Consider the following 67,487-nt stretch of genomic DNA (forward strand, 5'->3'; position numbering starts at 1 on the left):
CTGATGCAGTCGTTCATTCCCATCATGCTCATGTAGTCGGCGTACTCGCCCCTCCTCATGAAGTACTGGTTACCCATGAAGTTGGTGCGGTCGTAGACCATGAAGCAGCCTCTCTCCACCCTGCAGGAGTGGCACCTGCTCAGGTAGGAGGACATGTCAGCGCAGTCACTGCTGCACTCATAGGAACGACCCTGGAAGTTCCTGTCCTCGTAGAAGACGATCTGAGAGAGAAACACATTAAACAGGTCATTAATAAAAAACTAAATAAAAACAGAAGTAGCTATAGGCCACTGCAGGAGACAAAAAGAATTAAAAATGTAGTTGATTTCATGTTTCAGAGTAATAGTCAACACCTTTCACACAAAGTGGAAAATTGAATTTTGAATAGTGTAAAGCAACATAATTTGGTGGTGATGTGGTGACAAGAAACCAAGCCACTCTTTAACTGAAACATTTTGTGATTAGTTTCCATGTACCACTGTGGTGTCCAACTCAGTGTCCTACAAGTACTAGCAAGTACTAATTACATCACAGCCACTTTAATATTATAACATTAAGTAAATGGTAAGTTCAGCCACTTTCAGTGTGAAGCGACTGAAAACTACCAGATTTTCTCACCCTGCTCATGCTCATGCTGCTGGAAGTCATGTTTCCTCTTGGTGAGTTTGTCGCTTGACGACCTGTCGATGGAGCTGGTGGATGTGCTGTGTGTTACCTGTCCACAGCTGCTGCTCTTTATAGCACCTGAGCAGCTGAAGCTTTTTGTCCAAACAGCCTGATTCAGCAACGTTTTTGTGTTAGACATCACAATCGGCATTTCTCTTAGAAAAACAGGACAAAGACAAACAGACAGCTGCCAGTGTGTCTCCTTCAGGCCTCTCTGTTGCAGACAAAAGACACAAAAACACAATACCAGCACAATGCAACTGTCACTTGAACAATACAACACAATAAACATAGAATCACAACGTAATACTCATCTTAAACACCAAAATGAAAAATCTGACAGAACCTGAGAAAAACAAATGTTAGATTTTACAGCATGTAAAGTCAATTTTCTTCACCTAATTTTACAGTCAAACATTTAGTATTCAGATATATATAAGACAGAAAAAGTCAGCGAGGACGAAAATATAGAAATGAAATAAGACAGAATTTTTCACATTATTTATTTAGAATGAACTAATAGTTACATCTTTTAACGTAATTGTGGACAGTCTAAATGATAAGAAATAAATTATTTGCTGTAATATTTTCCTACATGTTACATATATTTTTAAACTAAAACACTGATCAACTTGGAAGTATTTTTTAATATATTAATTTCTGTATTTTTGACAGGTAACTTATTCTTAACAAATAATTACGGTATTAAACACAATTTATATGAAAAATAGAAGAAATCAGTCCTTTCGTAATGAGTTTAATGACTTTAAATGCTATCACATAAAGTGATAATTGAAGCCTTTTGAAAATCTTAGCAGAAGAAAAGCACTTATGTTTGAAAAGGCATAAAGGATTAAAATGATGTAATGATCACAAACTGAGACACATATGGTTCACCATTGTTTCAGTTCAGTTACTTGATATCTGGTGAGGAGTGGAATACAAACTAATGCTCTGCTGCTGAAGTTTTCATTGTCAGACTTTTATTTTGGTGGATTTCCTTCTCTGTGGTTCATGAGGTTCTAAATAATCATCTTTATTAAACTTAACTGATTAACAAAAGTCTATGTTTGTTAATATCTGTTATACAACAACATTAATATATAGCTATCAATATTTAGTTTTTTATTAGTGTAAAGAAACAGTGGAAATGCGTTCAAGTAGAGAAAATGAAACTAGCAAAAAATAAAGAAAGGAACAAAAAAGAAAAAAACCCACATAGGACTAAAAAAGCAATAAATAATAGAAGCTCCTCGCCCACCAATAATGCTGTTTGAGTTTTATTAATTTAATCTTTGTTTAAAGTGGTTCTTTGCAGTACTGTTATTTCAAACTCTCACCAGTCAGGGGGAAGTCACGTACCAGAACCACCAATGAATCAACACTCTTGGCACCTATCCACTATGTGGCACAGACTCGACTCGGGTACCAGGTACTATTCCTGGAGACCGTTTCCATTACAGGATACTACTGCCTTTAGAGTACCTGGACGTCATAGTGACGCTGCACATAACTTCTGTAGCATCTGTTCAGAGAGTTGCTGATAAATTCGCTCATTGCGTGTTGCCCCAACAAGGTCACGCTGAATCTTTTCATCGGTCACCAAGAACAGAAATTTCTGAACCTCCTCGACCTACCATGGTGTAGTTTTGTCGGCTGTCATCATCGATTAACCTACCTCTATATTTAATGTTTTGGGTTTTTTTAAATGGTGTGTTGCACATTAATGACACAATGATGCAGGGACAACTATCTGATCAATCAGTGGTCTGCATTGTTTACGCATCACAGTTTAGTATCTCTTCACCCAATTTGGAACCTTGGCTGAGCAAGTACTAAAAAAGTAGTACTGGGTACCAGATATCAGGTTCTTTTACGTAATGGAAACGCAAAAAGGTCGAGTAGAGTCGAATTGAGCCAGTACCATGTAGAGGAAATACGGCATATGTATCCACAGACTGTGTCACTGAATAAAGTATAGAGATTATTGTTTACACATATCTGTATTGTGGTATCAAGTTTTCTTTTTCAGATTAAAGCTATGCCATATGATGTGGCATTTTTACATTTTTCTTTTGTCATCTTAAAATGCTCCTAATAAGCGTGTGTCAAACTAAGATGTGAAAGAAATCCACCAGGTATTGAAACTCAAAAATGTTTAATTCTCATATATTGCTCATATTTCTGATAAAATTCTGACCAATCATTTTATCCGGGCCGAATGAAATAATTGGCCGAGCCTGGCTGAGCCTCCTGTCAGTCATCCATTACCACTGTCCAGCATCCGATCCATTATCGCCGTCTCCGCGTCCGATATGGGTACCTCTGAATCTGACGCTTCACTCATGCTGCTTCTCCTGTCACTGACCACAGGCTCCTGTCTAGGATGTGTATGGATAGAACTGAAATGCACATGTGGAAGGGAAAAAACGGATTTATTAACAGAAACAACAACCAAGGGGAACAAACAGGAGTCTGATGAATGAAGGATGGAGATAAAAGTCCGGAAGTCAGGTGTACTGGACTAAACAGACAGGTCTGCACAAAGCTCAGCTTTTATGACCGCAGGACTCATACACGTACATGTACTTGGTGTCACACAATGTAGGATGATAAATGTATGGACTATGAAACCTCAGCTGTCCACAGAAAATTTGCGGAGGCTGCTTGTTCACAGTGTGCGCGCCCATCGCCTGGGCACCTCATCTCTGTGGTGCAGTGAGGACACTGACCCAGCGCTGCACAGACCAGACCCCTAAATACAGGGTTTACTGATGAAACAGGAGCCACGGCAGGTAGATGATGGTGTCTAATTACTGTGGGAGGGGTCCGCGGACACACCGAAGCGGACCAGACCTCCGCCTCCACCTCCGCTTCCACCATGTGCATCAGGCGAGAGGAGGAGAGTGTCAGAGCAGGGGGATGTGGGCGGGGCTTTGGAGGGAGGCGGGTTGTTCATGTTCAAATTTTTACTAAGTGCTGTGAGACATGCCACATCGGTAGGTATAGCTTTAAAAGTCATAGGTGGTTATTCTGACAGTTGTTCAAAATAACACTGTGTCCGCTCTGTTTTTAGACAAAAAACAGCCACAGTAAAACCACAAATCACCTCCGTTTTCTGTACGGTTTGTGTTGTCAATAGCTGAACTATAGATCTGTTTGGAATCATCCGCACAAGGTCAGAAATGTCACAGTTTAGTCTGAACCGTAAATCTTTGGTCAAAGGCTCTGTGGCGTTAGTTTTCATCACCATTGGAGACGGCATAGTTAGTCACTACTCCCTCTAGTGGTCACATAAATCTGCCAGACAGGTGTGAATAGATTCAGTTCATATTACATTCCAGTGTATTGGCATAATTTCAGAGCTCTTTATTCTGACCACTCTATTGATAATTTTAGGTCATTTTGTAATATTTGAAATAGGGCTCGGCGATAAAATGATAGCGATATATATTGCGATATAACTTTTTCTCGATAGAAATATGATACATGCTTGATACAATTTCCATAGAATTAATTCATCCATGTTTTGACAGACATAAGAACAGTCAAGTTTCATTTTTGGTTTACAACAGTTACGGCAGCTAAGGAACACACCCCCACGTATATACCCACCAGTATTGTTTGGTGAAGATGGTCTGTTTTATTTGTGTTCTCTTTTAAGACTTGAAAGCTTTTGTCTGCTGGTCAGACTTTTAGTTTACTTTTAAGTATGTGTACCTGTTTGATTTATCTGAAACAGTTGTATAATGTTCTTCAGCGCATCTGTCATGTTCAATCTCTGACAGAAAATAAATCATATTTAAATCAAAAATAACCTTCTGGTGTCTTCACAACTAACTTATGAGTAACGGAAAATTTAAGCTTGACAAAAATAGTGATTTGATTTATATCGTGATACATATTGATATTATCTGATAAGAAAAAAAATTATATGATTTTTTTCCCATATTGCCCAGCCCTAATTTGAAAGTAGAAATACTACATACAGCCAATTAAACATTTATTTAATCAAGCAAATCAGCTTGAACAAATTATCTACCTATCATCAGATCATTTTAAGTCATTTTGTTGTTTTTCTTAATTATTTGACAAAATCGAAGTAGGTTAGAGTCACTTCACTTTAAGTGTCCTGATTCTTAATCCCATGTGACAGACAGACCTTAAATCAGACTGTCAGATACAGTTTTTGTCAGAAGACAGTGATGTTAAACACTCAGATGAACTCATCAGGTGACAGGAAAATACACTTTGGTTCCAGTTAAAGGTAACACTGTCTTGTAGCCATAATCTTAAAGGGTCCTGTGTGTATGAAATAAGGTATTTACTGGGACCCAGTTGAAAGAGAAATTGACCGTTTGCATAAATGTGGTTTACTTAGTAATAAGAGAATTTGAGAATTTGTCACTAATGAGGACAATTAATATTTTCAGTGACCCCTACAGAGGCGTTTGAGGAGGTCGCCATCTGCAACTTCACCGTGAAATATTCCAATTTGAACATTTTCTGTCTTAAAACTGCAAGTAGGAGTTGTATGAGACATAAGGAATCTACCCTTCATTAAATAATGGTGTATTTTTTAGAGCTGCAACTGGTTAATCAACTCAAAAGGATCCAAAAAAATCATTCAACCACAATTCTCCTGAATCAAAGCTTTGTGTCCTTCATTTCTCTGCTGTTAAACATTGGTTCCACTGTTGTGTTTCACACAGACGTTTATTGTGACACATAAAGAAGCTTCAGTTCAGGAAAACTGCAATAGAATATCTCCCTTCAATCAATTCGAGTCGATTAATCGAATCGGGAATTTTTGTATTGACTTCAAGCACCTAATCGATTACCGTAATTGGTTGCAGCTCTAGTATTTCTTCTCAATGGAGACTGAATAGGTCCTAAATGAAGCTACTGCAAACATATCTATAAGTGTAATATAGCTGATGACTACTGTGGATTGCTCCTAAAACTCATGGCTCCCATAGACTCATGCTGAAATTCTTTCTAAAAATACTCGGTCAATGCTAGTTTTCTTTCAGGACTCAGTTTAGTCTCATCTCCGTTTAATTTGAACCCTTTGATAAGTGACCTGATGGTCCATCTTTAAAGTTTTCCTTTGTTATTAATATCTCACCACAAATACAACCTATGATGATAATTGACAGGTGTGATTGGTTGAGTTGATCTTTGTTTGTGTTTATTTAATCAAACGCATTTATTCCCAACAGACAGCTCCACTGTAGTTGTGGTTAATAGGTTCCACTAACAAGAGTGTAAAATGACTTTGTTACACAGTAATGATTTGAATGTTTACATTTTTACAGTCAGTAAACTAGTGTTTAGCATTAACCCATGTAGCCCCACCCCTTTTGTCCAAACATGGTAACTTTTAGCTCCAAAACACCAACATGCCAAAGGCCAACTTACAAACTTCAGGCATCAGATGCAGTTCAGAACCAGTTCATGGTGTGATATTTCCTCTGTCCACTAAATGTATACAGTCTATAGTAGAGTCTGTAGAGAAAGATTTTCTAAAAACTTTTTTTTTTTTTTTTTTTTTAATGAAACAATCCAAACAGTACTAAGTGGTATCAAAAATGTCATTGAACTTCAGTAAGATTCTGGAAGATTCACAGCCTATCACTAATAGTTATATGTCACTTATATTTCACTTATTAATATGGGGTTTGCCTTTCTCTAGAAAATAATGCAGGATGCCAAGTAATCATTGCACATGACACAGGTGCAGAATGAAAAAAATATTTATTATGGAAGCTTCAACGTAGTAAAAACAGAACTTTAAAATAAACCGTTCTGCCAACATTTTAACACTGATACCTTTTGAAAACAACATATTCTATAAATATTATGCAATTTGCTGCCTACTGAAACATTACAGCCATTGTTTCAGCTATAGTATATTTTTTAATGTGAAAAAAGGAAGCCATCTGATAGAGCCATAACACTAATTAAAACATATTTGTTTAAAAAAAAACAAAAAAAAAACTCAAGTAGCATATTTATAAAGAGGCCCTGAGTAACTTTTTATAATAGTCACACAGATTATACACCTGTTAATAGATATGTCTTTTGCTGGAAAAGGAAAATCCCTCTGTACCCACACATAATTAGCTTTTTTCCCAATGAAACCTTCTTTATTTAGCCTTTATTTGTTACTTTTTCAAATTTAAATTGGAGGAACCCGATATGGAAACACTGAGAGAAATATGACTTGTCTTTTAGTTCATTCAGTTGTTTTAACACAGGTACATGATTATGATGATTAAAAAAATCAAAATAATTGCGCTCAGCTCAATGAATTGATTTAAAGCAGTTTGTAATAATTGTGACAGGCCTTGCTCCAGAGTGATCTGACCATCATCCACACAGTTACAGGCTGGTTTTCTCACTTGGACGTTGCTGGGAAGAGCTGTACATATGTGAGAGAAATATTTATGTCACATCATAAATCTAGCTTTTTCTGTGCAGATTTTTGTCTGATGGTTCACTTTTTCAGATTTATTTGCTTGTTTTGACAGATATCCTGGCCTAGTAGAGGTTTGTTTTTTGTTTTTGTTTTTTTTTAAATTAGCTTAGTGAATGAAACAACATTTATTTTGATTGTCCTTTTACACAAGATGACTTGGAGTGAATACTAAAAACTGTACAAGCTGCAGTTGTCACATTTAGGCACACACTTAGTTCATGCTGTTTTTTCAGTGTTTTGTTTGTTTCAAAGACACAGAGAATGTTTTTTTCATTTGAGAGAGACTTTATTGATATGTTTCAGGGTTGACATGGGAACTCAATAGTAGGAGTCCATGATGCGCCTCATGCTCATCCACCTCATGCCGCTGTAGCCCATGTTCATGAAGTTCCTGTACTCTCCAGGCCTCATGTACATCATCCTGCCTCTGTAGTGGGGCTGCTCGTACATCAGCCAGTGTCCGTCCATCACGTTGCAGGACATGCAGTTGCTCATGCGGTAACGGTCCATGATGTTGTCGCAGTCGTCCATCAGCTCGTACATCTGGCCTCCGAAGTTCTCCCTCTCGTAGATCCTCATCCTGTAAGAGCCACGGTACTGCAACACAGAGACACAAATGGTCAGTGATGGGTAATGACTGCTCAGATTTGTTGTGTTTCAGGGTGATAGGATGCAAAAGTGTGATGTGTGTGTGTGTGTGGTTACCATGGGGATCATACGGCAGGACCTGATGCAGTCGTTCATTCCCATCATGCTCATGTAGTCGGCGTACTCGCCCCTCCTCATGAAGTACTGGTTACCCATGAAGTTGGTGCGGTCGTAGACCATGAAGCAGCCTCTCTCCACCCTGCAGGAGTGGCACCTGCTCAGGTAGGAGGACATGTCAGCGCAGTCACTGCTGCACTCATAGGAACGACCCTGGAAGTTCCTGTCCTCGTAGAAGACGATCTGAGAGAGAAACATTGCACAGATTGTCAGAGGATATCAGTATTTTACGTGTCAGGTTTATTTAAATGTTTTTTTTTATGTTAATAAAGAAATATCTACTCTTTGTGACTGTGACATAAATACTAGACGTTAGCTAGAAGTTAGAAGCAGAAGGCCAGATGAGATACGTTTAAGAGTGGTTTTAGGTGGAGGGTGTCATAAACAGAGCAAGATAAGAATAAATGTGAGATCTGATAAAACCCTGTCTCCCTGAGTTCAGCTCTGGTAAATAGTGACCAGATAAATAACTTGTCCGTTTTTGGAGCAGCTTTGTCTCTGGATGAAATGTTTATGTTTATTTATCTGAGAAAAATATGTATAGTTTTTTGTAATTAAAAAAAAAACATTTAACAGGGAACTTTAGGTGAGCCAGTATTGGATAATAAGGCTAATTCTCATCTTTTAACAGATGTTAAAAAGGGACCTTAAAACTAGAAAAAAATGTAATAGAATGCAAAAAACAACACTTATGGTTGTCAAAAAAAAAAAACTAAAATAAGCTACAATCCTTGCTAGACATGACTAAATTCTGATAAATTGTTTTAAAATGTGACAGAATAATGTTTTAAAACCCATCAGAAACTCCTATGGGTCAATAATTAGGTTTAGCGGTGAACATAAGATTTGTAGCCTTTGAGCTGGCTGCTGGTTTCTGTCCTGTTTCTGCTGCAGTGTTGCGTGTTCGGACTCACCCTGCTCATCATGTTCATATCGGTGGCAGACATGTCGATGGTTGTTGCTGCTGCTGCTGCAGATGCTGCTGTATGCTGAGAGAAGAGCGACTGATGTCCACCTGTGTTACCTCACAGCTTTTATACACCTGAGCGCTGGCCTCTTTTTTTGTGTTTTAGACCACTGAGTCAGCATTTCTCTGTCACACACACAGAACACACACACACACAAAGCCTCTTTGAGAGGGTTAACAAAGACAGGGGGAGGCCTTCAGCTGCTGCCCTCATCATCAGAGCAACAAAAACTCATCCTCTAAAACCCACCCACAGTTTACTGATAATCAGTGACATCAGGTCATTGATGATCAGTTTATCTTAGTTTTACCTTTAAACAGCCAGTTATCAGTTATTCACTTATCTGGGAACAATGTAGTTTCATAATTATTTGAAATAATGACACTATATCTTTATCTGAATAATTACATGTTTGACTTTAAGGACTTGATATTGACCAAGGATAGGAACTCAAAAAGTTATGATTATGAAGACTACTAAAGTAAATAGCACAGACACAAATGAAAACATGTTTGTTTTCCACCCTGTTAGAAGTTTTACAAAACATTCCACTAGAACGTTCACCCTTGTATAACGGGGTGGAAAGTTTTAAGTCAAGTCTTTGAGTCATCAGCATTTAGTGAAAAAATAAATCTCCAAAAATAAACACAATCGATAATCCACACAAACTTTTTTTTTTTTTTTTAACAATGTCTGACATGTTTTATTTATTTGCCGAACAATCATAGCGAACAAAAGCCCAACAGCATGGATCTTTAAGAGAAACAGACAGGATGGTGTTAAAAAGGCAAGAGTACATGCTGAATTCTATAAAAGAAAATGCATGTCCCTGAAAATGCTCTAAATGGAATTTATTTTTAAGTCTTGAGGCTTCAAAGACACACAATAAGCAAAGAAAATGGTAAAGAAGAAATGTACTTTAAATGATTTTATCCTACAGGGGTTTTAATTTAGTTTTTGTGACTGATTCCAGAACTCAGGATCAAATGTCATACATCATTTGATTCAGGAGAACATTTTCTTTTTCTGAGAATGAATGAAAAATGTTACTAGTGCTTTAAAAAAAAAAAAAAAATCAGACGGAACCTCAGGATGTTTTTTTTTTTAATGTATAAAGTTATTTAGGTGTTTTACACTTCCAAATGGATTTCAGTTTACATCTAGAACTTGCTGACCACATCAAAAATGTTTGTGACTCTTTCCTTCTTTCTAACCCTTATGCTTTCTAACCCTTACTGAAGTTGTGCTCTTGGTATCAGAGGAGTAAGTCTTAAAATGTCTAACAATCAATTTTTATATATTAAGTCTTAGAAGTCATTAAATAGTCCTCAATATGGATTTGTGATGTCTTAAGTCCCACAATCATTTTATCAAGTATAGAACCAAAACCCCGCCTCTCCCAGGTTTGCCCCATGGGACCTTATTTCATAAAAAAAACAAAACAAAACAGTACTACAGTTAATAGAGACAGACGAGCTGTTTTTTAATCCCCTTTGAAGCAGTGCTTAATTTACACATATGATGTTTCACAATTTATGACAATTTTATAAGTGAAGACAATCACAGTTTGTGGTAAAACAGTTGAAATATCCGTCTGTGAAAAAAATAGAAAGATTAAACATTCCAAAAGTGGCAGAAGTCATCGTCAGCTGTCTCTATTGCTCTTCTTTCTTTCTTTCTTTCTTTCTTTCTTTCTTTCTTTCTTTCTTTCTTTCTTTCTTTCTTTCTTTCTTTCTTTCTTTCTTTCTTTCTTTCTTTCTTTCTTTCTTTCTTTCTTTCTTTCTTTCTTTCTTTCCTGTGTGCTTAGTTAATTCTACCCCCTATGTTCTCTTCAGCCTGAGTACCATTTAATTACTTCTATCTTTTTTTCTCATACTGTTTTTACAGATGTTTACATACACATCTGTACACGTGCAGATCATATGCATGTAACAATTTGCACACAATTAAATGCTTTGCTTTATTCCTCTGTTTTCTTTTTAAGATTTTTATTATCATCACTAATAATATTGCTGTTTTTTTTTTTCTTATGTAGTCTCTCATCCTCATGCCAAAAATGACACTATGATATACACAAGTGTATTAATTTACATAAATACATTCTGAATGCACTGAGTGAAATATGAACAGTTCTACTTTACATAGTTTGACTCTGGTGCTATCTCTCTCTTTCTCTTTCACTCTCTCTCCCTCCTTTTCTCTCTCTCTGACATGTTGAGCCTCAGGCTACATTTGGTTCAAGTGTGCTGTTACCTGCCCAGGTGTGTTCAGTGTCTCAGCAGCAGCACCAGGTAGGTTCACATTCAGTCTCATATTAACGTTTAGGCTTGTTTATATCATCTCTGCTCGATGAATGAGAAACTTATGTTTAATTTGTACGCGTGCATTATGCTCAGTCAAGGGCTTGATGATTTAATGACAAACTATGAGATAAAACTGAAGAGTTACTGTGAACTTTTAAAAGTCAGTGTTCATCCAGTTTTTTTAAAGAACTGCGCAAAAGGAAGAGTTTTCAGATAAATGTATTTATCAGATTATAAACTTTATTTGTGCACAATGGTCTGACTGACTGACTTCTTAGGATGAGCTTTTTATTTCAGTATTTCTACCAAAACATAATAATCTGATAAAATAGACACCACACTGAAAATCAAGCACAAAATCTAAATTCAGCAGTTTGTCATGCAGATGTTTGTACATTATGTATCAGTAATTATATTATTCATTACCATTTCAGGTATTACATTTAATGCTGCAAAGTTCAGACTTGCTGAATGTTAGTGGCAGCAAAAATAATGTAAGAAAGTGAAATGAGTGAAGGCATTACATTAAAAAACATTGGTTTAACTGATATTGTGTGTCAGTTTGTGTTAATTACCGTACTGTGTAAAAGCCTTAGGCCTCCAATAGGTTTGGTTTTTAGCAAGAATAGAATGACATATTTTAATGTACATTTCCATTTCTCAGTCTCTAACAGGAATCAGCAGAGACATTTATAAGAAATATAAGAAGAACATTACGAAATTAAAAACAAACCAAAGTGTCCAGTATTTAGTCTGACCTCCTTTTGCATCTAGCATGTCTCGACAGTATGAGATCTACTGAAATAATCTTCATTATTTCATTCAACACATGCCAAATGTTTATTATTGTTCAGGTGACTTTTTCCATGAGAACAGAACATAAACATTATCTGATGCCTGTAGAAGCCATTAAGCAACCATATTTTTTGCGAGTTTTTAATACTGTGCACAGTATTTCCCTTTATTTTACTGTTGTGTCTTATTAAAATGACTGAGACGTAGATGTAATGCTCATTAATATCCTGTAAAAACAACATTGCTAAAGGTTGCCTTAGACTTTTTCTCAGTATTGTGTATTAACTATTATGGACTATAGATCATAAAGTAAGGGTTGTCACTTTAGTATTTCCCTGGCTAACATGTGCCCAGATTTTAAATTTACTGACAAAAGTTCAAGTCTGTCTAAGAGTAGACTGATTGCTGCTTTTTTGTCATTTATGGATCATTAGACATATAGATTGCATTATGTTGGTGAGAAAAATATCTTTACATTAAAATGTTTCATATATGTAAAAATGTTTAAACAGTAACAACCTCTGTAGGATAATTTAGTCGCAAAGGTTATTTTAGTGAATAAAAAGCAGTCAGGCGTTGTTAAACTTAGTCTGTAAATATTATAATTATTACATGAAATAATACTCACATTTTCTGCAGATTTAAAGACCCAAAACCTCAAATATGCATTTAAATACAGTTCTTAAGAGATGAAGCTGTCTGTGTTCAGCACCGTCTGTGTTCTCATTTTCTGTCTCACACATCTGACAGTCTGCACAAGACATAAATATACTGTAATTTACATTTGAATGTATGGAAAAACTACTCACTTTAAATATTAAGCTCCATTTGGCTTGCAGCAGTTTTAATATTATCACATACTGGAAACCAGAGTCCTGTAGTCCAATCTGTGGAGAATGTCTATGCTAGTGATGTGATATCATATATCAAACTTTGTTGCAGACTCAGATTCCAGATAAAAGACACAACAAAAATAACACTAGAAGCACTTGGAGAGCGCAGACCTCTGCCAAGGCAGATCAGTCCCCCCCCCCTCCTGATGTTTGTCTGTCTGTCCATGTGCAAGATAACTCAAAAAGTTATGGACGGATTTGGATGAAGATTTCAGGAAATGTTGATACTGGCACAAGGAACAAATGATTAAATCTTGGTGGTGATCAGGGGTGGGGGGGCCACTGATCTGCCTTGGTGGAGGTCTGCGCTCTCTTTTCTAGAAAAGCACTCATTGAGTTATCTTGCACACGGACAGACAGACAAACAGACAAACCAACACTGACAAAAACATGACCTCCTTGGTGGAGGTCATAAATATCATACACAAGTACAAGAAATTGGTGGTGTTGAATGAGGTTTAGGTGGTTTTAAAAAGGTTCTGGTGGTCTTAAATGAGGTCCAAAAGGTCTTCAATAAGGATGCGGCAGTCTTTAATGATATTCCAGTGTACTTTCATAAGGTTCTAGTTGTGCTAAATGAGATTCTAGTTGTCTATAATTAGGTACAACTGGTCTTTAATAACATTCAGGTAGTCTTTACTGAAGTTTAATTCATCTTTTTAAAAAAAAGTTTGTAGTGGTCTTTAATTAAGCTCAAGAGGTCTTTAAAAAAGTTGTAGTTGTCTTCAATGGCGTTTAGGTGATCTTTAAAATGGCTCCAATGGTTTTTAATGGGGTTCAATGGGTCTGGTTCTAATGGGCTGTAATGATGCTCAAGTGGCCTTTAAAAGGTTCTACCTGTCTTTAATTAGGTTCCAGTGGTCTTCAAAAAGGTTCTAGTGGTCTTCAAAAAGGTTCTTGTGATCTTTAATGGGGGTTCTTGTGTACTTTAATGGCATAAAAGTGATCTTTTAAAAGGTTCCAGTAGTATTTAATGATATTCTAGTGGTCTTTAATGAGGTACAAGAGGCCTTTAAATGGTTCTGGTTGTATTTAATAAAGTTATAGTGGTCTTTAAAAAGGTTCCAGTAGTCTTTCATGAGGTTGTAGTGGTCTTTAATGAACTTCTAGTGGCTTTTAATGAGGTGCAAGTGGTCCTTTAAAATGTTCCAGTTGTCTTTAATGTGGTTCCAGTGGTTCACAGTGATGTCTAAGTGGTATCCAATGAGGTTCATGTGATTTTTGACAACACTTCAGTGTTTTCGATGAAATTTCAATAGCTGTTGACCTTTCAAAGGTTCCAGTTGACCTTCTACAGGTTACATGTATTTGAGAACATGTGTTTGTTAAGGATAAGTTCAGAAGCAGAGCAGAAGTTTCCCACAGGAGCAATGAAGTCTATACATTGGTAACATGATCTTAGGCTATCCATGTCGTACATGTCCTGTGGGGGCAGGTTTGTCACTTTAGAACAATAACGTTGGTGCACAATAGATGGAGAACCCGAAGGATTTGTGTATGTAACAGACTAGGCTGTTACACACAACGCTGTTCCAAAAAATCTCATATCCAGACAAAGATAACTGAACCCAAACTCTGCACTATAGGGCATATGTTTTCTATAAATTCAATAAATAAATAGTTTACATTCATTGACTAAATGGAATTGGCCATTTCTTAATACTTTTAGGAGGTACTTCCTCACATGTGATTATTTGTCTGCTTTTATTCAGAAGTTTTATGTCACAAACTCCAAAGACAAAAGGAAATAAAAACACTATTTAACTATGGTTACAAACTGAACAAACGTGGGCCTAAAATGGTCATAAAATATCAACACCAAACAAATTGTACTACTCTTAAACAAGGAGAACTTAAAATTAAAACCAAAAATAATTAAAATACATCAAGTCAACAACATACACCTGCATCTGTGTTTTGTATTGATTAACACAAAGTCTAGTGAAATAAATGTTGTATAATACAGTGTGATTTGTGACACAGTGAAATAAAAGAGAAAACTAGAAGCACTCGGAGAGCGCAGACCTCCACCAAGGCAGATCAGTGCCCCCCCCCCCCCCCCCCCCGATCACCACCAAAATTCCAAAATTTAATCATTTGTTCCTTGTGCCAGTGTCAACATTTCCTGAAATTTTCATCCAAATTTGTCCATAACTTTTTGAGTTATCTTGCACACAGACAGACAGACAGACAAACCAATGCCAGCAAAAACATAACCTCCTTGGCGGAGGTAATGAACATATGGTCCATATTGTCAACAAAATCAAAACTTGGTAAAACACTAATATAAGTATTAATACAATATATATTATAATATATGATATAAATACTATAATTATCACTGTGTCATGAGTCTAACTGTAGAGTATGAGACACATATAGTAACATACTGTACTGCATTAGAAATGCTAGTTTCCCATTCCATGTATTACTTGTGACATAAATCAAAATCCTTAAACAGACTTCAACAGACTCTTAAAATATCAACCTGACAGACTTTGATAGACAGATTTTCCATCTCCATGACATCAGTGCTGCATTAAACCCTAAACATCACAGCTGCTCGTAGCTTGTTAAAACAGATCGAAATGTATTCACGTAAATGTCAGGGCAGTTTTTTTCCTATAAGTTCATGTAAAGGCACAGGGGAGTGGAGTAAATCCTAACAATTACTGCTGGAGCTCACACATTCCCCTTAAAGTTCACAAGCCCCTTCAGGCTTCACCTTTTCAGTTATCATAAAGCAGCTCATTGCTTTACCAACATATTTTCATCAGCTATTCTCATGCACAACTTTACACAGCAGGGAGATTTATATTCAGCCCGAGGCATCATATCCATAAGCTTCCAAATACTATATAATTTAGTATGTAGCTGTGTGTGGTACAAATACATTTTAGAATTTTCCTGACTGCTTGACTGCTGAAAGCATAATGTACCTGAAATAAAACTAAAATATAACTGTATTAGTAGTAAAAAAAAAAAAAAAAAAGTGATACGTATAGAGATTTTTATTCTTTGATGTGATCTTTGGTACTTCTGTTTAAAAGTGTTTGCCGGTTAGGTATTAACTGCTAGCCTCCAGATGTTCTGTAAAAAGACAAACTGCTGGAATCAGTTTACCTTTGTGAGGATTTGAATGTAAAATTTCATGGTGAATAAGTGGAGTAATGAAGTTGCCAGGAGGGAAATACTTTCCACTGAGTGCAGAGCTCTGAATTAATGCCAACAGCCACACACAAACCCAAACACACCCACACACACCTGTCAGTGATTATTTAGGTTTATGTTCAGGACTCAGGGTCATGTTTGATTTTCTTGGTGACAAGATAAATCTGAAGTTGTGGTGAGATCAGACCTCAGATCAGATGATAAATCACACAATTCAGTTTTTATGTCTACCTACAGAACTGTTGATAAAACTGACATCTGTATCTGCCTGAATTTATTTACAGACATATAGTAAACTGAACGCAGAAACCCACCAGAGTCCAACGGGATCTAACAGATGTCTGTCAGCACACCATGATCTTCATCCTCATCTTCATCAGTGAGTTCAGTTCATTGGGAAAAAGAGGAGAGAAAGGAAAGGAGACTGCAAAAAGCAAAAATAAATAAAAACATCTAGGTGCACTGGTGGAAGGTAACTAAGTATATATAACGTAGAATATTGAAATAGAAATTCAATGCACTTAATTTCCATTATCTGCAGGTTTATGTATCTACTTGACTGCATTTTAGAGATATTTTTTACACCACTGCATTTCTCTAAAAACAACCACGTGTCTCCGGATGGTTTGGTTTTGAATGTTTGTGATTTGCTGAGGATTAAGTCTTAATCTTCCCTCCTCTTGCGAAAGGACAGCAGCATTACTAACATATTACAGTCTAAAAGGATACAGTACGATGGTGCATTACTATAACTTAAACCCACCAACAGTATATCCTGTAAAGCATGTGGAGCAGTAAACACAGCATACACATCAAAGCTGCAGTAAAAGGAATCCAAAAACATCCTACATCTGAATACTTCTTTCACCTCTATTTAGGTGTGATCAGGGTAAAGTATTGTCAGGATCACTATGTTGACATTTAATCCGTCAGTAGATAAAATATTCCAGACATGTTATCACTTGTGAAAATATTTCTACTTGCTGATTCTTGTTTTTCCTCTGTGTCTGTTTGATTTACATCGTTTCCTCCAAAATCATGGACTTGTTCTTCATTGTTCTTTTTGCAGTGAGATCACAGTGTGTGTTCACAGTGTTGCAGATAAAATCTTCACTCTGACAGAATCATATTTGTGTATTTATTGTGTGTCACTGCATCTCATAAATTCTTTTTTATCATGTTGCCTAGTGATGTTTTATGGCTGTATCATGTACCAAAATCATGTTAGAGTGTCAGGGGAAACTCTGGGACATCCTGATGAGATTAATATTCTTTCTGCAGGTCTTTTTACGACAGTCCGAGTCCAGGATTTCCCAGACCCCCAGGACCTGGAGGACCAGTGCTCCATTGGCTCATGTAACCCAGCACTCGGAGACCTGATGGTGGGTCGAGATGCTCAGCTCTCGGCTACCTCCACCTGCGGCCTGTACGGACCGCAGAACTACTGCATCATCGGATACCTTGAGGTAAGAGGTCAACCTTAAGGGGTGATGGGGTTGGGCCTGTTCTATCAGTAAATGCATACTAGTTTGTGTCCATTTTACATCTGAATATGTGTATTTACTGTTGCATACAGACAAACATATATGTGTCGCTGCAGAGCAACATGGGGACATTAAATGGCAAAATTATTCGTGCATTATTATTAGTGCATTCTTTTACAATTGCTGAGATAATATGTAATTGAATTAGTTATAAATCACAATGACTAGGTTTACATGCACAAACTAGAAAAGCACTCGGAGAACGCAGACCTCTGCCAAGGCAGATCAGTCCCCCCTGATCACCACCAAAATTTAATCATTTGTTCCTTGTGCCAGTATCAACATTTCCTGAAAATTTCATCCAAATCCGCCCACAACTTTTTGAGTTATCTTGCTAACAGACAGACAGACAAACCCTGATGAAAACATAACCCCCGCCGTCCATGGCGGACGTAAATATCTGGTTCATGTCTTTGTTTTGGAAAAGGTAAACTTCCTAATAAGCTGTTCACATCATTTTAGAAAACAAATAATGCACTTAAAATCCTGTTTCCATACCTCATTATAAATTGTGTTTCCCCTCTTTTGATCCTTTAAACACCTTCTGGAAAAGTCAGACTCTTTAATATTTTCTCATAATCTGTAAACCTGTATACATGTCCAAAGAATCCTCAAAAAAAAAGCAATGATATCAGCATATATCACAGATCTTTATTTAAAACTCGCCCATTTGGAAAAAGGCCTATATCAGAATATCCAAATGGAATATACTGTTTACATGACACCTGTCATTGTCATATGTAGAATAATAGTGGAATAATAGTGCGCATGTCAGTGTAGTCTGTTTATGATTACTAAGGGGCTACATCTGGCGATTACAATTTTTATCATGTAAGGATTGAACCAGAAGGTAAACTAAACATCTATTTCTAGAAAAAAACAAACAAAATCAAATCAAATATATCTTCATTTCATTTTTTGTTATGCTAACATACCAACTCTACAAGTAAATCTCACATGTTGAACTTTAAATGCATCTTAGTTAGTCTGTTAGCCAACATCAGTATTACTATTTTACTATGAAGTACTCTGAAGTAGGCTATTTAAGATTTTTTTTACTGCTTCAACTTTGCAATTGTTTAATATATCTAGGGTAATGCAGTATTTTGGTGCATTTATTAAATGACAGTGTTACATACATATAGAGACAACAGTTCTGTATGTGGTGGCACTACTTAAAATATATTAAGCTGATTAATTCTGTCGTGGAGAGTAAAATCTACTGGCATTTGCAGACTTGCCTTAAAATGAATCAGATAAGACAAACTATTTTGTCTTCTTTGACAATAAATAAAACAAAGTAAGGCTGTGACTTTTAGTTAAGGTAATGGTACAAGATTTTTTGTTCTATGTTTTGCCTGCACATTTCTACAACTGGATAATGTGAGAATGACTTTACGCCTAAAACAATAACAGATATGTTTAAAAAAAAAGTGTCCAGTCCTATATGTGTTTTTTGACAAAGCCCGAGGGAGCTGCTGGAGAGGGGCTAAAGAGACACAGCTGGATCGGGTTACATCCTTTTATTCTTTTCAGTAAAAAGCTTATATGTACAATGTAGCATTCATTCTGCTGCTTTGCATCTTTTGGCAGTGCAGGAATGTTTTCTTTTGGCAGATTTCCGGACAACACGGGTCAGCAAAGCTGTTCGTTCAACACCATTGCTTTGCAGTCCATTGGTTGTGCTTTAAAATCAAAACACTGCAACGCTTCTTAAAGCTATAATAGAGAACTTTAAATAACAGTTTAAATAAAAGTACTGTTGTGAGGTTTGGACCAACAGTTTTATATGTATGTTTTTAGTTTTTTTTCAGTTTTAGTACCCTTTTTAAACATGCTTGGAAAGTAATGAAGTCAATAAGTATTTATTCTGATGAAGTAATTAAAATACTTAAGTCGCTTAATAACTTTTTAAAACAAAAAATAAAGCAGTCTCTTGTAACTGTTTACTTTAAAAGGTTTCCTGCTTAGTGTGTCTGATATAATCTGTCGCTGAACTATGTGTCTTTTTGTTCCTCTTCTCCCCGTGTGCCTGACTGATTTCTGGCTCGTCATCACAGTTTCATACTAAAACATGTCCTGATCTGTCACTTTATGACCTGACGCCGTTCGCTCTTCCCCAAGGAATCATCTCATTACTGCTTTTTTCCCTTTTTTGTTTTTTCCCTCAGAAATATTTGGATCCTCATGAAACTGCACAGACCCAGTACAGTTTGCATTTTACAAATCAAGATGCTGTCTTATCCTTTAGTTTGTCAAATAATTTGCAGGTTGAATCTGACGCATATATTTCATGTATTGTACTGCAGTAATGGTACTTTCACTAACTGTGCTAACTATACCATACATTATAGCAACTATAGCATTTTTCAGTTTAACTTGTATTTATTAATATATACAATAACAAAATTTAATCAATTTAGGGAGAGATTAAATCAGATCATAGCCCTGTTTATGACTGCTGATTTAATAAAATACTTATTAAATAACAATATTTTCTGTTTTACAAAGGTGATAAGGATAACCAAGTATTTTGTGTAAAGCTGATATTACTGAACAGACATAAGAAAGATACAGTTATGAATATGTGGAAAAATAGATATGCTGGGAAAAAAGCATATTGTAAATTTTTAAGGGTTCCCCCACAAAAACATCGTTAGATATTGATTAACTGTAATGCTCTTCAAGTATTTCTATCTTAAACAAATTCACTTCTACTCCACTATATCTCAGAGACAAACATTTTACCTTTAAATGCATTACCTTTGATTGACAGCTTTATCTACTCTTCAGATCATAATGTATCAACTTCTTATTCAGTGAAAGCCTTCTATCTCCAGATCGGCTGATTTTGCATGTTTGTGATTAACAGGAATGCAAATTTTCCATCTCAGGTTAAATAAAGCCTTTCAGTGAGATTTGCTAGAGAATTTGTTGTGACAAAGCCAAAAAGGTGTTTGTTTTGTGAGCTAATTAACCTTGACTTTTTAGGGATATGTGGTTCTCACTGGACAGTTACACTGCGACCATGATCTTATAATGATCTTAGTGAACATGATGTACTGTATGTACAAAAAAAAGACCAATTCTTCATAAAGTACTTTAAATGAGCTCAGACTTAAATGCAAAAACATCACATGTAAGAATAAAACAAAGACCTGGACCGTTTTTCTGTGAATACTTTCACTTTTTATATCCGCGCCGTCGGGTGGAAACCTCTTATGTCCAAAACGGTTATTTTTCAGGAAACTGGAAAAGCAATGTATATTCTAAATAAATGAATGGAGTTAAGAGATGTAGTGACAAGGTGTTTTCAACATTTTTCATTGGTTAAATATTTCTAAAACTATCAGACCAACACCTAGACTGACCAATACAATCATTTTATGACAAAAAAAAAAAGACCAAAAATGGACTTAAGAGATTTCCACCTGACAGTGACGATATGTACATTTTGCTGATAATACCACATACTTATACTTAATATATGTGGATCATTTGAAAGTATTGGTGGTTATCATTCTCATTGAGTTTGTTATGGTGTGTCTTCATCCATCAGGAGGAACAAAAATGTTTCACCTGTGACTCCAGGCAGCCATTCGATCGCTATAGCAACACCAACAGCCATCGCATTGAGAACATCATTGCGACCTTTGAACCTGAGCGCAAACTGAAGTGGTGGCAGTCAGAGAACGGTGAATTCAAATCTCATGCCCTAAAACTGTCCCATGTGATTAAACCCAGACTAATATGTTCTTGTTTTTGTCCTTTTCTTTTTTCTATTTGAAAATGAGTTTCAATAGTGAGATAAACTTGTATTTTTTTATTCATCAATCACATGACAGGAGTCCATGAGGTCAGCATCCGACTGGACCTGGAGACGGTGTTTCAGTTCAGCCACCTGGTTATAACTTTCAAGGTAAAACATCTGATCCACTTACAGTTATAACCGTTAACGACCTCAACCTTTACTGAGATGACTTCCAAATGAAGGGATTTATCACTATTTATTATTTTATCCTCTACATTTTACAGTGAAAATCAGGTATTTTCTTATAATTAATTAATTGATTTATAATTAATTTACTGACCATTTAAACTCATTTTAGTTCAGGGGCCACATTAACCCAATTTGACCTCAAGTGGGCTGGACCAGTGAAATAATAGTATAACTTAAAGATAATGACAACTCAACATTTTTCTTTTTGTTTTAGTGTAAGAAAGGATTACATTTACAAACTACCCTTAAACCAAAAATGTGAATAACCTGAATTACCATGAACAACTTGAAATTTCTTCAGAAAAATAATTGCAATTTTGACCATATTATTCCTCAGCTTATTATTTACTCATGCGCATTACAACTTACAGATCAGGGTGGATCTAGAAATACACAAAACATTGAGTAACAGGCACCTGGAAGTGAAAAATATAGAATTTAGCTTTGTGATTAATACATTTTCATTTATTTATTCTTTCCAATCTAAAGGATTGAAAAGGAGCAGGATGAAGAAAATGTATAATACCTGCCCTTTTCTTAAAACATCTGCTTACATCAGATAAGTTGCCATTACAGCTATTACAGTAAACAGGTTACATGGCAGTCAATGAAAATAAACTAATCCAAAATCCATAAGTAAAAGTATTTCATTACATGTTTTTTTATAAAGCTTCTCTATTCTCTATATACAACTTGATTGTCAATGTCTTTTGTGTAATCTTTGCAAATTCATCCTGGGGGCTGGATTGAACCCTTTGGAGGACTTGGTATTGGCCCACAGGCTATATGTTTGATACCTGTTATGTAAATGTTCATAAAAGCTCAATGTGTTAAGTTTATTATATCAGAATGGAGAAAAACTGAAGCAAAAGTGAATTTTTCAACAAAGTATATCATTAACTGAACATAAAAACAAGTGTCTACAACCACTGTTATTTGTTGAAGAACATGATGGATTTCCATGTTCACTGTGGACTCTCTGAACCCCCAAATGGCTCATGTCTGATGCCACTAAAAAGCTAAGAAACTGAATTTCACTGGAATTATTTCAATGTTTTAATAAGATAAGTGGTTTGGAAGTTATTAAACATCTGTAGATGTTTTTGGTCACTGGTGGCTGTTTAGGTCTTTGAGGATTATTAGCAGACTATCGTCAACCCATAAAGACCAAGCACTGTTTTTGTGGCAGTTCACAAATGAATTTTTCTATTTTAACCTTTGTAAAGTGATTTTTCACCGTTTATTATAATATTATCCTCTATATTTTATGTTTTTCTCTTTCAGCTAAAATCATGTATTTTCTTATATTTAATTCACTGATCATGTAGATGTTCACTAAAGCTCAGAGTAAATTCAATGGTTATTATATCAAAACAATGAAAACTGAAGAAAAAAGTAACCTTTTCTGCAAAATATATCATTACCTGAACATAAACCAAGTGTGTCAAATGTTGCAGAGGATGGCAGGGTTTCCATGTTCACTATGGATCCTCTGAACATCCAAATGGGTCATATCTGATGACCATGAAAAGATGACGAACTGCATTTTACACCCATTATTTACATGGATTGATAGGATTAGTGGATCAACAGGTATTGAACATTTTAGAGCAGTTGATGCTTTTTGGTTGATGGTGGTTGTTTGGGTCTTTATGGATTAATATTGTTGTGATCGCCTGTTTTTTACCTGCTGCAACAAGCTGTAATGTCTGCTGTGTAAAAGGTCTATTACTGGTGCATGAGCAATGGATACTGAGTTATTGCCATTTCCTGCAGAGTTTTCGTCCTACAGCCATGCTGGTGGAGCGGTCAAAGGATTTTGGACAAACCTGGAAAGTTTTTCGTTACTTTGCGGAAGATTGTTCTCTTCACTTCCCGTCGGTGTCCAGTCAGACACCAGACAGTATCGACGATGTGGTGTGTGACAGCAGATACTCCGGTTCAGAGCCGTCGACAGAGGGAGAGGTAATACCACAGTTATAGCCATGAAATTTGCATTGGGTTTTATTCTTTTAATTTAGTCTTTCAGTTTGATTTTTAACTTCAGTTTTAGTTAGTTTTACGGTTGCACACATAGTTCCATTTGTATTTTTATCTTGGGGACTTTGCTCATTTTAGTTTAGTTTTTATTTAGTTAGGGTTAGTTATTATAGCTGACAAGGGTAGGATGAGAGGATGGATGATATTAAATATAATTTACAAAACCAATGCTTATTAAAAACCTCATATTGTTCAAACCCATTTTATTGAGAATATTCTTTAAAAAACAGTTGTATTTAAAGTGATAAAATAGCTCCGATGCAAATCATAAAAAAAAACAATAAAGTGGTCTGGAAGTATTTTTTGTTGTAGGTCATACCTTGTTGTTCATTTGAAGTACTTTTTTAAACTATTATGATCCCTTTTTCAGTTCCATTTTTTTGCAATGTTGACCCCTTACAACTGTCTTGCATTGTTTGTAGAATTGATGGATATATGAATGGAAATCAAGGGAAAGCAACAGATGCTGCTGCTTGTGAACATTTTTTTTCCTTGCTTGCTTTTTTTTTACATATTTGAAATGTGCCATTAAGTTGTATTTGCTTTTGTAACATTGTAAGTATATGACTTAAGGGACACATTCAGTATGGATACGGTGTAAAATAAATACACCTAATTATTTAATACATACATCGACCTATCAACTATTTCTATTCCTTTAAAATACACATGAACATATCAACACAGTGCACACAATAATACATGTACTTTAACATGCCATATTTTCAGTTCTCATAAAGTCATTAATGTATTATAAAAAAAGTTTATAGTTCAACATAGTTACTTCCCAGTGAACAAAAATATAAAAACACACTAAACATTTATCTTAAAAAACTTGAAAAACTATGGATGGCTGTTAAGGAGATAAACATTTTGTTTACTTTTCTGTTTTATGTCAAAGGTCTAATGTAATGTGTTTTAACTGAATACTAATAAACATCCCCTTGTTGCTGTTTCTGTTTTTGTCCACCAGGTGGTGCTGAAAGCTCTGGATCCTATCTTTGCCATAGAAAACCCTTATGCACCGCACATACAAGGTGAGGAGGCAGCAGTAGGACTGATGTGAATCCTGTGACTGTGCTTGTGTGTTTAACTAAAGTAGTACTCATGGTATCAGAGGGGTAAGTTTTAAAATGTCTTACATTCGATTTTTATATATTTAAGAGTTAGAAGTCATTAAATCAGGGGTGTCAAACTCATGTTATTTCAGGGGTCACATTACACCGCAGTATGACCTGCAGTGGGCTGGTGATGATTAAAATAATAACACAATAATACATAAATAATATCAATTCCAAAATTTGTATGTCTAATTTCTGTTTTTTAGAGTGAAAAAAGTAAAATTACTGTATACTATCAACATTTTTACACCTACAAACTATCCTTTAAAAAAATGTGGAAAAACATGAACAACCATGACCAAAATCAAATTTATTAAGAAAAAAAGTGCAATTTTAACAATTTATGCCATTATTTGGCCTCAGCTTCTCCTTTTCACATGTTCATTACAACAGATCACAGTGGATTTACAAATATGCAAAACATTTAATAACAGACAGAATATTGGTACAATTACACTTAATTCTCTTAAGACATTTCAGATTGTTCATATTTATTCAGGTTTTTCACATTTTTTGTAAAAGGCTAGTCTGTAAATGTTAACATTTGTATAATTTGACTTTTTTTTTTTTTTTACTCTAAAACAAAGAGAACTAGAAAAGCACTCGGAGAGCGCAGACCTCCGCCAAGGCTGATCAGTGCCCCCCCCCCCCCCCCCCGTGGGCCCCCCCACGCCAAGGAGGTTATGTTTTTGCCAGGGTTTGTTTGTTTGTCTGTCTGTTTGTCTGTCCGTTAGTGTGCAACATAACTCAAAAAGTTATGGACAGATTTTGATGAAATTTTCAGGGTTTGTTGGAAATGGGCCCCCCCCGTGGGCCCCCCCACCCCTGATCACCACCAAAATTTAATCATTTCTTCCTTATCCCATTTCCAACAAACCCTGAAAATTTCATCAAAATCTGTCCATAACTTTTTGAGTTATGTTGCACACTAACGGACAGACAAACAGACAAACAAACAAACAAACAAACCCTGGCAAAAACATAACCTCCTTGGCGGAGGTAAAAATTCGTAGTTTTCATTATTTATAGTTTATTATGATAGTATTTTACTGGTCTGACCCACTTCAGATGAAGTTGACCTAAAATTATTTTAACATCCTTGATTGTTCATATCTTCAATGTAATTTTTGCATTTCACTAATTCATTCCGCGGGCTAGATTGGACCCTTTGGCGGGCCAGTTTTGGTCCCTGGGCCGCATGTTTGACACCCCTGCATTAAATAGTCCTAAATATGGATTTGTAATGTCTTAATTCCCACAATCATTTCACCTGGAAGGGACAGGGTTTTGGTTCTCTATTTGATATAGAGAACCAAAACCCCGTCCCTTCCAGGTTTGCCCCATGGGACCTTATTACATAGAAAAATGTGTACTACAGTTAATAGAGACAGACGAGCTATTTTTTAATCACGTTTGAAGCAGTGCATCAATTACACATATGGTGAAACTCAATTTAAAAGATAATTTTATAAATGAAGACAATCACAGTTTGTGGTAAAACAGTTTAAGTATCTGCCTGTGAAAAAATAGAAAGATTAAACATTCCAAAAGTGGCAGAAGTCATCGTTAACTGTCTCTATTGCTCTTCTCTCTTTCTTTCATTTTATTGTGCTGATAAAGAAAGTAAAGACGTCTCTGCAGTTTCAGACCAAACCTTTTCACCTCTCTTAATACTTTTTCATCTCGCTCTCAGCTCACAGAGGTAAAATGTGTTATGGTGATATGATGATACAGGTGATGTGTATCACATGTCGTGAGAGATGCCGTCTATTGACCTGTTTAACATAAAACTAGATGTTTCTTTGCTATCTTTGCCACAAACTGTGACTTACCACTGAATTTGAAATATTTTTAAATTCACCATTGTGATATGTGTAAATGGGACAATTCAATTGGGATCAGAAAATCATCTGTCTCTCCATTGACCACCTTTCATATTTTTTCTAAGGTTATGTACCAAGGTGTACAATGGAGAGGGCAGGACTTCAGCTCTGTTTAACATCCACCTTGTAATTTCTTGTTGTTAAATTGAGTCAACGTCTTCTGCATGAAGAACCACCTTTTTGGAGTTTCTGAAGTTACTGTATTTTTACTTTATACTTTACAAATTACGATTAATGTAACTCACTCATAGTAATCAAATTTCTATGTAACACCTACATCTGCACATAATCATATAGTGAATATACATGCCTTTACATTTACATGCATAGTTTGTATAAGGAGAAAGTTGATTGTCCAGAAATCAGTTGTAAAATTGATTAAAAAAAAAACAAAAACAACATATCTTAAAAATGTCTTAAAAAGCATACATTTAATATTTGACACATGCACACGTCCCGGTGGTGCACATAGTAGTATTAGTAGTATAATTTGTGTGTTTTTGTTGTCCTTAGAGTTGATTACTGTGACCAACCTGCGAATAAACTTCACTCGTCTCTTCACACTCGGTGACACTCTGCTGAGTCGCAGACGTAGAAACCCTCAGGACAAATATTACTACGCTTTATACGACATGGTGATCAGAGGCAGCTGCTTTTGTAACGGACACGCTGCACGCTGCACACCTGTGGATGGAGGACGAGGGGATGTCTTCAGCCAGCCTGGCATGGTACGGACAGCTTCAGACCTTTTTAGACTGCACGTCATTATTTCTTGTATCAACCTGATGTCATGTCCATGTGGTGTTCACATTTAAACAAAGGTTGCAGGGTTGGGCCCCTTTACATGCTTCTATTTAGGGGTGCGGGTCTTGTTTCTTTTTTTGTCTGAGGGGTAGTCTAGCCCTCCAAACTGAGGATTTTCAGGTGCAGAGAGAGGGAAGAGATTATTACAGAGCAAGAAACCCACTACTTTCTTATTCCATATTACACTCTTCCATATTAAAATATATATTACGCAATGCCAAAAATACAAATCTTGTAGTGTGTCTTTGCTTTAAACAGTTTATATGAAGTATTGGTTTTCCAAACTCAACAGCAACGTGAAGTCACAGTATTATTATTATAGTATCATCAGGCTTTCTTCCTCAAACTCATAGCTGGTTATTTTGACAGTCAGTCAGAATAATGCTGTGTTATAATCATCATATGCTGAATCAGCTGGTAATTTACATTATAGCTCTGTTAGCTTAGCTCTGGTGAAATTACAAATCACCTCCCTCTTCTGTAGAGTTTGTGTTGGTAATAGCTGCACTAGAGATCTTTTTGGAATCATCTGACTGACTTTGAGGTAAAACACTATTTTGAAAGATATAAATCACTCCCACCTATTTTTTTTTTTTTTTTTTTTTTTTTAGAGTAAGGGTAAAAGGGGCAAGGATGATATTGTCATATTAATCAGCTCTTAACTGTTATCGTTGTCATCCTCCATGTATAACTTCCATTTAAAAAAAAAAAATGCTATTCACATTGTCAGTAAAAATACAGGTAAACAGCAATGAATGAACATGACAGAACAGTTATTTCACATGTATGATTCTTGAGAAATAATCCATTAGTAGATTTAGATTAGCTGAAACAGCCGAAGTGTCATCTTACTTCTTTGCTTCTTTTGTTTTCAATAGCTCTTTTTATGTCCTGCAGATTTAATCAGATTTGTCTATAAATAGTGGATAATGGTGGCAAATAACAAGCTTTAATATAAAATGTATTGTGCTATAATGTTACAATTATGTAACATCTCTTAGATGATGTAGAGGACATTCCAAAACTAGGAATTGCACCTGGAGCTACGTTTCTGTCCTGCTCTTGTTACTCCAGACCAAACATTTCAAAGAGATGACTCTAAATTCAAGATGAAGATGATCCCATCAGTATAATACGGTCTGCGTGCTAGAGGCAGGGGGCTAGGGTTATGAGACTTGACTTAACTTAGACTTCAGTCACAATTTTTTTGAGGATTTGAAACTTATTCAACTAACACTGAAGTGGATAGCTCAACAATTTACCATAACATTCATTACAAAGCAGCCACTAATTGAAATAAGAGACAAAATGATGAAGATGTAATGAAGATGAAGATATTAATGATCAATAATTGTGACATTTCATGGCCTTCTTAAACTGCTTGACTTGCCATGTAGAAGAGATCATCAGAAGTTCATATGATTTGACTTGAACAATGACTCACTTGATTTTCATCTCTGACACTTAAGACTTTATTTGTTGCTTGCACGTGTCACGTACTCCCCCTCTGCTGAGAACACCTGTGTTAAGGGTAAAGTGATATGTTTTTGGTTTTTTTAGGTTCATGGACGGTGTGTCTGTCAGCACAACACAGCCGGACAAAACTGTGAGAGATGCCAAGACTTTCACCATGACTCCCCCTGGCTGCCAGGAGGAGAAAATGCGGTTGATGTCTGCAGGAGTAAACGCCTTCATTTTACAGATATATCTTATTCATATAAATATGAAACACAGGGCATATGGGTTTTATGTCTGTGCATAAGCATATGTATTATCTGTGATGTAATGTCAGTTATAAAATAGATGATTCGATAATGACTATCTTAAGACGGACCCTTGTTTTTGACATATGTGTCTGTTTTCTGCTTCTGTCAGGATGCAACTGCCATGGTCACTCAGATTCATGTCACTTTGACGTCGCTCGATTCGAAGCAACAGGAGGCGTGAGCGGCGGCGTGTGTGATAACTGTCGCAATGACAGAGTAGGACCCCAATGTGAACAATGTCGACCTTTTCTGTACCAGGATCCACAGAGAGCTCCTCATGATCCACAGGCCTGCATACGTATGCTACAGCTACTTCCATTCATTTTCTTTATAAATACTCAATTTAACTGAAAGCTGTTAAAATGTCAACACTTACAGTAGAGTAAAAGGTACAGATACTTGTCTCAGTTGGCCTCAGGTAAAAGCAGAAGGAGTGATTCAACTTCTTAATCAAGTAAAAGTGATAAAGTAGGCTGTTTGTGTGCAAAACTAACATGCAGACAGTTTGTTGATGTAAAAACAATTGCACACAAAGTGCAGCAAGAGGAAACTATACTGTTCCAAAATATGCCTTCAGTCAGTCTGTTTTCTCTGTTCACTCTGCACTAGAGTGGTCATCCTCACTACTATTCAAAAACTGGATTCATACAGTTTATTTAAAGCACATTTAAAGAAATGATTTATTAATTATCTGCTCTGTCAGGGTTAAGACTCTGCTGTTCTTTATTTCCTCTCTTGTTGTCCTGCTGTTCTCTTCTTGTTGTTGTCTGTCCTCTTATGTTTGCATGCAAGTATAATAGTGATTATAGTGGAAAAATAGCTTTTTTCTGCATATTTTATATTATGTGTTTGTGTTGCATGTTTTAAATAGTACATGTATGAGTAGGACACAATATAAGGATGAAATAAACTGCATTTTGGCACATTTACTGAAATTCTGGTTAATGCACACAGTCCCTTGTCAAATACAATAAAATAAATAAAGTGAACCTCATGCCATTTTGGTATTGTGGAAACTAGCCTCCCTTCAAGTAAAACTAAACAACAATTCACTGACTGTAAGGAACAACTTCGATACACATGTCATATTGCGTAATGACATGACATCAGAGGTGGGTAATCCCAGCTCCATAGAGTAAAAGTCCTGCCATGTATTAGCTCTACCTGCTCACTTTACACAGGTGATTCCACTAATTATCCCACCTACCTGGATGAGGAGTTGTGCGCATCAAAATGAGTTCAGTGCGTGGTTGGAACAAATACATGGCAGGACTTTTACTCTGTGGAGCCAGGATTACCCACCTCTGCGTAACATGACATGATCTAATTAATTTCTTTCTTTTCTGACAGCGTGTGAGTGTGACTCGATGGGGTCGCAGGGCGGCGGTCTGTGTGACCCACTGAATGGTCAGTGTGTCTGTAAAGAAAACGTGGACGGTCAACGCTGTGATCAATGCAAAGATGGATTCTTTGGTCTGAGAGCAGATGACCCCATTGGGTGTCAGGGTGAGATGGAAGTGTTCTTATATCAAAATCCATCGTAGCACAATAAGCACAAAGTAAAGCTTTTACAAGTCATTCCTCCAGGGCCATGTCAGATTTTTTTTATTTCATTTTGTGTGTGTGTCACAGCCTGCAGGTGTCATACGGTGGGAAGTCTCAGCTCATGTGATAAACTGACAGGAAGCTGCGAATGTGACCGTCTGGCGGTTGGGCCACTATGTGATCAGTGTCTGGTGAGTTTAGAGTTTTAGTGATGGCAGCTGTTTAATGTACAGACGCTGTGTGTGGGGATTAGCAGTAGCTAAAGTGAGGCAACACATTAAAACCAATTTAATACTAATCTATGTATCTTAAAAAAAACAAAAAACAAAGATAACAGATCAATACAATAACTGAATAGAGACAGTTGACAGTATCAAGTAAAAGACAAACAGTAAAACAAAACTAGTGTCTCTTTATGATCATCTTATATTGTTGTGGCTCAGATGTACAAGAAAAGTCATGTGCACAGATTGCAGATTAAATTAAACATGTCTGTCTTTGTGTTCAGCCAGGTTTCTTTGGTTTGGGAAACACTGCATTCAGATGTTCACCCTGTGACTGTGACATCGGAGGAGCTCACAGCAGCATGTATGTACACAGCATATTTATTTGTTTTTATAAAGATGTTTATGCGCAAAAAGATTATGAAGGTCTGTGGGATTTTTCAGTCTCAAGTAAAATTCCATTGGTGTTAGATTCTCAAAGGAAATGAAAAAAGAAAAGAACTACAGAAAAACAGCACCTCATGAAGTGAAAAGATGAACAGGTTACATGAGAAAATAAATACAAACAAATAAAAAACCATCCACACTGTCAAGTGTCTTTTCAATACCCTTGACCACGGTAATGATGAAAATCTGGAGTTGGTCCCTGAGGTGTTCAGTGGCAGCTCACGGCTCCTAACGTGCTATGTGTTAATGCTAATTGTTAATGTTAATGCTAAGTATAGTGTGTATTATGGGTAAAATTTAGGGCTGAATTTCCCTGCAGGGATAATAAAGCAAGTTAACCTTTAACCTTTAAGCATAATATGTCATTAGTGTACTTGCAAAAGGCTGTGTAGAGATGAGTTGTGTGGAACTCTCTGTGTATCTATATTTTTTTGATTGATTTATCGAATTAATTGCACAATTTTCATCATAAATGTCCAAGCATAACCCCAGCCAACTAAAGCCAGTATCACAGGGGTTATAAAAGCTATTATGATAGTAATCCACATCTGATTTTTTTAGAGTTTTTTAGATGTTTGCCATAATATACACTACTGGTCAAAAGTTTTAGAACTCCCCAATTTTTCAAGTTTTTTATTGAAATTCAAGCAGTTCAAGTCTAATGAACAGCTTGAAATGGTACAAAGGTAAGCGGTGAACTGCCAGAGGTAAAAAAAAAAAAAAAAAAGGTAAGGTTAAACAAAACTGAAAAATAATGTACATTTCAGAATTATACAAAAAGGCGAACAGGAAATGGGTTAACAACTTAAAGCAGTTCTGCAGCAATGGAGGTTGATCAAGCCTCAAAAGTTGGTGCTACCAGTTCCTACAGGTGTCCCAACGTTTCTGAAATACTTCCAACCCCCTCTGTCTGCATAAAAGTAGTGTTGGAACACACTTTGGTGTCATACCGTTGTGAGCATTATTTGAACAGTATTATACTGCAGAAAGTAGTGTGTTACTATAAAAATGGCGAGGAAAAGGCAATTAACGATAGAAGAGAGACAGACCATCATAACACTTAAAAATGTAGGTCTGTCCTACAGAGAAATTGCCAAAAAAGTCCAGGTGTCAGTAAGTCCAGATTCCTTCACCATCCAAAGGCACTCAGAAACTGGGGGAAATGCTGACAGGAAGACGTCTGACAGACCCAAAGACACAACAGAATCAGAAGACAAGTTTCTGAGGGTCAACAGCTTGTGTGACAGGTGACTCACAGGACAACAGCTTCAAGCACAGCTCAACAGTGGTCGTAGTAAGCAAGTCTCAGTTTCAGCTGTGAAGAGAAGACTTCCAGTTGCAGGTTTGATCAGTCCATAACACCCTCTTCCAGTCTTCAGTAGTTCACTGGGGGTGTTTCATGGCCCAGGCAAGCCTCTTTTTCTTATTCTGAAGTCTTGGCAATGGCTTTCTTGCTGCAGCTCGACCCATCAAACCTGCAACTCCAAGTCTTTCCAGGCTTGATCAACCTCCATTGCTGCAGAACTGCTTTAAGTTTTCTTGTTTGCTTTTTTGTATAATTCTGAAATGTACATTATTTTTCAGTTTGTTTAACCTTACCTTTTTTTTTTTTTTTTACCTCTGGCAGTTCACGGCTTACCTTTGTACCATTTCAAGCTGTTCATTGGACTTGAACTACTTGAATTTCAATACAAAACTGGAAAAATTGGGGTGTTCTAAAAAATTTGACCGGTAGTGTATACTGACAGTTGGACTGCTTGTGTCCTCAGGTGTTCCCCAGAGGCTGGACAGTGTCACTGTCTACCTAACATGGTAGGCCGCCGTTGCAGTGACCCCGCCCCAGGCCATTTCCTGCCTCCACTCGATTACTTTCTGTATGAGGCTGAGCTCGGTGACCCTCTGTTTGAAGGAAGCTATCCCTCATCTACTTCTCCTCCTTCGTCCTCTTCTCTGGTACGTAACAGAAGACAAGATGTAATGGACGCAGACTGATTATTGATCCTGATGATATTGTTTATTACAAGATCAATGCTTGGTCAAGAAATATAACTCAAACATACTCAGTTTGTGCGGCATTTCATTGTATTGTTCGGTGCTTTTACAGCTCAATCCGATGATTTTGCCAAAGTGTGAACAGTATTACAGACAGCAAGGCTATGACTTCAAGATTTCAAACGGACGAGTTGTCCTGGTTCGGAGATCTCGTCGTCATTCCCGTCGCAGGAGACAGGGACAGGTGAGACAGGTGGACATGTTTACAGTCTGGCATGTAAGTCCATCAGATCATCCTCCTCACAGGTGTTTATGCTTGATCCGTCCTGCAGCGCAGCAGTATCCCTCTGGACCCGGGTCACGCCCTGCAGATCATCCCCCGTCAGAGAACAGCTGATCGGCCTGTCACCTGGACTGGCATGGGATTGGTCAGAATCTTGGAGGGGGCGGGGCTCAGGTTCACTGTGGACAACCTGCCATCCTCCATGGATTACCAGCTGGTAATCCGCTACGAGCCTGAGGTGAGATCCAGCAGGTTCTGGTTCTGAACACTGACTACTGAACCAATGATTATTCAATGGTGTTTTAATTTTTAGATGCTAAATAACAGGTTGATAGTTATAAAAAATATATATATTTTTTTCTTAATTTTTATTAAGAGTTATCCAAAATAGTATAAACACTTCCATACTGTTACTTTCTTTTGTTAATTTTCCTTTTTCTGTCTGTGTATTGATTTTATATTTATCCTACACATGATGTATCAAGGCATAAATAAAATATAAACTTCTAATAAGGTATATATATTAATGTTAGTACAAACAGTCCCGAAATACAACAAGTAGTACTGGTTTAATTGCTTTACTAAATCCATGACAAGGCCCCAGGGCTTAAAATGACATTAGGTTTTTGGAGTATTAGTATGTACAAATTGTTTTGTCGACATTGAAAAACACACAATACACTGATAATTTTACATTTACATTAATTATCTCAAAATAAACAAATATACTTGCACATCACTGGTGACATTTGAGTACTGACTACATATGATAATTATCTTTTATTATAATTTATACACTGCTGTGATTGGTTGTTACATTGTTAGCCAGGATCTTTTATTACAGGAGTGTTTGACTGTCTGAAAATGAATGGGAAATTATTTTGATAATTATTTATGTCATGTAAAATCTTCATTTTCATGTAGAAATATCAAAAAGTCATGTAATGGCTCCAGTGATTTAAATGTGTAAATTTACAGCTTTTCCTCTCAGAGGGTTTGATAATTTGAAAGTTTAGGCCAATGGTTGAACAAGTCAGCATTGTGATGCTGTCGTTTCTGTCTGAGTTTTTCCAAATCATTTGTTGTAGGTGGTACAGAGGCAGAGTGAGGCTATTCACACTGTCAGTAAGGGCTGTAAACTCATCTTTTTAAAACTAGTTCCGATTGATTGTTTGATCTGTGTGTTTAGTCTGGAAAAACAATGTTATGTTTAATTCGGTTGAAATTTAGTTGCTATGGAACCTTTCTGCAAGCTCAGAGAGAATGGAACAGCAAATCCCAGTAAAGTAGTGTCCCTGTGGCCAATACAATATAGTCTCAATGTCCGCATTGTGGATTATTGAATGAAATTATTCAGTAAGAGGATTTGAAACATATATGAAATAATACAATGCAAAACTATCTGAACATAATATCTGTTTTATAATAGATAATTATAATATCAGCTGGTCTTCCTCTGCAGTCTCCTTCTGATTGGCTGGCTTCAGTCAACATCATCCCACTGTCACCAGGCGACCAAGGCTGCAGCAGTGATCCAACAGGAAGTAAAACTCTGATTTTACCCGGAAACTCCAGGTGAGGCATCCTCAATAAACAGTGGAAATGAGTGGATGGATTTCTTTGAGTTATTGGCATTAAATAAGTTAAATTTATTATACAGTCTATATAATTGCATTAACTAAATAGAGATTATAAATGATTAATAAAAACTACTAAAGCCCATGTAATTACTAGATGTTTAGAGTGAGTGTTTCTGTCTTTGTTCGGACAGAGGGGCTGTTCTGGACTCTCCAGTGTGTCTGAACACAGGTGCTCGATACTTTGTGGATGTCACCTTTAACAAACGTCCAGAATCTGACCAGTCCACCAGCTCACACATCCTGATTGACTCGGTGAGGAAGCTTTTCATTCAGATAAACTGACTGTTAGTAACCTGTGATCATGTGACAGTAGTTTTACATTACAATTTTTAGATTTATTTTATCGCACATTAGAGGGTTTAAAGTGCCCATGCAAGTTCACTGTGTTTTTAACTTCCCAGGAAGTTTCATATTGGATGTGTCAGAATTGGACATGAAGCTGTGGCTATATTGACAAATATTTTACCTCTTGGGGGCAGTATTGTACTGTTGTATGAAATAAAAACAGGAGTGAAGCTTGGAACTAAAACAATCCCATCCTATCTATGACGCAAAGCGTGGGACATCATGTTATGGGGTAGTTCTGTGGCAGAGGGACTGGTGCATTCATAAAGGTGATGGCATCATTAAGGAGAACAATTAAGTGAATATGTTGGAAGTTCATCTGAAGACATCACAGAGTTAAAGCTTTGACACATGGATAATGATCCTAAACATGCCTGAAGGCTGACATAGTGACACAGTGTTATATCTGTTTCTAAGGAACTGACCAACATTCCTTTATGGAGCTTGTGAAATGCTATTAACAAATATTAACCAAATGTATGTGAATTTCTGACTCTGAAATTATGAGAAAATGAATAGATTCTGGATTTAAGCTCTTTACTATTATTTTAACATTTCTACACTGAGTATTGAACTGTAAAATCATCCTCAGATAAGTTAGATCTTTGTTGTCTTTAAATGTATCTGAGTAATAATCGAAATAATCTGTCTTTGTCAGATGGGTCTGATCCCTAGCATCGAGTCTGTTCAGGACTTTTGCTCTCAGAGCGACCTGGACTCTTTCCGACGCTTTCGTTGTGTTGGATTGGCTGCTGAGCTTGGCCCAGAGGAGTCACTGCCTGAAACCTGCGACAACCTTGGCAAGAGCATGTCAGCACGAGTCAACAATGGAGCTGTTCGTAAGTAGTTTAAGAAATAAAAGCTCTGCATTCAAAACCTGAAGTAAAACTGTTTACTTGTTATATGTTGAAATAATAAAAGAAAGAAAGAAAGAAAATGTAGTTTCTCAGGTTTTCAGTGTTAGATGTGTCTTTTTTTTTGGACAGTCAGAGGCTCCCTACTGAACATGGAAACACCACCATCTTCAGCAATATTGATAAATGACATTGGATGTAAACATTGGTTTTTTATGTTCAGTTAATGGTGTATTTTTTGAAAAAGTCATTTTTTCTTTAGTTATTTTGATTTGATGTAATAACATTTGAATTTACTCTGAGATTTGACCAATATTGACATGAACAGTAAATGAAATAGAGGAAAATACCTGATTTTAACTGACAAATGTATCATACAGAGGATAATATGATAAATTTTCATAAATCTCTTAGGAAAGGTTAATTGTAGAGGCCAAATAATTAATTAGAAATGCTTCCAAAATATTTATTTGTCTTGAAAGATTAAATGTTACCAGAAAAATGTACCTAAAGTAAGAAAAGTTTATTACATGAAGACAAACTCACAATATGTGTTTAGATGAATCAAGATGAACCCATAAGGGGGACTTTTGTAAGTAATGTAGTCACCATAAATCATGATGGACAGAAAACACATTTGCACTTTCTCTGTACAGTACGATATCTGTACCTCGTATTTTTATGTATTTTTACAGCTTGCAAGTGTAACGTCATTGGCTCTCTCGGACCATCATGCAGTAAACTGGGTGGGTTCTGTGAATGTAAACCCAATGTGATTGGTCGTTGCTGTGACACCTGTGCACCACTCACCTTTGGCTTTGGACCCGGAGGCTGTAAACGTAAGATACACTAACTACTGTTCAGAATGTGTGGAAATGTGAAAACCAAAAACTGATGTTTGTTTTGTTTGTTTTATTCGTAGCATGTGAGTGTGACCCCCGGGGTTCGACGTCAGAGCTGTGTGATCAGGTCAGAGGTCAGTGTGCGTGTCGTTTAGAGGTTACGGGACGCCAGTGTGACCGCTGTCAGCCAGGATACTGGGGTTTCCCACTCTGTCGGCCCTGTGAATGCAACCAGATGTCGGCCATTTGTGATGAAGAGACGGGGGAGTGTCTGAACTGCAGAGACCACACCACCGGGCCGCAATGTGACACGTCTGTATCTATAACTATGTCAATATACTTTTATCATATGTACATATATGAAAGAGCTCTTAGTATGTATAAGAACATAAGTGATATGTACGTTTACAACAACTGATGGGACACAGATGTTATACATGTACATTACAGGCTCTACCAGTGAAATATAAGACTTACAAATGTGTATAATGTAGTTTAGGATGTTGATGAAAGTTCACACACAAATGCCAGGAAGTTTGAGTACATGTAAAACAATTTTACAAATACACACATCATGAGTTTAATGAAACTGGTACCTAAAAGCAGGACAGAGGGGCTAAAAATTCAGACAAGATGTAGACTAATGTTATGAAGCAAGTTTGGAAGCACTTTCGGTGTATTTTTAAAATAACTATTTACTGAGATAAAAGAGAAACTATTTTTCAGATATAACACATTTTTATCTGATGCGCGCATACAAAAATCCGCATGTAACACGGACACCAGGTTTCTGTAATGAACTCCCCCATCTTTTTCTTTCAGGTTTTTTCCCCAATACCCACACTATTACACAAGGCAATTCCACAGACAACTCAATGATATTTGAGTTTTCCCCTGAAACTATGACTAGTCAGTATTCCAGTAACCAAGGTAAAAAGGACACAAAAATTACACGCTATTATTTTTTTAAAAATATTTCTTTATTCTCTCACAGGTGCATTTTAGGAATTGAAGTAAATATGCAAGGCAGAGTGTTTCACAAAAATGACCACTGTTGCAAAATCACTCTCAATTTATTTGTGTTTAAATGGGCAGGTTCTGCATGTAAAGCAAGTGGGCATGATGGGTTTTGCATGAAACCTGGAATGAGACTGCCAATTCATGAAAAACCTGCATGTCTGGATTATAAAAACCACTAGGATCGTCAAGTTTCACATAGTGTCTTTATTTATAGCGGTATATAAGACCATTTCAAGCCATGTTTTCAAGATAAAATGCTCTGACGCCTGGGCAGCTTTTCTTGTCCCAATTTTGGTCCTATTTTTGGCCCCAATATTTGATAAAAAAAATAAATAAATAATAATTAATTTCGGGATGGCTCAGGGCAAGAGTATAATTTTTTTTGCATTTATCTGAGGTCATCATTAGTTACATCCTGGGGGCAAATAAGTCTAAATTTCTCTTTTATTATTGCGTCTAAAAAAGCTGGCAAAGTGCCAGATACCAAAATAAACCCAGTTTCATGGAAAGACCCACTGATGTATTACTTAAAGGTTTTATACTTCAGCAGTCATTTACAGATTATTAAATGTAGATGCTCAACATACATAAATCAGGACACATTCGTTGATGCTTTGTGCATGACTTTTTTACCAGTCTCAGTTTCATATAGATCCACAAATGCATGCTGCATTCAAGTACTGGTGTAAAACTGGGACATCTTAGCTCAGACTGTGGAAAAAGAGGCTCCTGAAAAGACATACACTCATACATCTCACTTCTTGTAACTTCAATGCGACACTTTGGCATATTCAATCTTCATCAAAAACTTCCAACCCTTAAACAGCTCATCATCAGTAAAAGGACAGAAAATATCGATGTCAACAATTTACAAAAATTGTTTATCACTGTACTATCGCATGACATGTCATTACAAGTTTGCTGAGGTATCTGATGAAGGTCAAGAAGACTGAAATGTTATATTTAAGTTAAGAGAAGCGAGACAGTGTACATGAGCTTTTTTTTTTTATTATTATTTTGACAGCTGTCATTCATCTCGTTGTATAAAGAGTTCATTTATTTTTTTCAAACCTAAAGAAACGTAATGATTTGTCACCCCTCAAGCATTGCACATACTGAACATTTCTACCTATTTCTGGTAAAGTTTCTGACTAATGTTTTTATTGCATCCATAGACTCTATAGTAGCCCATCATGTCAGGTAGAACAGTATTATCTATTTTACATGGTTTTTGTTCACAGTTTATATTATGATTGTCTAGTACAGCAAACCAAGAATAGTAATTTAATTAGTACAAACAGTCAGTTGCTAAGGTAATTGTATCAATAGTTAGTCAACAGTGCTATTTTAGACTGTCATAGAAGGAAAATATCCATATTAAGAGGTGATGAGTTATTCTGGCTCTTGAAAAAACTTTTTTCCCACTTTGAAATTATGCTTCAATTCACTGAAAGCCCAGATGTCTTAGTTTTCCACTAGAGGATGCACTTGTAAACAAGTCAAATTACACACACAAAAAAATGTAAATCTTATTTTTCATTTGTATATCATGTAACACACATTTGTAACTGACTAATTTATCTTTATACCACTGTGACTGGTTGTGTGTCTGTTATTATTTAATACTTGTGAATGTGACGTAAGTGTGTAGCTGCATAAATGTGTCAGGTAGTGTTGTACAGGTAAGGGTTGACACTTTTCTGTAACACATTTTAATGTCAATAGTTCATGTGTTTTTCATTATCTGTAGAATAATATTCATGATCATTTACTTTTAGAGAAAACAAAACTGACAAACACTGCTCATAACCATGCGCCTGTATCACTGATTCAGGTGTGTTCAGGGTTACTATGGTGACCCCATCTCCAGAATCCCATGTCAGCCCTGCTTGTGTCCGGACATTTTGGGGAGTGGACGATTCTTTGCCACTTCCTGTGATCAGGACCCACAGTCTCTGAGTCTGACCTGCAGCTGCAGAGAAGGACACACAGGTAAAAGCTGAGTCCTACCTGTTAATCTACTTAAACAAGTTTGTAAAACACACTTAGAGCCTTTACTTAAGTGAGAAGCACTAATACAACACTGGAAATGCTGTATTACAAGTAAAGTTCACCATTCAAACTCTCACTTGAGTAAATCTGTCAAAGTAGCATCAGCAGTATGTGCTTCCAGTCTGAAAAATGTGGTCATTGTGCATGAAAATGGTCCATCAGAGATTCACTCTGATTTATGACATATTTGGATTCATATTACTGCTGGATTCTTGTGTATGTTATATTTTACTGCTGTAGATGTTAAACGTTGAGGTCATTGGAATGACTTTGTTTACTGCCAAGGGTGTTTAATCCACAGCAATGAATAATATTTTATGAATTGATTATGAATTATCCATTTTCCAGCTAATCCAAAACTATTTTGAAGAGTTGACTTCACATGAATCTTCTTTTTTTTCTCAACCCATTACAGAACGCTTTATTCTTCGGCTCGTTACAAACATTAAAAATCAACATGCTCTGAAAAATAATTAAAGCTGTAGTGAAGTAGAAGTAGTTGTGTAAAACAGAAACTCTCAAGTCACCTCAAATTTGTATTCTAAGTGTAGTGCTGTTGTAAAAGTACTTGCATTCCTACACTCAGATGGGGTCTGGGTTCTGTAAAAGGCTGATGGTGTTCTGCTCTCTGAAGTGAATGCTGATGCCAACAGTGTTGCAAAAAGACAGTTATTTTTCATTTCTCTGAGTTTCTTCTTCAGCCCATTTCCAATCACCACACTATTAGACTTTGATTCCCAGTAAATCCATAATAGTGTGGGGATATCCCACTGTCTAATCAACTGTGATGTATGTTTTTCTTGAACAGAGTGTATGTATGCAAGCGAAGGCTGTATTGAACACTGAAGTTATGCCTCAGCCAATTTATTTAAGTTTTATTTAATGTTGCTCTTTTAACAAACACTAAAAAAATATTATTTTACGTTTAACAATGACTTCTAGATAGCTGTCTTAGGTTTGTTTATTTTAAGAATAAAATCATGTAGTTCATCCCTTAACACATAAAGACCCAGTGCTGCATACGTGGCAGTTCCAAAATAAATTTTCCTCTCTATTTAACCTTTCCTAAGCAATTTATCACCATTTATTATAATATTATCCTTTGTATTTTGCATTTTTTCAGGGAAAATCAGGTATGTTCCATTATTTAATTTACTGACCATGTAGATGCTCATAAAAGCTCAGATTAAAGTTGATTGTTATAATATCAGAAACAGAAAAAAACTTAAGAAAAAGTGACTTATTCAACAAAATATATCATTAACTGAACATAAACAGTGTCCATCCACTGTCATTGATCCAACTCCATGGGTTTTACTGGTGAATCAATGTTGTAGAAGATGACGGTGTTTCCCCGTTTACTACGGAGCCTCTGAATGTGCAAATGGGTCATACCTGATGACCGTGAAAAGATGACAAACTGCATTTTACACCAATTATTTACAAGTATTGATAGGATTAGTGGGTCAACAGGTATTAAACATTTAAGATCAGTAGATGCTTTTGGTCGTCAGTGGATCTCTGGGTCTTTATGGGTTAAGTAACTTACCATGAAGAAATGAAAACAATTATTGCAATGAAAAGTAACATTTATATGAAACATTTTTCCATGTTTTACTGCCTCTCACACTCCATTTAGCAGATGCTGTGAATGAGGTGTATAAGGGTTTGGTGATGAGGCCTCAGAGTGCAGATCAGGACTGGACCACATGCTGTTAGTCCTGATGTATTGCAGGAGTGAACAGCAGAGAGCAGCAGAGTGTTTCCAGAATCCGTACAATGTTTACTGTCATTAAATATGCAAACACTGACTGTAACTTTCAGGTCCAAGCTGTGATAAGTGCAGCCCTGGTTTCTATGGCGACCTGACCAAGCCAGGTGCCCGCTGTGAGGAGTGTCCTTGCAACGACAACATCGACCCAGATGACCGAGACGCCTGCGACAGTCTGACGGGAGACTGTCTGCGCTGTCTCCACAACACAATGGGACCACAGTGCCAAGACTGCAGACCTGGTTACTATGGCAACGCTCTGGTCCAGGACTGCAAAGGTGAAGAAATCAAACTCAACTTTATCAATGATAGCACTTGTGTTAATCATGTTTATTAGTACCATAAACATGTAGCAGATTAAGATTCAAACAACACAGAAAATAATTTTTTTTAAAAATCCAAAAACAACAACAATAAAACAATACAATACTGAAAATGGATGAATAAAATAGAGTAAAATACAAAAAAATAAACACTTAGGGACAAAAAAAATAGACGAAACAATGAGACTTTAAAACTATGGAATATTACTCTAAATTAAAAGGCATGTGAAAAGCAACTGGTCATTGATGACATTCTGTTGAGGGGACATTGACTTGACTTGATGTGGCCAGACCTTAGTGATAAAATGATGGAAAATATCAGATGGTGGGAGGAGCAAGGTCAGATAAAGCTTTACAAACAAGTAAAAGCACTTTTAAAAAGTTATTAAAGACAGAGGTGCCAGTGCTATAATCCATTTTCATTTAGTTAAGACTGTGGCAGCCTTCTGAAGTAGCTATAGTTGCCTTATATGTAGATTTTAGGTATTCTTACAAAAACAGAATTACAATGAATTTTGCTTTATTTCTAGGCTGAAATAAGGATCTTTTAATAACTGCATTTAAGTAAGAATGATATTTAATAATTCCATGCACAGAGTGTGTTTAATTTGTGACACATTTCCCAGAATGCTCCTGTGATCGGCGAGGGACTGAGGTGACTCAGTGTCCTCTGCAGAGTCCCTGTTTCTGTGACCAGGCCACAGGACAGTGTCCCTGTAGGACGGGGGTGGTGGGCGTCCTGTGTGACGAATGTGAGGATGGATACTGGAACCTGGATGGAGCGTCCGGCTGCCAGCCCTGCAGCTGCGACTCTGCTAACTCTGTATCCAACGTCTGCGATAAGGTGAGATGTGCACCAATCACAGAGCTGTTCTTGTCCAGATCTCAGTTTGTGGTTTTCTATACATAACAGACTCGACTCCCAGAAGACCAGTTTGGATTTTGTCAGTTGTATGAAGTAATTTTTTGTAGTAGTATCTGCTGTAGATGGTGGTCAGCACCAACAGTTTGAAGAATCAAAAACACAGAAATAAACATACTACTGTAGATGGGGGCAGCAGCAAAACATATTTCTCAAAGACCTAAGAAGTCAATATCATTTTGAAGTTTTTTTTGTTTTTTTTTCGAAGGGACAGTGCATATTAATAAACACGATATGTGCCAATACATAAGATTGTAGCCAAGGCTAATTTCCATCTTAAGTCCCTACATAAAGCAACATAGTTCACGTAAAACAGTGCAATCCAGTGTTCTCATCTAACAGACAAGTTAAACACATCATACATTTATGCTACACTGTGCACAACATACATACATACACACACAATTTCAGATTGCCAGATGACTTTATATGAGGTTGTGGAGGCAGGTTTGATTTTCCAGTAACCATAATTTTAGATGTTTAGTGAATGAGCTGAGGGTGGGCAGGTCGTAGATAACGGTTGGTAATGTGTTCCAAGTTTGAGAGACATAGTATGACAAAACAACCTGTTCAAAGGCGCCTCTTCTAGATGGAATTATACATTTAAGTGAATTATTTTACTGCCTCACATTTTCCTTTCCTATATTTCCATTCAAAGTTGCCTTTGAGGAAAAACAGTGATTTTGCCTCACAGGATGCAGGGATTGCCACTCTGCTGCTGCCTCGAAGCTATGACTTTGGTGATTTATCATGAGTATGGACCCTTTAGAACACCAGAGACACACAGTGATAACTGATATAACCAATCAAAGCAGTTCTGTTCTGTGACATAGAATGACTGTTTTGTCAAAAGTATTGTAGGCTTTTCAAGTAATGCAGTGAAAATATTCTGAGTGAAGTGGAAGCTCTTTACCAATAACTGGATAAAAAGTCCAATTCCAAAAATTCTTTAGGCAATCCACTTACAGTGTTGGTTTTGGGTGTGTGTATATATATATATATATATATATATATATATATATATATATATATATATATATATATATATATATATATATATATATATATAGTTAATGTAGCCCTTGTTAAGTGTATTGATAATGCAGTCATGAGATGCCACTGAGGGGAAAAAGTCAGATTTTCACTTTATTTAAGCTTTATTTATGCAAACATAGAATTTACATGATAAGATTAATAAATTACAGAACTGAAAAATATCATTTGTAATCAATAAATGTTCATCAGAAGTCTGTAATATCATGACATGAAACAGGAAAAATATTTACAACCAGATGTACCTGCCTTAAAACCTCTTTGACACCACATTCTTAAGTTTGAAGTCGTAGGCTGATTTATGTTATAGAAACAAAGTGGAAAGGCCACTGAGGCGACTCTCAGGCCAGGAAAAAACCTATATGTCTTTCTAAATTAGAGAAATTTTGAATTTGTCTCAGTTACACTATTGTAACAACATAACAAGCAGCAAAATGTCTGCAAAAAACACCGCTATCAACAGTTCAAGGTAAATTATGCTTATCTGTGTGGAGTTTTCATGTCCTCCCCATATCTGTGTGGGTACTTTCTGGGTACTCCACTTCCTCCCACTGTCCAAAGACCTTAGTAGGTTCATTAGTCAAATCTAAAATGCTCATACGTGTGAATGTGCAATTGTATGGCTCCTCGTCAGCCCTGTGATTAACTGACAACACATTCACCCTCTCAAGAATTAAGTAGGAATGAATGAATATTATATTTAGCATTATAAAATTCAACTTTCTACAGGTTGCTAACTTAAAGGTTTGGTACTGCTTACTTTACCAATACTCCCGTCTGCTGTACCTCATACAGTTGCATTCAAAAAAGCCAGAACTGACCCTTTGATATTAATCATTGACTAATGAATTTGATCATATAATTAATTGATTATTAAACACTAAGTGAATAAAGCTGTGATGTGTTCAGGTGACAGGGCAGTGTCCATGCCGTCCTGAGTTCGGAGGAAGACAGTGTGACGAATGTGGAGAAAATCATTTTGGAAACCCAGACCTGCAGTGTGTCTGTGAGTGAAAGCACGTATTTACAATATTTCCATGAAACCTTTCAGTCACAGAATCTCTAAGTTTTCATGTATTTATGTTTTTATTTACAGACGTATCTAGTTTTTATCTTTAACCATTTAACTGACATGATTTACATGTTTTAAGAATATTATGGTTTTAGTTAAAAGTATGACTTGTTATCAGCTTGTGACTGTAACTTGGAGGGAACTTTGCGTCCATCCTGTGACCCTGAAACCGGTGAGTGCCTCTGTCGGGTTGGTGTCACTGGTATCTTCTGCGATGAGTGCGCTCCTGGTTATGACTCAGAGTTCCCAGCCTGTAAGGAGTGCCACCCCTGCACCGCTCTGTGGACTCACGATGTGGCTGACGTCCAGCGTGCTGCACAGAGGATGAGAACCTTCATCCCTCGGCCTGTTGATGGCGTGGACCCCAGAGTGAGTAACCAACAGCAGATGATGCGGAAGATACACTCACAGCTGGATGACCTCAGAAACCTGACAGGAAAGTCTCCTGCAAAAGTGGATAAGATGGAGAAGCTGTGTATGAAGATTGGGTAAGTCCTTCTAAGTCTGAGGGATATGGCCAAAAATAAATAAATAAATAAATAAAATAAAATAAATAAATAAATAAATAAATATATATATGTATACACACACAATTAAATGAACAAATAAAATAAACAAATATATGTATATTGTCATGATAAACATGTTCATATCAGTCAGTATCAATAGATGTCAAATAATTTCTTTTCAAGTTAAAGCTATACTGTATGATGTGGCATTTTTACTCTTTTCTTTTGTCATCTTAAAATGCTCCTAATAAGCACATGTCAAACTAAAATGTAAAAGAAATCCACCAGGCTGTGAAACTCAGAAATGTTTAATTCTCATATATTTCTGATAAAAGTCTGACCAATCATTTTATTCGGTCCAAATGAAATAATTGGCCGAGCCTGGCTGAGCCTCCTGTCAATTATCCATTACCGCCGTCCCGCATCCGATCCATTATCACCATCTTCATGTCTGATATGGGTACCTCTGAATCTGACATTCCACTCCCGCTGCTTCTCCTGTCTCTGACCACAGTCTCCTGTCTACAATGTGTATGGAAAGAACTGAAATGCACATGAAGGGAAAAAACAGAGTTGTGAACAGAAACAACAACCAAGGGAACAAACAGAAAAACCCAACTGCAGCAGTCGGAGTCCGGTGAATGAAGGATGGAGATAAAGTCCAGGAGTTGGGTGTACTGGACTCCACAGACAGGTCTGCACAAAGCGACCGCAGGACTCTGCCTACATGTACTTGGTGTCAGTCAATGTAGGATGATAAATGTATGGACTATGAAACCTCAAATGTCCACAGACAGTGGTGGAGTCCACGCGCTCGCGGTATGCGCGCTCACGGTACGGCCCACTCCACCCAGCTGATGAGGTGCAGACCAGACCCTTAAATACAGGGTCTCTTAATGAAACAGCCACTGCCGTGCAGCAGGTGGATGATGTGTCTGATTGCTGAGGGAGGGGTCCGCGGACACGCTGAAGCAGACTGGACCTCCACCTCTGCTTCCACCGCACGCATCAGGTGATAGGAGGAGAGTGCCAGAGCTCAGGCAGGGGCAAGCGGGCGGGGCTTTGGAGGGAGGCAGGTTGTTCATGTTCAAATTTTTACTAAGTGCTGTGAGACATGTCACATCGGTAGGTATAGCTTTAAACATTGAATTTTCATCTTTGATGAATGTTGAATAAACCACAGTTATTTGTGGTTTTATTAAACTGTTACAGTCTAAGAGGTAATTTGTATGGTCTTTTTATTTATAGACAAAAATAACAAACATTTAACAAACAGCAGAGCATTTCAGAAATCTTGACACAAGTCATCCAAAACAGTTCTAATGACTAAATTACATAGAACTTCAAAATATCCATGTTTAATTCATCAGTGTAAATGAAAAAAAAATAGATAATTAAGCCTTAGTGATCTTCTGCTGATCAAAATTATTATGATGTAATATAAAAAATTATATTTGTGAAATTATATCATGATGATAATTGTCATTACTATTTTATCACCCACCTGTGCGTTGATATCTGCAAATAGTAGGAAACAGCAAAAGTGTAATTTTATATTAATTTGAGTTCGACAGCTCAGATGTAAAGATTCAGTTAAACATTTAGATGTTTGTTTTAAGTTCATAAACTGCATTTGGATGTTACTGGACCAACTCTCAGAAAAATATCTTATTTATTATTTCTTACTGCTTTTGAACACAGATTTGGCCTTTCTACAGTATATCAGTTTTATTTAAAGATTGGAAACATTCTGACCTAACAACTACTCATTTGTGTGATCAGTGTGGGGTTTCTGTTCCCTGTAATTCAGAACTTGTACCTTTAAATTACTTTGTTTCCTCTGATCATTAAATCTTGCTCTTAAACGACTCTTAACTTCCTTCGTGTGCAGCTCTGTGTTTTTATTTAACAATCTGAAACTTTCCATCTCTTGAGTGTAAATTTTACCAATATTGTTTCCTCTGGAGATAACTTTAGTAACCTTCTGTTAAAGAAGGATTTTGTGTCCCCATCAAACTAAATATTTCCATCCCTGCAGGAAACTGAAAGACAGCATAGATCCAAACCGCATCCACATCGACCCTTCTCCCCTCTTAAACACTGAAATCGACAACATTCGTCTTGAGTTTAAGAAGCTGCTGAACAACTTGAAGCAGAAAGTTGATGATCCAGATGATGAAGATGATGAAGATGATGAAGGTAGAGGAAGAGTTTTCTACCAAAATCAAGTTACATTATTCAGAATAACCCTAATCCTAACCCTAAAGAGCAGATCCTCCTTTTTCAAATGGTTTTTCTTTACAAAAAGTCAAAATGTAGGATTTTTTTTACAAGCTGAACTTTTACAAACCAAAACTGATGAAAAGTAAGTTTAAGTTTCTGAACTCTGACTTATTTCTCTATCACTGTTGTAGAACTGTTGGATGAGATCCAGAAACTTTATAAATCCTTCATGTCAGATGAGAAAAAGGCGAAAAACGGCAAACAAGCAGTAGAGGACTCAGCTGACACCCGACAGGAGATCAAACACAAACTGAGCATGTGCAGCAGCAGCAGAGACATGAGCTCACTGGAGAAGAAGGTCAATGCACTCAGCGTCGGTGACTTCAACCGAAAGGTAAGTCACATGACATCACCTTAGAGTGTTAACCTGCAAAGTCACATGACTAAAGCCTGTTATTACTTCTGAGAGAGCAGTCCACCTGTAGACAACCCCCCAGCCCCAGCCTTTTCCTGACCACAATGGAGTACACACCTACCCATTCTGAGCCTGATTCACATAGTAAATGTCCTGACACCACTGCCGGTCTGCAGCAGACTGACCTGGCCTCTGCAGTCTTTAGATCAGTGGTTCTAACCTTTTTTGGCTCACGACCCCATTTTAACATCACAAATTTCTGGCAACCCCAGACATCCAGAACAGAGACATTTTTTTTGCTAAAATTAATTTGTTTTTGATCATGTAATAGTTTGCTATACTATGTTGCAAATAAACATTAATTTTAAATGACATTTAATCACTATAATGTATATTATTATGGATGGAGGCACAAAAGCCAGGTGTAGATTACTGCGCAAAGTGAGAATTTGATTTTCCTTGGTCAGGATATGTACAGTCAGTCCAGCTTGGATTTGTAAGGCTGACAATTAATGCTGAACAAACAATAACTCAAACTATGAATTATGAAAGAGCTGCAGCATCTGAAACTGACCACAATGAACATTTGACAGATAAACAGTACCACAGTGCTTCAGTTTCAGCATCACAATTTGTCATGTCTTTTGTGGATTGTGATTATCTCTCTCAACTCACCATACTTTTTTTATTAGTAAGTTTTTTTGTTTTTTTGTTTTTTTTATCAATTACTAGAAATTTCAGGTGACCCCATTTGAATTCCAGGCAACCCCACGTGGGGTCCCGACCTCAAAGTTGAAAAACACTGCTTTAGATGAAGCATTAGCTTTGTTGGAGACGATCCAGTTCTATCTGGTTGATCTATCTGTATCCTGATTCTCTAACCCTGTTCACATGTGATGTTATAATGCATCTTGGGTGATCTGATCACAAACAGACAGCTGTGCATACACTTAAGACTCACTGAGGATGTGCTGATTTAAAATAATTCAGATACGTTAGGAGCTGGTTTGGGCCACACATGACTGCATTCTTTTAGCAGTGTGAACATCAATGTTTCCCAGACCACAATGAAGGATGTCCTGTTCAACTGAGGCCCTAAACTATGTAAACCTCCATTATGGGAGAAGGCTGTGACGTCCTGTGTCTGACAACTGAGTGTTACAAACTTTTGACTAGGAACATGTCAGTCTTTATTTTCTGTTTGACAGTAAAAATGTAGGACTTGACAGTTGTGGAACTCTTCTTGTCTTAAATTATCAGTTTTCTATCTGAAGTTACTTATTGTTGTTATAGCAAAACTCACACATTCACATTACTGCACCTTAGTCACTTTCACACCTGTTTGTTTATTTACTTCCAATTCCTGTAGACTTCTACATTTGCAAATCTTGTATTTTTTTCCTCTGCTTTATTAGTGTATTCTGTTTATATTATTTATTGCTTTTAGCTCTTCACACTTACTTTCCTTTTTTGCTAGTGTTTTTCAAGAGTGCTTTTGTATGCAACTGAACTTTTGTGACCAAGTAATTTCCCTTGTGGATCAATAAAGTTTTGTCTAAGTCTAATAGTTCTGATCTTCAGTCATCCAAAAATGAGGCAGAGTCTGGAGGGGTCTGGTGCAGTGTGTTTATTGGGCAGCAGTAACAAACTTTCTGTGCTGCTGAGATACGTTCCCCAGTCTCCCTTTACTAGGAAGTCCTTACCCTGCTCCTTCTTCCACCTGAGTTTGATTGGTACTCATTCCAGCAGACGTGTGTTACAGCCACTCTTGACCGTCACATCAGCACGGTACATTTGGAGTAGGAGTAGAACTCCAGTCCCATCGGGGTATGACCTTGGTGTGTATGTGAGGCCACAACAGAGTTTAGCTTCAGTGTTAACAGCAGACTCCGTTTGCAGGGTGCATGCGCAGGTCTTGAAAGCCTTTAAAAGTATGGAATTTTTAAATACTGTTTTCCAAACTGAAAAGTCTGAAATTTTGTCTGAAAGTTTTAATAAAGTATGGAAAAAAGTTTCTGTCATAGTAAAATTTTAGAGTATGCTCAAAGGCACATAACTGTGTAAGATAAGAAATATGTGACGAAAGCATATAAAAACGATGTGTAATTACAGCAGTTTGTGCACAGACCTGTATATGGTAACATTATTATGAAGTGGTTAAATGTGTTACTACTAGCGGCATTGTACCCGTGTTGCCATTGTATGATGGCATGAGAGGCTAAAACGCCCTCCTGTGGTGCAACAGCGGCATAGTACCCAAACGCCCTCCCGTGCTGCAACATCGATCGCACATTGATGGGACGGCGGACGGATGGACACAGAACATGCATTATATAGTAGGATACTACATCCATCCATCTATACATTCATGCTTTTATACTTCTGGCTGTGCTCTAAAGAAACCAGTTTGAGAGATGTCCATGCACTTTTGTGATTTTCATGTTTTGAAAACGTCTGTCAGTAAAACATAATTTACTTTGAATTATGCATTCATTCATACATTTATTAAAATGAACTTTTCTGCTACACACAACAGGTACAATCTGAACCAAAAAAAGTAGGCATACAAGTATAAAAGTACATGGAGTCAAAGTCTTGGGGAAAAAATAGCAGTTTTGAAAAAGTCTGGAATTTTTATTTAGATAAAGAGCAAACGCCCTGTATTTAATAGATTTGTGCTGTGAAGGTTGTCGTGGAAATGTTCAACTGACTAGCTAATGAAGATATAACTTTTATAGCCAAAGAAACAAAATGTATTAATTTGTAAAGTTCAAAATGAATGGATTTTTTTCACGGCTTCTTTTGGTCTGAGGCAGATCTGTGGAGAACCTGGCCTGGACGACTGCTCCGGATGTGGAGGTGCTCTCTGTCGATTTGGTTTTTGGAGGAGGAGGAAGTGTGGAGGCCCAGACTGTGATGGCATTGTTTCTGTGAGCCAAAAAGCTGTGGACACGGCAAAGAAAACGGAGGAGCAGCTGCGCACACTCCCCGTCAGACTGCAGGAGTCCAAAAACAAGGCAGGTTCACTCTGGGAAGACCGATGTTTAGAATTTACTCAACTACTGCACTTAAGTACAAATTAGAGGGAATTCTTTAACTAGACAGAACAAAATGAAAGTTTTGGGTCCTAGGATTAAAATAGTGGATCAAACCTCTAGTCTACTGTGCAGATGTTGTATGTAGTGATTATGCACATTTAAATATTAGTGGGTTTCTGTTTATGTGAATATAAATGTACATTTTGTGTCATATTTCACAAAATAGAAAGAGAAGTGAAGTACTGGGCATGGTTCAGCACCTCTTTTTAGCATAAGTATCATGCTATATTTACTTAATTTTTTGTGCAGTGTACTACTTCTACTTCACTGCATCTCAAAGGAAATTAAATTAATTAGACAGCTTTAGTTGCTTTTCAGGCAAGCGGTTTAGATACTAGTGAAAATAAATAAGCCTTTAAAATAAAACACATAGTTACATTAAACCAGTTTGTCTTCCGGTGCCTTACAAGAAGCAGCATAAAGTCAACTCAAATAGTAACAGCACCGCCAAATAGTAAAATTCTAAGTTTTTTAATTTCAATACATACTCATGCCATGGAGTATCTTACAAAACTCTGAGCTGTGTTTTTTCTTTTCTCATCTCCCATTAATCATGTGGTTAGCCTCAGATTTTTTGTCGTCCTTTTTTATAAAGTAGTTGAAACTGGCTTCACCTCCAACAGAAAGAAGAATACCATGCTACGACAACAGCGATGCTTCACAATGAATGATCTAATAATCAACCAGAGTGATTAAACCAGTGCTTTAACTTTAACTTTATTTGTCTGTACATTAAAGGTAAATACTACAGAACAGGAGAGAACAGGTTAACGAGGCTGATTGATCATCAAGTCTGTCTTCTGTCAGATCACAGATACCAAACAGGCAGCTCAGGACACTAAAGACCAGGCCAAAGACCTCCAGGACCGGATCCAGAACAACTTGGACTCCTTTGAGAGAGAGAAGAACAAAACCAAGGAGCTCATTCAGAAAGTCAAGGACTACCTACTGGGTCAGTGTTCAGCTGGTGGAGAGGGGGTCCAAGTCCAGGTCTTAGTTCAGGTCCAGTCTTGGTCCTAGTTCAGGTCCAGTCCAGGTCCAGTCCAGGTCCTAGTTCAGGTCCAGTCTTGGTTCTAGTCCTGGTCCAGTCATGGTCCGATCCTGGTCCTAGTCCAGATCCAGTTCTGGTCCAGTCCCTGTTTCTGTCTGTAATTTATCTCATAGTTGTGAAATTTTCAATATTATTATTAGCAGTTGGTCTATGTGGTTTTGATTTCAGTTTAGTTTTTGTTAATTTTACATGTTTTTAATGTTGTTTTTATTTTTTCTTCAATTTGATTTAGTTTTAGTCTCTCAGGTTTTCCATGATTTATAGTAGCTGAAAAAGGTCAAATCATAGAATGCATTATATAATTATTATTTACAGAAATGCTTTAAAAATCATATTTTATGTCATGCATTCGTTCCTCCTTCCTTTTTATTGAGGTTTCCATATTTGACAACACTATTGTATTAAGAATGTCTTTATTACTTTTGAATTACTTAAAAAAGGAGTGTTATTCAAAGCATCCGTAGTGTAAATCAAACCAGAAATCAAAACAAAATTTTTTATTGCAATATTATCATTTTAATTTCAATTGTTCATGATGTTTTTATTTATTTTTGTGAAAACTGACATTTTTATTTTCATTTCAGCCAAACAAATGTATTTGCGGCTAGTTTTAGTTGGTGAAAACAAGTATTAATATTTGAAGTATTAATTTAAAAAATGTTGATTTATGTTCAGCTACATGATCTAAACTTTTGACATTTTCTAAAAATGTTCTGTTTTCTGAACATTTACATCCTTGATAACTTTTGTGAAAGTCCTCTGAAGAGCAGAAGTTCCATCTGTGCCATGTATCATTGATGTGGATGATGTTCTCAGCCTTTTTGTGTTTTAGACTTCATGTTTTTTTTTTTTCTTTTTATTGAACATATCTAATTAAATAAAGCCACAATCTCTTGTTGTGCATCCCGTTTTCCAAACCACTAGATCAATGCAAAAACCATTACATTAACAAAAACAACAGAGGAAAAGGAAAGGAAAAAAGAAGAAAACAAAACAACAACAAAAAAAACCCTAAGAGGAAACACAAGGGGAAAACATCCTTAAGTCAGTAGCTTCATCAGTGTCTGTCAGTGAGCCAAGGGGAAACACTTACTTGTTCTATATGGATTAATACTGTATGTTCACTCCACTCCATTCAATTAAATCCAATCCATTTACAACATTTCTGAAAGATAAATGTTTTAAGTAATGTTCATTTTTCCACCACATGCATAGCGTATACATTTAGTAAGAACCCTGAAGATGTTGCTGCAACTGAAGTACCAAACTTGGAAGTAAAATTCACTCTTAATCTCCATACAGTCTCTAGTTCCAGTAGAGACGAATTCCAGGATGATCCCAAAATCCATGAAAGTGCTTTGTCATCTCAGTCCCATAGCCTCAGTCTGTTTCTCTCTAGATTGAGTCCTGGAGTTACTGTTTGAAATATCTGACCATGTTTTTATTATTGAGCTCTCTATGAAAACAAACTGATTGATTCCCATTGTTTTTATTGTTTTCATATTTCCACTCCAATGATAATCTAACTTTTCTCTCATGCTGTATTCTTCCTGCCTAGTTGTTGAACGTATAAGACTTAATGTTTTCTAACTAATAACCCTGGTGTTCTCTCTGAAACCTGTTCATTCATTGTTCCATCAGATGAGATGGTTCCTGCTGAGGATATTGAGAAAATAGCACGAGCTGTTTTGAAAATAGAGCTGCCTCGATCACCTGATCAGATCCAATCAATGATCCGTGACATCAACAATCTGCTCGCTAATGCCGTCAACTACCAGAAGGACCTGAAGAGTTTGCAGGACCAGGCCAGGAGAGCCCAAGACCTGCTGAAGGAAGCTCTGGACCTTAAGTCAGTGTCTGAAACAGTTTTTCATGTTTTGACATTTTAATTGTTTCATTCTTTCAGTTTTTGTTTCATTCTTTCAATCTGGTTTTTGATTTCAATGGTGTCGTAGTTTTATGAGTTCATACATTATCTTTGGAAACTTGGAATTGACCAGTTAGTTTAGTTATTGTTTTAGTTTGGTTTTTCAGATGTAAGAAAAGATAAGATGTTAGAAAGATAGAAAAGTTCTTTTATTGTTTTATAGATGCTTAAAGAGATGTGATGTAAGAATATATGAATTAAATATAATTTATAATTATATCCCAGAAATGGAGTTTCGGGGATGTAATTATGGTTTTACCCCGAATGCCGCTGGATTCACTTAATCTGCCGCCGGATTTCCTTGGTGTGAACGCCATAACTCGGACAGATTTGGTTGGATTTCTTCTCCCTTGATAACCAACATAGTGGACCCGACCCCTAATGGAAGAACCCTATCGATTTCAGCTTCTCTATGAGTATTAGAAGTCATTTAAATGGGGGCGCTTTAGGTGAAAATCAGTTTTTTGGACATGAATCAAGCAATATTAGGCTGATTGAGATAAACTTTGGTTCAGATTGATTGTCTTCCAAATGTCCATTTTCTTGCTACCATCCAGAGTTCATATGGCACAGGTGTCAAACATGTGGCCTGGGGGCCAAATCCAGCCCGCCAAAGGGTCCAATGTGGCCTGCGGGATGAATTTGTGAAATGCAAAAATTACACTGAAGATATTAACAATCAGTGGTGTCAAAATCATTTTAATTCAGGTTCCACATACAGACACATAGAGTCCAGTTAGATTTCAAGTGGGTCAGAGCCAGTAAAACATTATCTTAATAACCTATAAATAATGGCAACCCCAAATTCTCTTTTTGTGTTTCTTGGTGTAAAAAAGTAAAATTACATGAAAATGTTTACATTACCAAACTATATTTTTACAAAAAACATGAATAACCTGAAAAAATATGAACAAACGGAAATATCTTAAGAAAAGTAAATGCAATTTTACCAGTATTCTGGCTGTTACTAACTATTTTGTGCCACTGTAATGCACATGTGTAAATGATAAACTGATAAACCGAGGCAGACTATTGTTAAAATTGCACTTGTTTTTCTTAAGACAATTCAGGTTGTTCATGTTATTCAGATTTTTAAGGAAACTTCGTAAATGTAAACCTGATCATAATAGAATTTTACTTTTTTCACTGTTATTATTTTACTGGTCTGGCCCACTTGAGATCAAATTGGGCTGAATGTGGTCCCTGAACTAAAATGAGTTTAATACCCCTGTAATGTGGTGTCATTTTCATTCACTAAGTGGTGAAAAAAGGGGTTCTCTAACATTATTCTACCACTATGAGGTCGATGTAGCTCAAATTGAGTTCATATCAATTGTTTAAAATTATCTTTCTTCATGCCACTATCTTGAGTTTACATGATGCCATATTTTAACACCAGATGGTGTGTTTTTCCCATATTGTTGGGGGAGCTTCTGTTGAAAAATCTGTTTTTTGGACATTATTAAGGAAATAGTAGGCCAATCAAGCTCAAATTTGGTTCATATGGATCGTCCAACAAATATCTAATATCTTTTCTGACATTATCCAGCAAATAGTTATTGCTTGCAGAAGTGCATTCCATGATAATAATGATCATCTCATGTTTGATAATGCTCTGAAAAATCTATTGAACAGTTATGGCTATTTCTAGACAATGCCATATATCATATTAAATCTATCCACAATCTGCTTTCTGGATAACAGTTAAGTTGGTATCTTTTGTACATTGTGTCATTTTTTTGTTTTATTATATAGCAGAGGACTGGGGGGATCTTGGGGATATACCCTTGCTGTTGTCCCCCGACAGCATAAGCCTTGTTTATTATGTAAAATGTTATTCTTATGTAACACGAACTGTAAAATTGGAGAAAAACAAAGACAAATTTGTTTTTTCCTACAGTTCTTTTTTCTTTCAGTTTTTAGTCTTAGTCATCATTAACTGCACTAACCTTTGTCTAAGATGAGCTTGTCATGCCATATTGTCTGACATTTCTATTTCTGTACAGGGAGCGGACCAAGAGCATCAATGTGACGGACATCCAAAACGACATTTATGATGCAGAGAAAGCTCAGAGTAAAGCAAATGATGACCTGTCCTCAAGCAGCCAAAACAAAGACATGATCGTAGACCGACTCAGAGATGTAAAGATCCAAACCCTCTGAAGGAGCTTTTCCTAAACCCAAAACACTTGTTCTAGCTCAGATCTAACCCATATTTTCTGTTTCAGTTGAATGACAAACTAGACGACATTGACCAGAGGCTGGATGACCCTCGACCTGCAGACCTGATGGATGAGATCGAAGCCCTGATGAACAAAACCGAGCAGAACCGAGAACAGGCCAGAGAGGCCAAAGAGGCTGCGGAGGCTGCTTTAGACAATGCAAATGAGATTGAAACGGTAATACACAAAGAACCCTCCTTTACAGTACCATGCACATGAAGCACTGCAGTCTGTAGGTTATACTCAGGTTTAACCCATAAAGACCCAAACATCCACCAGTAACCAAAATCATCTAGGGATCTCAAATGTTTAATAACTGTTGATCCACTAATTCTATCAATATGTGTAAATAATTGGTGTAAAATTCAGTTTGTCATCTTTTCATGGTCATCAGATATGACCCATTTGGACATTCAGAGGCTCCGTAGTGGCCATGGAAACACCGTCATCTTCTACAACATTGATTCACCAGTAAAACCCATGGAATTGGATCAATGACAGTGGATGGACACACTTGGTTTATGTTCAGTTAATGATATATTTTACTGCTAATGTTACTTTGTCTTCAATTCTCTCTATTTTTTTTAAATTCTTTGTTTATTTGGAAAAGCACATGTTAGAAAACTTCTATTACAGGTACAATTAAATTTCTACACATCAAATGAAAAAATGCTTATCCAAGATTTTTTGTCATATATAGAACATATAAAATAAATAAAGAAAAGTGGGCTGGAGGAGAGGGCTTACTCCGCTACTTCATCAATAAGACAAGACACTTTAAGGTGTGTATGTTTACATCAATCTAAACAGAAATGTTTCATCCATAAAAGTATTCACATCACCGATGTATTCATTTCACATCTATTACAAATTTAACATAGTTTGTCCATTTTGACCAAATAGTAAAAAAAGATTCATTTTGACCCTTAAAACAAAATGTCAACTTCTCCAGAATGTAAATGTCCTGTACGATGTCGATCCATTCTTCCGTTGTGGGTGCTTCAAGCTTTAACCATTTTCTAGTGATGGTCTTTTTACTTGCTGCCAAAAGTATTAACAACAGTTTTTTTATCCTTCGGAGTCCAGTCCTCACATGAAATATCCCCTAAGTATAGGGCTTCACATTTACAAGGATTTTTTTCAGTAAAAATGTTATTTAAATGTTCACACAGCTGTTCCCAAAATGGTTTGATCACTGGACAACTCCAGAAAATATGACAGTGATTGGCGTTATTTGTCCCACAGAGTCTAGTTTTCTCTATTTTTAATATAATAACCCCTAACTTTAATGTGAGCTTTTATGAACATCTACATGACTAGTGAATTAACCTCCTAAGACCCAGGAAATGTCAGCAAAGTACAAGCTTTTCTTGTTTTTTATTAAATAACTGCCTATATTGAAAACATCATGATGCAACAGTTTTTTTCAGATGCAGTTTTTAAAATTTGTATGGAATGCCCTTTGCAGTGGACAATTTTCTTTTCTTTAATTTTGTATAAAGTAGTGAAACTCTTGTCCACTAATGTGGTCTTAGGAGGTAAAACATAAGAAAATACATGTTTTTTACTTAAAAATGCAACATACTGAGCATAATCTTATAACAAATGGTGATAAAGCACTTAAGAAAGGTGTGAAAATATTGGGAGTAAAAGTAAAAAGTAACCTTTTTTTAACCAGGGAAAAAAATAGTTGAGATTAACCCATAAAGACCCAGTGTTACTTTTGTGGCAGTGATTTATCACCATTTATTCTACTGTTATGCCCAGTATTTTGCATTTTTAAGTAAAAATCATGTATTTTCCTATATTTAATTTACTGATCGTGTAGATGTTCATAAAAGATCAGATTAAACATGAGGGATATTTAATCAGAAATAGAGAAACTGAAGAAAAGGTGACATTTGCAGTAAAATATATCATTCACTGAACAAGTGTGTCCATCCACTGTCATTGATCCAACTCCATGGGTTTTACTGATGAATCAATGTTGTAGAAGATGACGATGCTTCCACGTTCACTACGGAGCCTCTGAACAACCTAATGGGTCATAAAAAAATGACAAGCAGAATTTTACACCAATTATTTACACATATTGGTAGAATTAATGGATCAACAGCTATTAAACATTTTAGATCAGTAGATGATTTTGGTCACTGGTGGATGTTTGGGTCTTTATGGGTTAAAAATCTCTTTTGCAAGGGTGTCCTGGCCAAGACAGCAGCTCCAGAAGTTACAAACAATAGAGATTTTATCCATACATCCACACTAAAAAATGTAAATAAAACACATAATAAAACTCAGTTCTAAAACCATACATAAAACACTAAAGTAATAGCACACATATAAAACACTATCAATAAATGTAAGAAAAATAAAGATGCAAAGTAATGTAGAGGCTCTGATTTAAAGAAGATCTATAGTTTGTACTCCTAAAGCTCAGAAATGCTTCCTGTGGTTCTCACTTGTCTCCTCTACAGGACACATATAATGTGCTGAACCTGTTTGAGGTTTTAAAGCAGAAAAAGTCAAATCAGACAGAGGAGGACGAAGCTGCTGACAGACTGAAGGAGATGATGAAGGAGGCGGAGATGATGAAAAAGCAGATGGAGGATAAGCTCCAACAGATCGAAGGTAGTATCAATACTTGAGTTTGTTTGCTCATGCAAAATGAGACATGATTAATATCCATTAAAAATGAATATTTAATGTTGATTAACTGAAATGAATCCACAGCAACCCTGTAATTAATCTGATTCAAAATTTCAGTTGTTTGACAGCACTAATTGAAATATGTTGAAATGAAAGAAAATATTCCTTAAATAAAGGAAAATTAGTAGTAAAATCATATTGTGATGCCACATAAAATTAAGTAACATTAATTATCACTTTGTATGATCCTGAGGTAATATGTATAATATGAGTGTACATTAGTACTGCAGTACCCAGTGTGCAGTCCTGTAGTACTCTGTGTACTTACTGTATTTCAGATCTAGAACAGAGGATCCAGAAGCTCATCCAACGTGAAGCAGAAAAAGAAACTGTGGTTTCTGACCTGTTGAAGGAGGCCGATTCTCTGCGAGAGGCGATCTCCAAAAAGGCAGAAGACTACAACAAATGCACCTAAAGCCACTGTTTACTGACTGTTTGACCTTTGAACCTCATACATCTTGTTTTGTACTGAATTTATATAAATGGCCTAAATGTTATAATCGGACATGTTTATTTGCAGATGATGTTGTTCTATTTCTGTATCACAGAAGCCTGAATATGTTCATGTTGAGAATCTTAATAATGAAAACTATCTACACATGCAAACCATCAGTCTGCTGCTGTTTCTTACATTTTCCATGGTAAAAAAAACTAAGCAAACGTAAGTCCTTCTCAGTACTCTCTGGCATCTTGTTAATGGAAGTGTGACGTTCACGTGGGTGTTTCTGTCTGCGTGATAGTGTATCTAAGATTGACTCAAAATAAACTACAGTATGTTCAGAGATTTCAGGTGTGGATTTTTATTTCCTTTTTGGGGCGTAAAAATCTGCACCTGAGACTCTCCCTTTACCATATAGACACTTAGTATAAATCAAATTTATTTATATAGCGTCACATCATAACAAAAGTTATCCCATGACACTTTACATATAGGTCTGGTCGAAACCAGACTCTTGAGCCAATTTACAGAAACTCAACAGAATCCTCTAGGAGTAAACACTTGATGACGGTGGTGAGGAAAACTTCCCTTTAACACAGGGGTGTCAAACTCATTTTCTTCCAGGGGCCACATTCAGCTCAATTTAATCTGAAGTGGGCCAGACCAGTAAAATAATAGCATGATAGCCAATAAATAATGACAACTCTGAATTGTTTTAGTGCAAAAAATGACATTCAATTATGCCAATATTTACATTTTCAAACTATCCAAACAAAAAGGATGTGAATAACCTGAAAAAAATGAAATTTGTTAAAAAAAAATATATAAGCACAATTTTATCAGTATTGTGCCTCAACTTATCATTTATACATGTGCATTACAGATCAGATCCACAAAGGCACAAAACTTTTAGTCACAGGCAGAATATTGTTAAAATTGCATTTAATTTTCTTTAGACATTTCAGGTTGTTCATATTTGTTCAGGATATTCACATTTTATTGTTAAAGGATAGTCTGTTAATGTAAATATTTTCATAATTTAACGTTTTTTGCACTAAATCAAACAGAAAAAATCGGTGTTGTCATTATTTATAGGTTATTATATTATTTTTGAGTTTGATGCCCTAACTTGCACTTTGCAAATTCATCCCGTGAGCCGGATTGGACCCTTTGGTGGGCCAGATTTGGCCCCCGGGCCGCATGTTTGGCACCTGTGCTTTAACAGATGGAAACCTGGAGCAGACCCTGACTCTGGAGGATGGACATCTGCCTTGACCGATTGGGGTTAAAGAGAGAGGAAAGAGGGAGAGAGATTGGACAGGGGGGAAATACGGGGAGACACATAGATGCACAGCAAACTGAACTAGAACAGCTGGTGCTAGTGTAATTACCAATAACTAGAACAAATATCCATAACTGTTCATACTACCACAAGTCTTAACAATGGATATGCTACTAGGACAGGTTTTAGTACCAATAATAGAAACCTCTACCATCTGTGTAAATATTTAATAAACACTATCACGACTAAATGGATACATGAATAATGATGATGGAGGAAGAAAGGGAAGAAGTCAAGTCAGTAACATGTATTTGCTGGGGTGTGAATAGAGAAGAAGAAGAGTGGAGAAGACCTCATTGTATTTTGAGTCCCCCAGTCTGCCACCCTAACTATAAACTTCATCAAAAAGGAAAGTTTTAACCCGACTGTTAAATGTGCAGAGGGTGTCTGCCTTATAAATGGCGCATCCCTCCAATACAAGAGATAAGGGAGCCTTGGGGTGCAGAAATTTGCACCCAAGTACCTCCCACAGGAGTAAATGTCACATCCAGAAAACAATCAAGACCTTCCTCTGAAATACTATGTCACAGGATCGTCTAAACCAGGGGTGAACACGCTTTTTCAGCTTGTGAGCGATTCTAAACCTGGTACGAGCAACAATAACGACACCATTTAACTCTTCAGCCACTTTAGGAATTTACAAAACATTTTCCTAATAGCATTGTGGAGTGTCAAGATGCATTTCCGTCTGACCACATTTTATGAACAAATAGTGCAGAAAAATGACATTTCTAATAGTTCACACCAAGGTTATAATAGTTTGGATTTTTCATTATAGTTTGGTTTTATTTAGTTTTGACTTTTTTTCTCTAATTCAGTTAGTTTTAATTCGTTTTTTGAGCAGGTTTGCTAGTTTTTATTAGTTTTCGTTATTTTCTAAATGCTTAGTTTTAGTATTAATTTTAGTTTCTTTATATCTTTTCTCTTCTTCTCTGTCGTATTCAAATAAATCCCAGACAGGTTTTTGCTGCTTTCTCCCAACTTTAGTCTCCATGTTTCCAGGTAGAGTGGGGACCAGAAGACGACTGGAAACTACAAGTGATGGACCGTTAAATATCATAAGGTGCCAACAGCTAAAATTGCTTGACGGAAATAAATCGATTTTATATCAGTCCGACATTGACAAAGACAAAAACGAAGGGAATTTTATCCAGATTTTTTAGACGTGTTAGTTAGTTTTGTAAACACACAATACAGTTTCAGTTAGTTATCATTTTTTTCTTTTAATTAATTTTTTTATTTATTTCAGTGACTTTTTACAATTCTAGTTTTCGTCATTTCGTTAGTTTTCGTTAACGATAATAACCTTGGATCACACATACTTGTTCTTGCAGCTGTAAATACAGACTTTACACCAGAAGCTGACGCTGAAAACACACAAACAGATGGATAAAAAGAAACCATGCTCTCAGTTTCCAGCAGGAAGACACCCCCCCATCCCGGGAAAAAAAAGGTGGATTAATTTATTTTCCAATAAAACTGAATATTCAGAATAATATTCAAATGTAGAAGTAGGCTGCATTTCATGTGCATAGTTTCATTTGTTATCAGCTAATTTGACCTGTATGTAATAATTAAAATAATGTAATAATTCTATAGTCTGGGACTCTAATTAACCCTTTCATACATAGTGGTCACTCCAGTGGACAGCTATTCTACAGTTGTTATCTTGTATATTTATGGATTTTGTTGTTTTACTTGCACATCAATCTACACAGTGGACGCTTATGCACCATCCCATAATACACTGCAATTCATACCATTACTGTAGCTTTCCTGTTCTTGATAAACCTGATCTGCAATGACATATTTGAGCATAAATCAACTACTAATTATTATTAGACTGCAATTAACATTTTTTGGAAAGAAAAAGATGTTGTTTTTTTGCACATTATCTGAGTGTGTAGTAACTAATATTATAGTATGTTAACATGTGAGAAAACATCAGATTAGCAGCATTAAAAATGTTTTATTTCATAGTTTTCACACAGTTTGTTGCTTCAAAAATGAAATGCATGGTGTCCAGCTAAGTGGACATTTTTGTAACTTCTTGAAAAATAGGTTCATAAAAAAATAAATCACATGTTTTTTTTGGGTTTTTTTTGCCTAAAGAGGAATAAAAACACTCAGAAAAAAAATCTTGATTAAGGTTCTCATAATTCATGCATGAAAGGGTTAAATCAACAAACTAATAAACAAAAAAACTGGACAGAGTGAAAAATAGCAGCCACATATGTGAAAGAAAACAACTCAGTGTACATTGTGATCACACCATATCATATAATCATGAAACTACGCATAATAACACTCAAAGTTGTTGTGCCTGTTGCTCATTTTCACCACATTCACTCTGTTTTCATATATATATTTCATTTGTCAGTGAAATTTCCCCTGCAGTAATTGAAACCCAAGTGTGTGGTTTCCATTCAGCTGTTAATGTTTGTCCTCCTTCAGGTGATCTGCTCTCTGATTGGCTGACAGCTGGGCTCTGCAGGCTACCACACGTTCAGTCATTAAACCGTCCCACAATGCACCACCAGGCCACATCAGGGAGTCTTTAGATGTTCAGGTGGGGGGTCAGATTCCCGAGTATCCCCCAACACACACACAGACGAACCCCTCCTCCCCCTCCGTCAAATCTCTGAGCCTCACCTGCAGCAACAAAGGAGGAGGTGTGTGTTTGTATGTGTGTGTGGTTTGGGGGGGGGGGGGGGTCCTAAGGAATGTCTTTTGTCTGTGGAGGCCTGAGGGGGAGGTGGGGGCACATGGTCTCCTTTTATTCCAACAAATTCCTGTGAACTATGGAAGAAAAAAATTATACTGCTCGGAAGTTATAACATAATATATAATATGTGATTAAATATAAAAGTATGAGTAATGGAGAGAACAAAGTTTACTGTGATTTGATTAATTCTGATATAACTTGAATAAAAGAACACATACAACTATGTCAAGGCTTACGCAGAAGAAGCAGAAAACACATAAAGTTTAGAAATTTAAGACGTTGTGTAACATTTTCCTTATTCTTTAACATTACTCAAAACCAGTGTTAGTGTACTGGTCTGAAAACTATAGACTGGGAAGCCCACATGCTGCAGTAACATCAATGAAAGTAGTAAAGTCATTTAATGTGGAACACAGGGAAGCAGATGTAACTGTTTTCAGAATAAAAGCTCCAGTTTCAGGGATAAAGTCAAAGCTGAAACTGGTAACTGCAGTTATTAACCCTTTCATGCATGAATTATGAGAACCTTAATGGGTCCAAACACAGTAATGTCCAGTCAGACAGCGAACTTTAATTGATTGCCATTCCAACATTTATTTCAATATAAAGTAGCCCCTCGTTTTGGATAATCCCTTATGGTCCAACTAAAGCAAAAATGAATTTAAAAGTAAAAATATGGGTCAAATTGTCTCTAAAATGTCCCGTCAGAGAGATTTTGAATACCGTGTTTTGACCCTGATCAAGATATTGAGTGTTTTCATTCCTCTTTAGGCATGAAAAAAACAATGCGATTGAAAAAATTTTTATGAACCTATTTTTCATGGAGTTGCAAAAATATTCACTCAGCTGGACACCATGTATTAAATTTTTGAAGCAAAAAAACATGTATTTACTGATATACTGAGTGAAAACTATGAAATATTTTTTTAAAAATGCTGCTAATCTGGTGTTTTGTCACATTTTAACATACACTAATATTAGTTATTATCCACTTTATGGATATAATGTGCAAAAAAAAACCTTTTTGTTGAAGAAAAATGGTTAATTACAGTCTATTAACAATAACAAGCAATTGATTTACACTCAAACATGTCAGTGCAGATCAGATTTATCTAGAACAGCAAAGTTACAGTAATGGTGTGAATTTCATTATATGGGATCGTGCATAGGCGTCCACTGTGGTGGTTGATATGGAACTATAACAATAAAATCCATGAATATACAGGAGAACAGCTGTAGAATAACTGTCCACTGTAGTGACCACTATGCATGAAAGGGTTAAGCTTGTCTTCATGGTGTTCAGTGGTGGATGGTTATTCACTACATTTCCCTAAATGTGCATTTCTTCTTTCTCTTGGAGGTTATTAGTTTTTCATCCACTACATTTGTCTGACAATTCAGTAAATAGCTACTATCTGAATCAATATTAAATGTTTTGGAAACAACAAGTTGTGTTTTTTTTGCAAAATTTGTTGTCTAAGTTTCTGAAATACAACAAAGAGCAATTAAAAACATGACATCGGTGTCGAAATATAATAAATAAATCACATTTAAGAAAGCGTCCATCTGTGTCATTGTCAAAAGTTTTGGCCGTGACTGTAGTAATATAAAATAAAGTCTCTTAACTTAAGCACTAAGTCTATACAGTCATTAAAATATATTCCACCTTTACCGTCTCCAGCATTAAAGAAGACATTACAACTGGACTGCACCTTGGATTATAATCCATGAAACGCAGCTTTGGAAATAACGATTAAAATCCAACACAGCAGTTCTGTAAATGTCCTTTTGTCATTCTGTTGGACTAGGTTGTCATTAATTAATACCGCATGTGTTTATTTACTTGTTTTCCCAAAAGCTGTACATTCTGCACCTTTGTTTTTGGTATTTTAAGTACTTTCCTGTACCATTATTTTCATTCTGCACTATTACATGTCCTGCTGTATGTTGTACATATGAGGCTGCTGTTCCCTGTCTGTTGAATGTCCTCCCAGACCACCCCAGGGCTCCACAGACGGTGGATGCATTAAAAAAAAAAGGAAAAAAAGGACTAAACACCTTCATTTTTAGAAAAAAGCCTTTCATTTATTTTCATTTGTTTGTTTATTTTGAGCATTTACAGAATACATGCAAATTCAAAATTAAAAAAAAAAAAAAATCATTCATTTATACTGGAAAAGGAATGGGAAGAAAAAAAACTTATTTAATCCCACCCCCATTCTCATCATCAAAAAACTTAACATAATAACATTTTTAATACTCACTCCTGTTCTTTGACTTCAAACCAGAACAGTGAACAAAATAAGCCTATACCAAATTAGAATAAACACATTTGACAGTATTTACATTGTATAACCAAAATGTGTGTAAAAAATAGAAACAAAGTACATTCCTGGTGGTGTTACCACAGGTAACAGTTAACCGTCAACTTACATGATAATAATTACATACCAACAATGGTAAAAACAAAAAACTGCAATAGTACAAGTGGTAAAGAACAGCAATAATTACATACCAAAAATGGTAAGAAAAAAAACAAAAAGCTACAACAGCACTAATGGTAAAGGGCAGCACATACCAGCCATGGTAAGAACAATAGCAGATGGTAAAGGACAACACAGACCAACTAGATGAGGAACAACAAGCACACATTAACATATAAAACAGATTATTGATGTAACATCAGTTTTAAGACCCTCCATCTTTATACTGGGACCAGACCATATTTTTGTATAACAGTTTAAATCGGTGGATATTTTGGCATTGCTTGTGTTGGATGTCCAGACTGTTCCAAAGTTTCACGCCACATACAGACAAACAAAAACGTTTACGAATGGTTCAAAATTTAGGTAATGCGAAATCTCCAAAGCTTCTCAAATTACAAGCCTTTTCTGGTTGATTTTGTCTGATTTTATCTCTTGTTTTATAGTACATTTTTGCTGTTTCTGTGGTTGTTTTTACATTGTGCAGTTTGAGATTTGGTGTCAAATGTAAAGTGTGTTATAATAATAATAATAATAATAATAATAATAATAATAATAATAATAATAATAATAATAATAATAATTATTATTATTATTATTATTATTATAACAGTTATATACTGTAGCATATAATATGCAGTAAACATTTATCTTGTTTATTGTGCTATTTAGATTTTTCTTTTGTGTCTCTTTTTTGCATCTGTCTGTCTTTTCTATTTTTCTATTTTAAATTATTTCGATTTCTATAAAAGTCCTTTT

At 36.3% G+C, this 67,487-nt stretch overlaps 3 protein-coding genes across 3 annotated transcripts in view; 1 reads left to right on the plus strand and 2 right to left on the minus strand.

Moving 5' to 3' along the window:
* The window catches only part of LOC115421551 (gamma-crystallin M3-like), a 1,070-nt gene extending 413 nt beyond the window's left edge, over positions 1–657 (minus strand). The window contains exons 1-2 of the mRNA XM_030137482.1: positions 619–657; positions 1–221 (exon numbers count right to left, since the gene is read on the minus strand). The exon at positions 1–221 is cut by the window's left edge and continues 22 nt beyond it. Coding sequence (XP_029993342.1) covers positions 1–221; positions 619–648 — 251 coding nt within the window. The 5' untranslated portion in view covers positions 649–657. The remainder of the gene's footprint in view (positions 222–618) is intronic.
* Positions 658–7,457: 6,800 nt separating this feature from the next.
* Positions 7,458–8,994, minus strand: LOC115421553 (gamma-crystallin M3-like). The gene is made up of 3 exons (XM_030137485.1): positions 8,827–8,994; positions 7,853–8,095; positions 7,458–7,744 (listed from the first exon to the last, which is right to left on the minus strand). Exons 1-3 carry the CDS (start codon positions 8,857–8,859, stop codon positions 7,466–7,468), a joined length of 555 nt encoding a protein of 184 aa, XP_029993345.1. The 5' UTR covers positions 8,860–8,994; the 3' UTR covers positions 7,458–7,465.
* Positions 8,995–11,055: 2,061 nt separating this feature from the next.
* On the plus strand, positions 11,056–60,413 carry lamb4 (laminin, beta 4). The gene is made up of 35 exons (XM_030137484.1): positions 11,056–11,171; positions 16,327–16,421; positions 17,324–17,508; positions 21,146–21,281; positions 21,432–21,505; positions 23,363–23,551; positions 24,600–24,663; positions 27,144–27,358; positions 28,995–29,115; positions 29,310–29,498; positions 30,551–30,706; positions 30,833–30,936; positions 31,254–31,333; positions 33,186–33,369; positions 33,521–33,652; positions 33,741–33,929; positions 35,154–35,266; positions 35,463–35,583; positions 36,335–36,515; positions 37,226–37,369; positions 37,453–37,684; positions 40,227–40,384; positions 42,269–42,493; positions 43,165–43,382; positions 45,423–45,519; positions 45,704–46,073; positions 48,133–48,293; positions 48,509–48,711; positions 51,549–51,749; positions 52,638–52,782; positions 54,523–54,730; positions 56,815–56,950; positions 57,037–57,207; positions 59,508–59,661; positions 60,018–60,413. The coding sequence occupies exons 2-35, from the start codon at positions 16,397–16,399 to the stop codon at positions 60,152–60,154; spliced, it is 5,418 nt and encodes a 1,805-aa protein (XP_029993344.1). The 5' UTR covers positions 11,056–11,171; positions 16,327–16,396; the 3' UTR covers positions 60,155–60,413.
* Positions 60,414–67,487: the final 7,074 nt, after the last annotated feature.

This window comes from Sphaeramia orbicularis, chromosome 6, assembly GCF_902148855.1.
Source record: "Sphaeramia orbicularis chromosome 6, fSphaOr1.1, whole genome shotgun sequence".
In the NCBI taxonomy this organism is placed as follows: domain Eukaryota; kingdom Metazoa; phylum Chordata; class Actinopteri; order Kurtiformes; family Apogonidae; genus Sphaeramia; species Sphaeramia orbicularis.

Excerpts from the sequence above, each read along its gene's own strand:
- lamb4 (XM_030137484.1), top strand. The coding sequence starts at position 16,397 with ATGATCTTCATCCTCATCTTCATCA. Across the intron at positions 33,930-35,153 it reads TAATCCGCTACGAGCCTGAG|TCTCCTTCTGATTGGCTGGC; the intron begins GTGAGATCCAGC and ends CTTCCTCTGCAG. Across the intron at positions 40,385-42,268 it reads CTGCAGAGAAGGACACACAG|GTCCAAGCTGTGATAAGTGC; the intron begins GTAAAAGCTGAG and ends TGTAACTTTCAG.
- LOC115421553 (XM_030137485.1), bottom strand. The coding sequence starts at position 8,859 with ATGTCTGCCACCGATATGAACATGATGAGCAGG. Across the intron at positions 8,096-8,826 it reads ATATGAACATGATGAGCAGG|ATCGTCTTCTACGAGGACAG; the intron begins GTGAGTCCGAAC and ends TTTCTCTCTCAG. Across the intron at positions 7,745-7,852 it reads CCTGCCGTATGATCCCCATG|TACCGTGGCTCTTACAGGAT; the intron begins GTAACCACACAC and ends TCTGTGTTGCAG.